Source organism: Haliotis rubra, unplaced genomic scaffold (assembly GCF_003918875.1).
Source record: "Haliotis rubra isolate DU_JTF1 unplaced genomic scaffold, ASM391887v1 Scf82, whole genome shotgun sequence".
Lineage (NCBI taxonomy): Eukaryota > Metazoa > Mollusca > Gastropoda > Lepetellida > Haliotidae > Haliotis > Haliotis rubra.
Genome location: NW_025767546.1, coordinates 2,392,624 through 2,453,571, shown reverse-complemented (window position 1 = coordinate 2,453,571; position 60,948 = coordinate 2,392,624). Strand labels below are relative to the sequence as shown.

Genomic DNA, 60,948 nt, shown 5'->3' with positions numbered 1-60,948 from the left:
ATGGTTACATTATAAATCTATTAGCTAATAAGCTCTACAGAGTTTTTGGCTATTGTATATGTAGCTTAAAGTTAATTATATCTTAAGCACAGTACTATACTCATATTGTAAAATATATTAGCTAACAAACTTTACTAAGTTTGGCTATTATATATGTAGCTTAAGTTAATTATATCTTAAGCACAGTACTATACTCATATTGTAAAAATATATTAGCTAACAAACTTTACTAAGTTTGGCTATTATATATGTAGCTTAAGTTAATTATATCTTAAGCACAGTACTATACTCATATTGTAAAATATATTAGCTAACAAACTATACTAAGTTTGGCTATTATATATGTAGCTTAAGTTAATTATATCTTAAGCACAGTATTATACTCATATTGTAAAATATATTAGCTAACAAACTCTACTAAGTTTGGCTATTATATATGTAGCTTAAGATAATTATATCTTAAGCACAATACTATACTCATATTGTAAAAATGTATTAGCTAACAAACTCTACAAAGTTTGCTGTTATATATATAGCTAAGCTTATTCATATCTTAAGCTCAGCACTGTCTATATCATATAAATATTTTTAACTAACAAACCCTAAAGAGGTTTGTTATTATATAATTAGCTTAAAATTAATCATATTTTAAGCTTAGTGCTATGTTTATATCTTAAAGTATTTTAGCTAACAAACTCTAAGGAGTTTATACTAGCATATTAACAAGCTTAAGTCTATTAGTCTTAAGCATTGTATTAATATTATATATACTTATCATAATAAGTACATTGTAATAACCTCTATATGGCAGCTGATAAGCTGGCAGCAGGAATTCATCAGTTCAATGCCTTTATGAAGTTCTCATAGGGTTATTACAATCATCACAGTTCAAATCACTAATTATTAAAATCCAAAGTATTATATATTCCCACCTCCGCTCTGTTGGATTCTACAAGCAAAGAGCATGAGTCAGGATAAGGAAAATATGTAATTTTTTGAGTAAAATTGATATTTTATACTTATCCTGACTCATGAGGTCAGCCCTCCCATCCTCCCCAAATAACACTTTGGATTTCCCTGTAAATTCAAATGTTGGGCTCAGTATATGAGGAGAGAGTGAGGCACATGGGTAGAGGTGGCGCCCTCGTTCACGCGCTTGTGGAAGGGAGGTAACTCGTGGTGTACTAATTAGTGATTTTACATTGAAGGGAACTTCAATTAGGGAGATACAAGTGTTCCACTATGTTAGCAGGAGGAAGGAGACAAGCAAAAGAGCATGAGTCAGGATAAGTATAAAATATCAATTTTACTCAAAAAATTACATGTTTTATATTATCATTTACTTTTTTTTATATTTCAATAATTTACTTATCCCCACTTACTCAAAATTGGCTTATGTCAAAATCATTACTATATTCGAAACTTTAACTAAATACCCAGTTTTTTTTTGGATGTCCATATCCATTCAAAAATTTATTTCCTCACTCATGGCTTTAAATATGGCATCCATGTCGGCGACATTAACTTAACAGTTGGAAGCAGACGTAAACATCAACACAACAGAACAACCCAACACAATATCTGTATCAAATGCTGTATCATCTATCATTCCACTATATTGCCTTATTCTATATTCAAAAGACAAGGTTTGATGAGGGGTATACTTGGCCCATGGATATCTGAATCATATTTCATTCACCCAAAGTGATTATGGATTAGTAAAGAAGCTTATGTGAATAATGTTCCATTACATTTATACATAAATACAACAAATATTAGATAATAAACAGCATGATAAGAGAGAAAGCAACCTGTGTATATTACATCTTGGTTACCCATCAAATGTGCGATTGAATGTTTACATCTTATGGTTGACAGATGAATCTGTGTTCATAGGAATGGCGGCAGGAGCAGGATGGATTTAGAGATATATGCCGTTCAAACATGTATGCATTCAAATCACTACACCCAATTGCAAGTCAGAGGCAAAAATGGACTATTTAGCAAAAATGTGTACCAAAATATAAGTCAAACCTACTGTCGCCTGAAGTAGCCTAGCTAGGCCAGAATCTCCCCCTTTTGATATAAGAGCAAGGGGTGGGGAAGAAGTAGCCTAGCAAGGCCAGAAACTCCCCACTTTTCATAGAAAACAGAACAAAATATCCTAGCTTAAACAGGGGAAAGTTTGGCCGGAGAGAGACTTTAGCCTAGCCCAATCTTTCCCCAGCGTAAGAATATCCTAGGACAAAACCTCCCCAGGGAAAGTTTAGACCGGGGAAGAAATGGCCTGCTACACCGGCATGTTACGGTTGCTGAACTAATCCGTTGTTGTTTCAACTATGGGGGTCGTATCAAATATCCATGTACAATTTACAAGGAGTGCCAGGTGTAGGGTCTTCTCTGACCATCTGCTTGAGATTAGAAACAAAACTATCTACAGCGATCTTGGTATCATCTGTAGGATGGTTGTGGGCCTGACCTTGATAGTCACAAGGTCATCTTTGGTGTTGCCGGTTGAAGTACAGCCTGGTGTTGAGCATATCCAATGGATGCTATTTTGTCAAATAGTAAACTTTCGCTCACTCAAGACAAGATTACAATTGTCCGATTTGAACCCTCTCAGGAATTTCTGAATTTCGCTCACCTATGATTAGGAGATGTCCCCCATAATCGCCCATTGTCTAAGGTTTAGCACGCTTCATTGCTTTGCCTACCTTAGACAATACCTGCCAGCATTCAGGGAAGTACCCGTTTTTATGCTACAAACAAGAAAAGAACTTCATTAGAGGACTGCAAGATGACTTAATAGGCAAGTGCTTTGTTACACAATCAGAATCAATTGCTGGTTATATCTTAATGAGCTTCTAACATTAGCTATTCGCGGCGTGGAAGCAGGGATTTACACATAAAAATTGACAATGGACGCAACGACAATGGACGCAACCAAATTTATTAGGGCCTTCACAGGGATTGCAGAAAAAGTCCAAATACTTTTTTGTAAAATTCCAATCAAGTAACAATAGGTTATCACGGAGTTTTCAACTAGCTGGGTTATGGTATCATTTGCAATTTAATTACTGTAACAATGTGATGATCATGATACACAATACCATAACAGTAACGGAATTACAAAAATGTTACAACATAGTATTAATAATAATATTTAAGTGTCTAGGACCCCCATTTTGTAGTCCAGGACCCCTGAAAATTAAGAGTATGAGTCCCAGGGACCCTCAAATACAGGACTCAAGGTAAATCCCTGGTGGAAGTGAAACAACACAATGGGAACAAGGTTTTGAGAGAAAAAATAACAGTTGCTACGTGAAAAAGAAAATATCCATGGTTAATTTTGAATAAAAAAGACAATCTTGTGGTGTTATGTTGTAGGGTGTGTCTGGCAGAAAAGACAAATCTAAATTTGACATCTGCATGGATGGATGAACGTTTGCCGACTGTACAAATTTCAAGTATTGTTCGTCACAATGAAAGTGTTGATCATAAAAGGAATGTTAACAAGAGTGAACAGATTTAGCCATTCAGCTTTTGAAAAATACAGCATAAATACGTATCCAAAGTCAAGTGCCCTTGTCCAACTAACAAATAGTTTATCAAGTTGTTTCAGTTGTATTTGGAACTAAACACTGATAAATATTCAAATATGTCTCATTTTGTTAAGTTAATACAGTTAATGAAGTGAAGTGATGACAGATGTCATTGATCTTCTCATTTATTTGACTATGTTTGTTTCAGTGTTTGTTATCAATGTGCCAGCTATGGCAGATTTATATCATGAACTCAGTGCTGTAAGTGGTGTAAATGTTAATCTAGTAATGAAACAAAGTTTAAAAGAAACTACTGGTAACTGTTAGAGTGAAAACTAGGCTGTTATATCATCTAACAGCGATCTTGGTACCTTTTTTACACCAAAACGGATATAGACTAAGACACATAAATTTTTTTACAGCACATCTGGTTAAATCTGTTTTATTTATTCATCTTTAACCAGGAGGATTTTGTCTTATCTCTATTATTGAATAAAAAATGTCGCACCTCTTAAACTTATTTGAAATGAATTTAAAAAATATGGTGGGTATCAGACAGTATAGATACACTCTTGAAATTGGAAATACCCACTTAGTTTCAAAACTATGGGTATCATACTACCCACATGGCCAAAAACTTATTATCTGGAGCTCTGTAACATCAATCTGTGTCAGTAAGGTACATATACAGTCTCTCATATATTTTGAAGGGTCAGCTGATTTAGCCTGTGCCGATATTCCCCTCCTGTAGTTTTGCAAAACCAAATTTGCTTCTATTGTTCACAATTATTATAAGTTTGCAAAATACAATACTATGATGAACTGGTCCACTGTAGCTTAATTTCTATTATGTTTCTTATAAATATAAGGCCAGGCCAATTTTATTTCTTGTTTTACGGATCCGCCTGTCATATTTTTTCCACAAAAATCTGTAAAACAAGAAATAAAATTGGTCTGGCCTCATGAGCAAAATCCACTTCATGAATAATATACCTTATATAGTATTACATATATTACAACTGTTCAACTTTCAAAGTTAAAATTACAGCCAGATGTTCACAACTACATAACAGATCTTGTGAAAATGCAGTGATGATTCGGGGACAATAAAAGTTGTTAACACACTCACCAAATTCAATATTCTCCATGTTAAAGGTTAATGTCAAGTCAATAGGTCTTATCAATATCTTCTTTATTTAATAACTGCCACAAGGCCACACTTGGCACATGTATGGAAGCTCTGGAATTCTGACATTTCACTTAAAAGGACCTAAATACATTATATATGCAATTGTCATGCGTGCAGGGCCACTGCCAATTTTACAGCTACTAAATCTTCATAATGTTATTGATGTTTCATATAGCACAATCAACTAAGCAGATTTAACAGAAAACATATTAATAGATACACTGATCATAGTCACAACAGCAGCATCAAAATCAATACTAAAGCTTCTTTTGCCTTCAGCACAGAAATGAGCTTGTTCCTAAAGGGACTATGTTTTTCATGCTTGTGGTTAAACACTGTCTTTTCTCGCCATTTTCAGCAGTTGAACCTGGAGATGACTAATATGTGGTTGAGCTCAGTGGTCCAAAGACATTTTTCTAGATTCTGCCTCATGTTTCTGAAACAGTCATGGCTGAAGTTGCAGACAATAAGTGGTCACAAAGAACATTGTGTAGCCAAGAAATAATATGTCCTTGTTTCCAGTAAACAAGTCGAGCCATCCTTTCTCTTGCCACTCTGAATGATTTTATCACACCTACATGTTGGAAGCTCATCAAATAAATACCATTTGTCCCTGTAAGCACCCCTCACTGTTTGTAAAGAGCGTGTTAGCTGAATCACTTTTCAATCTACCAGTAATCAAATTAATCAAATATAACATACAAAAAGAAAAGAAAATGAAATGTGTTTGAAAAAATATTTCCAGCATTACATCTTGTTTATGTAAAACTCTAATATCATTTGAACTGTTCAGCTGGTGCACTAAAGTTGTTGTTTTTATGGACTCCAATGACAGGGGCCTACTTTTTTATGACAAAAGTAAAGGGTGGATACATACATACAAAACAACCAAATCTTCTGAACTTATTCTCCTCTTTATGTCCAACTGATTACGGATCAAACACATATTTCTGTTAATATTGTTTGTTTCTTTCCAGCTATCAACTGTCTGTCTTAACGACCTTCAATATGGACTGTACTTGATCAGGAAATCCTGCAAAAGCAAATCAAGGACAGTGTCAGTACATTGAAGACAAAACAATATAGAAATGTCACTTCCCAAAAGTCTAGCCAACGAGGCAACATGATCATATGAAATATTCATCTGTTTACCAATTGACTGCTAGATCTAAACAGCCAGGAGGACTTCAATAAACTGCCATGAAGAGGAAGTATGTGCAAGCAAAACTATATCCACTGTCTCACAGCGCCAGTCATTCATCTTAACCTCTCTGGTTTTCTTTCCATTTCAACAAGAAGACAAAGTCATCAACATCCCCCACAACGACAAAATACTCTTTATGAATATGTCTACTAGTTATGATTACGTCAAATGTTTTGGAGTGTATACAGCAAAGTGGAAGGAGAGTACTGAAAGGTTTTTAAGATCTGCTCCAGAATTGAGCACTACCACCAAATTCAGTTGAAGCCTAACTTGTTGCCATGAAAATACAAAAAGATGACATCCTCATAGTCACAGCCTAAGTCATGTTTCCATGGAAACCACAAAAAAATAAAATTCATAACTGGGTCTAAACCCCAAAAGGCACATCTAGGGATCATGCTTGATATGTGTACCAAGTTTGATGAAGCTAGCATGTATAGTTTGGAAGATCTGCTCCGGACAAAATGACATCCTCATAGTCACAGCCTAAGTCACGTTTCCATGGAAACCAAAAAATAAAATTCATATCTGGGTCTAACCCCCAAAAGGCACATCTAGGGATCATGCTTGATATGTGTACCAGTTTGATGAAGCTAGCACATATAGTTTAGGAAATCTGCTCCGGACAAGATGACATCCTCATAGTCACAGCCTAAGTCACGTTTCCATGGAAACCACAAAAAATAAATTTCGCATCTGGGTCTAACCCCCAAAAGGCACATCCAGGCATCATGCTTGATATGTGTACCAAGTTTGGTTACGCTATCACAAATAGTTTAGGAGATATGCTTCGGACAAAGTGTGATGGACGCACGAACGGACGGAACTCGTTTCTAGATCCCCCGTTACTTCATTGTTGGGGGGATAAAAACATCTGAGGACTGCATTTTAAAACATTTAATGCTTGACTTGATATTTACAAGTCATTCAACAGATGACATGTGGTGATATGTCAATGGTTATTTTCTTGAGTTGATTGTACAACTTAGATATTTTTAAACCCCTGACAGGTACTAAAAGTATATACTTTACATTACTGTTTAAATCAATGCCACCTGCATAGATTACATAATACACTTAGCCAATGATCCGTTTTTCATCTTAGAGGGTAGTATATCCCACATATGTCCATGCAATGAAGCAAACAATTTTTTTCATTCTGCTGTTTTGCAATTAAGTTTGAGTGCAGGCAACAGCTGAACAAGTTTAATCAAAATCTCTATTAAGTGCCACTGATCTATCCCACAGTACACAGTAGGTACCTCCCTGCAAAACTTCTTGGTGACTACATGTTTTTCAACTGCCTTTTGGATTTGGACTCCAAAACTCGCCACTATGCTCCAGAAAAAAAACATTCTTTAGATATTTTTAGATATTTTCCCAGGTAATAATTAAATCTGAATCAGAAACCTGATTTACATAAGCACCATCTTTCTATTCCATACAATGTCGCTTTGGAAACAAAGAAAATATGTTTTAGGAACCTGGACATTTTACCTTGTCGTGAGCTGTGCCTACAAAGTTCTTGAGGAAGTAGATGTATCTGGCTGCAAACTCAAACACAGTTGCTTTGTCCGTTTTCTCTGACATTCCTGGCACCAGCTGTCTCATTAAGTCACATGCTTCTTTGATTCTAGCCCTGTCATGATAAATATTTTCATTTCTAGATGACAGTAACAGCTCCAGTCTGCAGCTACTACACTGTCCAGTTATGTTACAATATGGAACAACACATGGGAAAGCGTATGCAGGAGTTATCTTTGCAATCAATTATACATGTCTTCAAATTAGCATCTCATGATTTGTTTTCCTAACATGCAAGTATGTGCCATTATCAAGGATGGTTCAGTTTCATTATGTATCCTGAAATGTGGTCTACAGTCAAATTTGAACATGTACCTCCTCTTTCTTTCCTTCATGTTGTGTGACTCTCGCTCCTCATCCATTGCTTGTGGGGAATTCAACAGAGGAAAGCTGGTGGAGTCCTGAACACTGGGATCAACCGGGGAGTCATGACAACTGTATGTTGGGACTGGTGCGTCTTCTGTTGGGCTAGTGTTCTCTTCACCGCTACTATTCAGCACCAAGCTCTGAGAACAAATCTGTAAAATACAATTAATTTTCACTTACACTTTTAAGGGCAAAAAATACCTAATTATAACATATTATTTGCTCTCAAGGTAATTATATCTTGGAAATGACATAAGGCTAGCATCTAAATGATTTCATCAATGTTAAATGTTGAACAAGTGTAGGAAATACTTCAACCCTGGTTGTGGTTACCATGGCCTTCAGTGGTACTGTGGCTATGTCAACATCAGACAAGTTTTCAAGATGCTGCAAGCATTGAATGTAACCACTACTTTTTGCCTAGATGTTTTGGCTTTTAGAAAAATGAACTGAGAACAAAAGTAATATATTCCTTCAAGATGTGGCAAATCATCACATCTGACTCTTATTCTGTCTCCCCCACCCTTGAACATTAATGAGTCCAACCCAAAAATGATTGGGCAAGTCTAGATTGCATCAGCTCCACTCCAACATTAAGAAATGATCTGGGCTCCTTTTGGATTCTTTTTTCTTCTTTAGATATTTGTCTTCAATAACATGACTTTAGTTAAGGGACAAAATATCAGTCTAATGGCAGAGGTACCTGGTTGACTGCAAGGAACTCTGGGTAGGACAGTGTGTTCAGTTCAAGGGGACAAAATAGGGGTACCCGCCTAGCTTAAGTGCCAGCCTATTTATGTTATAGTTTTATTGCAAATGAGAAAAAAAAAAATTTCCAGAGGAGAATATTTCATTTGAATGAATTTCCTTGGTGTGCATTATGATGTGCCTCTTCAAAGTTAAACATCAATTTTTTATACTGTTTGTGTTCAATTGAAACAGTCCCTAGGTTCAACATGTCCAGATAGCCAAGAGCAGCCACAAATTCACTGATCCAAATTTGAACTAACATAGGGGGACAGCCACTAAAAAGCATGATTTTCAAGTCCCTGGCATACCTTCAGATACGATAAACTGACCTGACTAGCAGACTGATGATAAAGTGCATATAAAGTTATAGTTCTTATAACAGAGACAGTGTTTCCGGTGAGTTTCGAATTTACCAGTCCATGGGACTGGTAAGCCTCAAATATACCAGTCCCTTATTATTTTCACCAGTCCACTTCTTTTCCATGTTAAATAAAGATAACAACAAGAATGTGTGTGTGTGTTTGTGTTTCATTTTTAACTCTTTCAACACCAGTCAACCAGAGGCATTTACTGCCGTGACACCGAGTTCCCAGAGACCCTGAGGTCATAGATGAAGCCTATGTTTATGAAGGAAATTATAAGCTTGTAAAACGTTATTGCTACTACATCCCATACACCATTTAAAAGATCTAATCCTACTGTTGATAAATATGAAGTTTATTTTTATAATATTATTCAAATAATACAACTACAACTTAAATAAATGTATTTTTGAATGAAAATGCAAGCTTACATTTATAACGTCCAGATAAACCACGAAAAAGCAAAAACTATGGCGATTTTTTTCCATTTGTGACATGTGATAACATGTCCGTGCCTTTTCTTTTATATTTTCATTTTCGTCATCAGAAAATGATTATAAAAGATTTCTTAAATAATATGTATGGTCAGCCTATTTCCCGATATCTGTGGCTTTCCGCTCGGTAACATGACATAACAACGGAAAATACCTCCGTTTTGAAGCTTCATTATGCATAACATGCGGCGTGAATCGTTTGATGTCGGGCATCGTTCGAAAGCTCTCATGGCTCTGAACATCAACAATATCACTGTACCCTTGCCAAGAGTATTTTCACAGTTGTAAGAAGCGATTTTATTGGATAAACATTGGTTTCTAATGGCGGCTTTTAGCCACAGTCTGCTATAAGGGTTAGGTGGTTGGTCAAAATCGGACAAGTGACCTAAGGCAGCCAATCATATTACAGTAATGGATACGTCCTCGTCGAAACGAAAACCTTCAGATTTAGACAAAAGTTTTGGGTAAAATAATGCTATTCTGAACATATTAAGCAAGAAATGCGCTACCTGTACGTAAATTATGGAACTTATTGGACGTATCGTGCTAGGTTATGACCTGTGACAAAATGCTTCATGTATATATTTTTCGCATTAAACATCGTGTCCGGTGAAAGATTGGTGAGCGAGATGTCACTCGTCAGTGACTTGACTTACATTACATGATCGCACAAAAGATGGAAATAGTAATTTTGTATGTACGTTTGACAACTTTTATGAATGTTGTTGTTGATTTTATTCATTAGTTTATTCAATTTATTTAATGAATTCCTCGAAACATCGTTACTTTGCTCTTTGACAATGTTATTGTAGACCAGCTGCGAAGCATGTGTCCGAGAATCGTTGTTTTCAAGAACATTCGCGAAAAATAGTTTATAATTTTAATTCTGATGATAATATATGATAAATTGAAATTTAATAAGTGTTTTCAGACATTGTGAAATGTGATAGATTTGATATATGAATCAAAAGTCAGGTAGGTTCCTAAAATTATGTCTCATTTTGGCGTTGTGGCGATTATTGACCTCGCGATTGATTGAATAGGTTAATATGTCCATTCCCCATCGTAAAGTTGTCTTACTATTGGCCCCGATAGAGTATTGAAATCTGATGCATTATAACCTCAGCCAAAATGCCTCTCATCTGGATCGAGGCTAAGCGAGGCGATCCAGCCAATGACAATAATCGCTTGGGACTGTTACTAAAAATAGACACGGAATTCCTTACACGTATCGCATATGGTGCAGATCGAATTTACATGGAAGTTTCCTTTATCTAACAGTTGCTGGTAATTTGTATTGCCAATTTGGAGGAAATGATTTAACCGGGTGTATTTATTGCCGGTCCCCAGGACTTGTTTGCCATAAATATGCCGGTCCTTTGATTTTTTAACCGGTAAAATACCGGCATATGCCGGTAGACGGAAACACTGAGAGAGAGTACCTATATTCACATACATGCTCTTCTATGGCACCCATTGAGCCCACTTCATTTTGAACACAGCCAGTTGTCTTTCTTAATTTTGGAATTACCAGTCTTACCTGTGATACTGGGGTGTAGTTGGTTGACATGTTTGGTTTGTTTACCAGCAGAGGAGTGACAGCTTGGACATTAGCTTGGAGAGACTCAGGGGTCATGGAATTAGGCTCTGCGATGTACATGATCTGACCACTTCGTGGATGAGGGGTGTACACATAGTTGCTGTTGCTACTGGACTTGGTGAGGGTTTGATGGTTGATGGGCGTGGTAGTCATGCTCTGATGGTCTGATACCATAGTTTGCACTGTTGTCTTTGGTATAGACAACACACTGACTGTCTGAAGTTGATTCTGCATATGTTGATGCTGCCTCCTGGACACAGGTGTTGTCACTATGTTATCTCCTGGCAGGATCTCATACCTTTTAAGAACAAACTCACACAAATGACATTCAAGGAGAGAAACAACTTGAAAATTGGTTCCTCAGAAGAAATACAATATATTGACAACCAGCGTGAGTCGCAAATCGCAAATGAAACCCAAATATAAATTGTGACACAGTGCTGTGATTCACCAACAGATATTGAAACGGATGTGGAGTCAGCGAGGGTGCAGCCTACAGGGACTTTTAAGTCTGAATCCTGGGACCCCTTGAATTGTTTTTCTTTGAGAACCCCCATCAATAAATGTTATGGGTCCTTGCTGGTAATGTGAGCAGGGCTCCAGATAAGGGTCTTATCGGCGTATGTACGGATAAAAAATATGCACGGTACGGTAGGAAATAATTTGGAAAACGTAGCAGATATGCACCACTGCAATGGTGTACGGTCTTAGAATCATTAACAGTTGTATTTATCGAAAAAACATATTGTTTTATTGTTCATTGACCTGTTTACACAAGAGTAGCAATGTTGTGGTGCATACATGAAACGAAACACAAGATTACTGATACTCCATTAAATTCCATTCAGTACTCTAAATGTACTATTAATGTTTTCCAGTACTCTTATATTGATAAAATAAGGAGTATGTACTCCTGATTTTGAAAAATTATCTGGAGCCCTGTATGAGGGTCCTGTAAAGTCTTGAAATGGTGTAGTGTAGTGTACATTCAGATAATTACTTCGGGGCCTTAAATGACCACATGGACAGTGACCAAGAGTGATTGGTGAAATAACAGACACAGATAACTAGTTTTGATGAATTGATAGAAAACTCTCTGAATTTTTAGGCATCTCAGCGGATGCTGTGTTTTGTGTTTTCTGTGTCCATTCTCTACATTTGTGCATCATGTGAAACCCTGCTAGTCAACAGATTGGCATTTCACATGATATTCTAGTATTTTTGTATAAATACACAAGACTAAATCCAAGATAACAAAATATGATGGACACTGGTTCAAACACTACTTCTGAGGCCCCAACAATACATAGGTAAAGATAAGATGTATAAAAGATATTCTCACCATCCTGTGTCGCCCATGGCCGACATCATTTGCAGATGGGTTGGATTCATCTGATGTGTGCTGTCCTGACTATCTGTGCTGGGAGACTTAACAGTAAACGCTGGAGACTCACTTTCAAGTTCCAAGCCTGTTGTCACCGTATGTATTCTGTGACAGAGAAACTTAATGAAAGCATTTTTCAATACACTTGTTTGCCATCCAACTTGTTAACAGGTTTGGTGTTTACTTGTGCACTGTTTAATGCCACACTCAGCAATATGTGAGCTAAATAATCAGATCTGGACCAAACAAAACCATTGATTGATAACAATGATACAATTAACCACTCCATGACCATTTGAGTCACATTTTTGTCACAGCGTTGCCTCATATAAGCTTATATACAGATATCACTCATTCTCAATAAACCGTTGCATTGATGTCTCTGGTTATTTATCCTAAAACAACAGTGCCCTTGATTAATCTAATGATTGGATTAAATGTAGTGCTACTTGGGTGTACTAAAGCAGGCACCCATTCAGTTTATTTATGTAAACTTCAACAGCGCAAGGGAAGGATATTACTGATTTTGTAATGTACGTTACTGTCTCCAGGCTGAACTGACAAAAGTCATTGGCTTTGTTTTAATAAATTATGCAATAAATATCATAACTAAAATACTATTATGATATACGAGATATGTGACAATCCATTTCTATTCAGCTCCAATGATGTGATCGTTCTGCGGATTTTGCAGAGTATGTTATAACTGTGTCTCCAGTTTTCATGCAGCACACGACTAACTTCATAAATACAATGACGCAAACAATATTTACGGAGTAAAAACAATTATTTGGGTTTATTTTAAGTGATAATAATGTTCTTTACAAGAAAACAATATTTGGTTCTTAGATAAGAATCGTTTAATGTTTCTACACTCATTTTATGTGTCATTATTCAATGGTTATGGTTAAGGATGTAACGTACGTGACAACCAACTGTTCCTCAACTTGAGATTAAATAAATATAGGTCATTATTTGAATAATGCATGAAGTTGTTTTTATGCAATATGTCATAAAATGTGTCAAGTTCGACAAAAAATGGGATCAATAAGGACAAACTTGTACATGACAGAAATGTACGTTACCGTAATGTACGTTACCATCAGATACCAAACTGCCAACAACGGGGCGCTGAACGTGAAACAGCTTGGTTTGAAACACGTGGAGTGACGTAACCATATTGCGTACGTCATTAGAACGTACGACAGCCGACCATATCTTACGACTTAAAAGATTATCAACAAATTTTGGTAAGTGCTTTGGGTGTCTTTTGTCAGGATAATATGAGGGTGACTAAATATCTGAAAAGTTACTTTATCTACACATTGTTTCCTCATCTGTAGCCCGTACTTTCTGAAAAAATGTCAATTTGGTGAATCTTATGCAAAATACGTCGTATTGGTGTTACTGGATAAGTGTAATGTTCGTTACAATTGGTAACGTACATTTCACCGAATTGTCAAATGAAATTTCAGTGATACTTGTATATCTTGCGAAGTAAATGTTGTCTTTTGAAGGACATGTTGACAACTCTATTCATTCATACTTATACCATTCTTGTTTGCATTAAGATCCATGGAAACCTCCATAATATATAATTACCACTGTTAGTCCTTGTTGATAGTATCATGACACATTTCCTGACAGTGTGCTGAACTAACATATTGTCAAGCTGATGTTATTATATCAGTGTGCACATAGATTTACTCTGTCTACTACTTAAGCTATTTAACCTGTATTTATGTTAATCTGTTACTAAGAAACACATGGAAAACATCTGGTAACGTACATTTCTTCGAGAAGCAAGAAATATATGTTTCAGTGGCCCAAACGCGAAGATGTAATCTGGGTGTCGCGATCAGATATTTTGCGTAAAGTAGATGATCTAGTTCCTACTGGCAAGTCTCAGAGAATGCTGAGCGAGTGAGTGAGTTAAGATTTAAAGTCACATCGGCAATATTTCAGCCATACCCTGACTACCAACAAGCAATAATTTAGACTAAATAAAGGTAAATCAGCGAAGGACAGTAAATCCAACTAGAATATCACAGATATAAGTATATAACTAGTATGTAATTCTAAAACAGCTGAATTACAGAAGACAATACAATACGGGCACGGGCTAGACAGCGCCAACAACTGAAGGTAGACCACCATACTAGGAACCATGGGGACTTACAGTGCTTTTGCTACCTGCATGGACCCTAGCTAGATTTACACCACCCCTTCAGCCACTGACGACTGTAAGAAAATTCAGCCATAATTTAAAATAACAAAAATACCTTATTTAAAAAGGTGGAAAGTTGAAATTGACTTCGAAGTTTTTGGGACTTCTGTATCCTCTCAAGAGGACAATGATGTTACGATACTTTAACCCCCTTTGAGGATACAGCCACTAATAATCGTAGTTCACTGTTGCTAATTTAAAATACCATTTATAAAATATCATATATGTATTCACAAAACATATGGTTCAGTATTTATCTAGTAATTCTATTTCCTTTACAAAAACAATAATTAAATGATAATTATTATTATAAAAAGATCCTTGATTGTTTTGACATTGAAATATTTGTCCCTTGTGATGGAAAAAATAAATAGTCAAGCAGGACATGCTTGACCGTGATTCTCTCATCACAAGGGATACAAAAGGCAGGATCATCACCTTTTAACAGGTATTCATGAGTATATTTTGTATGGCCAATGCGACATCTTCAAATCTGGACTGACAACCCAAGTAGGTGAAACCAATATAGTGTTTTATGGCATGTAATGTATTGATACCTATTTGAGTGTCCCACTTCTTCTGCATCAGATCGCGGATGTACGATCTAATGACAGCTTTGTATGGAATGAGAAGTGGTGTCACAGATTTGTTGAGTGCTGCCTTAGCAGCAAACTCAGCCATTGTGTTACAGAGAATGTTGAAGTTGGATGAAAACGAAATAAAGTTGGTTGTGCAGGCATTTCAATCCTGGATAGATTCACTGTAATGTACATTACTTGAAACGGAAGTGTTGGTCACATATTGTGGAACAATTATTTGTTCAAGTTAATTTGCATTATTGCAGTTTGAGTTCTTTGCTACATAAGAGTAATTGCGTCAAGCAAAATCAAAACATTTTGATATATGTGTTGAATACATCGACTTATTGTTTTTAAATGAAATGTACATTACCTCTTTATGATTTTAAATTGTCAGTCTAATCTTTTGGATTTCATGTCAATTACCTTTAACATAGTACGGAAACACATCTACTGTATTTTTGAGGTGTCAGGAGTATATTTTATATGTGCAAGTCACATTTGACATTATACTCAATTCATTGTAATGTACGTTACAGTTTACATCATTCTGAGTTGGGTGGATAAGCTGTGAACACAATAGTTTAAACGTTTTTTCTAGTCATTCATTTTCTTAGCTATGAGTTGGGTTGCATTTCCGTGGACATGTTCTTGCTTTCTTGCAACCAGACAATGCTAATATTAGATGCCTTCAACAAGATGAACTAGAAAACTGCAACATGATGTGTTGGTATGTTCATTACACCCCAGTTGTAAGTGACACGTCACATTTATTGGGGTATGTGAATCAGTTTTGATCCGTTTAGGTCTAACTGTCATGTCTCGTACATTTATTTGTATACTGATACTAATGAGTTAACCAGAACTTTCTTCAAAGACTGATAGGCTGCTGGTAACGTACATTACATGTTCCAAATTTGCTGATTAGTACTGGTAAAGTTGGATGGAGATTTCTGAATAAAGGAATTGACTTTATATGCTATTTTTTTCTGTTCTGTATACTTGAAAACCTTTATAACAAAGACAACGTCTTTTAATTCCAACTGCGTGACATTTATATTTTTCAATTTGCGAGTGGTAAATGCAACGGTTTATTGAGAATGGGTGATATACGGCTAACCAAACAGACCAGCAGAACGAAGTAGCACACACGTACAGTAAAGGATAAATTTAGTCCATTGTATTAGTTTTTCACAAATCTAGTCCTACACTCTTCTAGCAGAAGATATTTTCTTCTAAAAGGGTAAAAATACAGCCATGAATTTAAGGAAATTTGGAAATCCTGACCATAGTGAGAATAAATGTATATCCTGTAGATGTATTTTGATGATGAGTTTGTTCAACTGTAACTTAAGTATTAAAGAGCTAACAAACATCACAAGTATTACACTAAGCACTTAAAAAGATACATAATAACATTTATCAATGGTCTCATGTCATAAACATCATCACATGGTATTTATGTTAAAACACATATTTCACTGTGTACCCTATATAAGTACTTACACAATAGTGAAATATACTAATGTAACAATGCCATTGGCACCCTAGTATGTCAAGAATTTCAAACTCTGAATACATACCCATTTATTATCTCTATTTTCATCCTTTTGGGTGTGTCCTGCCCACTCAAATCCCTCCTAATATCACAATCTGCAGTTCCCTCAATATTTGGTTCATAGGGCAATTTAATCAGATTTTCATTGTCTTCCAGCAACTTTTCATGAAAATGAATATCCGTCTGATGATCTGAATCTGATGTAAATTCCGAAAAGTCATCGAATCTCCCGTCTTCTGATTTTGTTGGTGAGTTTTCTCCCAGTTCAAGGTCAATAATGTTTCGTTGCATTCGTCTTGGTGACATGTGTTTCCTTTTTGTGTCAGATGACAACTGCCCGTCACTTACGTGATTGAACATTTCAGAGGAAAATTCAGTCATTTTCAGTTTGTATTTTGGTAATTCCTCGGATGACTTCTCAACTTCAAAAGCCTGGTCTGGGCTAAAAATATATGAAAAAAGTAAAAGCCTTTTCACTATCATTTACACCATCAATATCATTGGTAGCAATCAAATCTAGATTTTCGAAAGAAGCGTTCAGGAACGCAAGTGTATGAATTTAATCAGTTCCAACGGAAAGATATTGACACATTCAGAATAATGCACACAATCGCCAACAGATAAATTTAGTTCATCAATTTCATTCGAAAGCTGGCGATACCTTCCTGGGTCATGGAAGTTTCGCACGACCGAATATATTCCTCATTAATTTAATCATGCCTCTTTCCGAAAAATATTCCAAAGGATACGTAAATAGTCAGTACCATCCGTAGGAAGTCTGGATCTGATGTGATTGAGGGTAACTGTACGATTTTCGGTGGCGGGACTTGCTGTTAGATTACGTGCTCCTCACGACTTCCGAACGCGCCGAGCTCGTCTGCTGCTTGGCACTATGACGTCATTGTCACATGATCGGACGAGCACTTGTCACATGACATTGACGAGAGCAAAACCCAGAAAGGGGAGGTGCACAGTTCATTTTCACCCGTTTTCACGAGTTTCAGTGGTCATTTAAAAAAACTTTCAGGACAAAAGAGGGGTTGCGTACCCCTGCACCCCCCTCTGGATCCGCCTATGTAAACCTTTAGTGATTGTCGGTCCCGTATAATGTCAACAATTAACCCGTGAAGGTCTTCAGCAACCCATGCTTGTCGTACCATTGGCGACTAACAGGATCGGGTGGTAAGGTTCGTTTGACCTTGGGAACACACACACATACACACACACACACACACACACCCCAAACCATCATATCACCCCACCCCCAGGGGCGGATACAGCTTTTTGAGAAAGGGGGTTGCACACTATTGAGAAAAGGAGGGGTGCACACTTCATTTTCACCCGAGTTTCAATGGTCATTTAACAAACTTTCAGCACAAAGGGGCCTTTGCCCCACCCCCTTACAGACTGCCACCATATGGCTGAAATATTGCTGAGTGCGGTGTTAAACAACAGACTCTAACTAATTTCAACAAACACTATCGATAGCCAGTAGATGTTCACGAGATCTTTAATATTGAGGAAACTGCCTTACTTGCAGATATAAAAGATACCCTGAAATACATATATGATTACATAATAAAAACAAGTATAATAAAAAAAAGGTCCACCCTTATTAATATCAGTCTTTCTACAACAGGTAATGCATTGGGAACATACCAGAGGTGAGTGTGCGTGTACATGCGTGTGTATGCGTGCGTGTGCGTGCATGTATGCAGAGTATCACAAGGTCAGACTCTGGCGTTTGCATGCCAAAAGGTAGATCTTTATTCAGTCTACTCTACACCAGAAACATGACCCGTTCTTGACTGCATTTAGAAACTGGAAACGTAATTATGGCGACCCCTTAATGAAGAATCTACGTATTCCAGCAAGAAGTATATCCTCACAGAAAAAAAATAACTGTGCGTTTAATAAACAGTAAATTATCGGGATAGAACATATTATAATCAGCAGTGAGGTTGTCCAGGTAGGAAACATCATTGCCATTGAGCTCGAGTTAAAGAGTTCTGTTCTCCCACGTTTTGAAGCTATAACCACACTCAGGGCGACCTGTGAAGATCCGAGTTAGAATTGATCTTCAGTATATATAACCCATGCTTGTCGCAAGGCGACTAACGGGATCGGGTGGTCAGGCTCGTTGACTTGGTTGACACATGTCATCGTATCCCAATTGCGTAAACCGACGCTCATGATATTGATCAATGGATTGCCTGGTCCAGACTCGATTATTTACAAACCGCCACCGTAGAACTGGAATATTGTTGACTGCCGCGTTAAATTAAACAACCAACAAACAAACATCCAACTTTCACCCCCAGATTGACGCAAGCGTCATTAATACGTCTCCAGGACGCCTGGAGAGTGGGGACCCTTGCACGGCCATCAGAGATGCACAGGGATAAAATCTCTATTTAGCATTACGGACCAGTCTTGTCTCCTGAATCCCAAGACAAGTTTATTTTTCTCAAAAGCCACCCACGATGGTACAAGAGCAATAGGATATACAGATGCTACCAAACAGACAAGAATGGTGATATCAGTAGGATTGATTATTTCAACTTTTCAAAATAAATATTTAGATATTTCGACAGGTTCTTCAATTCTGACACTTTTCTTGTACAGATTAAACGTTTATATTTGTACCTATTTGGCCATTTAAAATATATTTCCTTTATATAAAGACGACGTTCTGTTTCAAAGGCTGTACATCTGAATAAGTAGTGTACTTCATCTGCAATGGCTTGAGAATCGCACAGAGGACATGTTCTGTCCTCACGGGATAGGCCACGCCATCTGCCGGTTTCTACTAAAAGAATTGTGGTTACCTGTTCTTAATTTCAAAAGCGGGAGATGATTTTTCGAGAAGAAAAAATTGTTCGAAAGACGGGATTTCTTTAATTGGTTTATAATTAATTCCTTTAGAGCTATTAATAACAGAACTTCTCCAGGATTGGTAGAAATGATCTCTTAAGGTAATTTCTACCTGTGATGAAACCCATTAACCCAATGGAGCATATCTGGGACATGGTTGGTGGTCTTGCGCAAAAAAAGGGATCCTCCTGTACAGAACCTGGCCTAATTAGAAGCTGATTTACACGAGGAATGGCACAGACTGGCCCTTCAGAGGATCAGGAGGCTGACAGGGGGTATGGGGAGGAGAGGGCTGGATGTCATACAGTCTCATGGAGATTACACTCGGTATTGACCTTGATTCGTGTAAGACACGCAACTTGACATTTCGACTGTTCACATTCACCAATAAATTCAGCATAAACATGCCAGGGCCACACTTGTACATACGTGGTTTTGTATGAAAATCAGTGCTTTTGGGGGGGTTATTTAAACGAGCAATTATCATCATAAAATCAGCATGTTGGATTCAGTCATTTTGTCAAAGGATGCATGCGGGTCAGAAAAACTCATGTTTTTCCATCGTGGTCACCAAGAGAAGTTTTATGTATCATATCAGAGGCTATAAGCGTATCAAAGCAAAAATACATAGGGTGCCTAATTAAGTTCTTTGTGTATATTACGGAACACGGGGTAATAAGCTCGATCACATCACTGAGATGTCAAACGGCGACCTTGTCTCGGCTGTTCGGACATGTTGACAATCAGCTGACAAAGGCGCACCCCCTTCACAGTAATAGACACAACCAGTTGTGACACGGTCACGCAATACATGTACATTAGTATTTACTTGATCAGGTCAAGCTGAACAATCTGTAGTATTGTACACGCGATTTGCCAGGCCATTGTTTGTGCAATGGAAATCAACCATCGGCACTTCAAACTGACCGAAAACGCATTTATAAGAGAAATACATTGAAAGTAAATAATATTTTATTCATCAACAAAATATGTAACACAAACGAAAACAACTTTACCGTCTTCTACAAGACATACAGTTATAAACATAAGCCATTCTTGTGTAAAATACAGTTGTAAGGAGACGTTAGTCAGCTGGAGTGAGTAAGTGAGTGAGTGGGTTTGACGCCGCTTTGAGAAATATCACGGCGGCTGGCGCAAGAAATGGCCTTTCAATATTTTACACATGTGGGGAATCGACCCAGGTAGTCGGTGGAACGGGCGGGCGCTTAATCATCAGGGCCCCATAACACACATACAAGAGCCAGAAGTCTGTTAAACAAAATGATGCACCTCACTGTACCTAGGTACTATGTTTCTCGATTGTCTTGTACAGCATGCTGTTTCTCGGTAGTCCTGTACGGTACACTGTTTCTCGACTGTCTTGCACTGTTCACTCCTTCTTGATTGTCTTGTACGGTACGCTGTTTCTCTATTGTCTTGTACGGTACCTTGTTTAACGATTGTACTGTGGAGTACGCTGTTTCTCGATTGTACTGTACAGTACGCTGATTCTCGATTGTCTTGTATCTTGTACGTTGTTTCTCGATTGTACTGTACAGTACGCTGATTCTCGATTGTACTGTATAGTACGCTGTTTCTCGATTGTACTGTACAGTACGCTGATTCTCGATTGTCTTGTATCTTGTACGTTGTTTCTCGACTGTACTGTACAGTACGCTGTTTCTCTATTGTACTGTACGGTACGCTGTTTCTCGATTGTACAGTACGGTACGCTGTTTCTCTATTGTTCAGTATGGTACGCTGTTTCTCTATTGTTCAGTACGGTACGCTGTTTCTCGATTGTACAGTACGGTACGCTGTTTCTCGATTGTACTGTACGGTATGCTGTTTCTCGATTGTACTGTACGGTACGCTGTTTCTCGATTGTACTGTACGGTACGCTGTTTCTCTATTGTACTGTACAGTACGCTGATTCTCGATTGTCTTGTATCTTGTACGTTGTTTCTCGACTGTACTGTACAGTACGTTGTTTCTCGATTGTACAGTACGGTACGCTGTTTCTCGATTGTGCTGTACGGTACGCTGTTTCTCTATTGTACTGTACGGTACGCTGTTTCTCGATTGTACAGTACGGTATGCTGTTTCTCGATTGTACAGTACGGTACGCTGTTTCTCTATTGTTCAGTACGGTACGCTGTTTCTCGATTGTACAGTACGGTACGCTGTTTCTCGATTGTACTGTACGGTATGCTGTTTCTCGATTGTACTGTACGGTACACTGTTTCTCGATTGTACTGTACGGTACGCTGTTTCTCTGCTGTTTCTCGATTGTACTGTACGGTACGCTGTTTCTCTATTGTACAGTACGGTACGCTGTTTCTCTATTGTACAGTACGGTACGCTGTTTCTCTATTGTACAGTACGGTACGCTGTTTCTCTATTTTACAGTACGGTACGCTGTTTCTCTATTGTACTGTACGGTACGCTGTTTCTCTATTGTACAGTACGGTACGCTGTTTCTCTATTGTACTGTACGGTACGCTGTTTCTCGATTGTACAGTACGGTACGCTGTTTCTCGATTGTACAGTACGGTACGCTGTTTCTTGATTGTATGTACGGTACGCTGTTTCTCGATTGTCTTGTACTGTACAGTACGCTGTCTCTCGATTGTGCAGTACGGTACGCTGTTTCTCGATTGTACAGTACGGTACGCTGTCTCTCGATTGTTGTCTTTTGATATATTTCTCACAATACTCCCTTATAGTTAGACAAGACAGGGATCAATACTTGGAGTAATGATGGGCTACACCATCGGGTTACAAATACACACAATCTCCCAGGCCCAGAGATTTGCACCAACGCAACAACTATCAAAGTATGTTACACTTAACATCCACTGTTGACACACGGTCGCCATATAGACGTACAACAAGCAGTCCTATTCCACGTGTCTGACAAGTTTCTGTCCAAAGTCTCAACTTTCATCGCACTGTGATGTCTGCCTTTCTCTTATTGACCATGAACTGTAGTGCTGCATATTTTGCGCAACTGTACAACAATTTACACTATTCTAATTTGGCCTCAAATACAATTTCAGTCATTTAATTTCCCTGTTTTTTTGTACATCTTAAAGCAAGTTGTATTTACAAAACGCCGTCGGTGCAATGAAAGATGTGTATCACACGTCAGTCCACTTATAGTCGCTGTCGGGGCGGTGGGGTAGCCAAGTGGTTAAAGAGTTCGCTCGTCACGCCGAAGACCCAGGTTCGATTCCCCACGTGGGTACAATGTGTGAAGCCCATTTCTGGTGTCCCCTGCCGTGATGTTGCTGGAATATTGCTAAAAGCGGCGTAAAACTAAACTCACTCACTCACTATAGTCGCTGTATGGCTGAAACAATGCGACGTAAAACTAAACCGTAAACTCAATAATCCTCTCATTAGTTATCAATGTACATTTCTATTTTCTGTAGCACATAAAACCACTCTATGTACAACCATTCCAAGTCCTGTAAGTTTAGACTGTAGTTAAAGTGAAGACATTGTTCTTCTTGACTTCTGCTGATGTGTGATAGCTGTAATGATGATAATGACGTCACAGCAACCTTGACCGACTTGTTGACGTTACAGGTTGCAGGTGAGGATGAAACTGTGCACGGTCATTCATAATGTCAAAAAATGGATCAACAAGTGTGCACCTTTCATCACAGCCAAAGTAGGTCCCGGTTCTTTCAGCACGAGATTAGAGAAGAGTGAGTGAGTGAATTGGGTTTTTCGTCGCTTTTAGCAATATTCCGGCAATATCACGGCGGGGACACCAGACAGAAATGGGCTTCACACAATATGCCCATGTGGGGAATCGAACCCGACTCTTCTGCGTGACGAGCGAGCACTTTAACCGCGAGGCTACCCCACCGCCAGTTGACAGAAGAAACCTACGTCAAATGTACAAGCTGAGCGTTGATTATGTGAAGATGACTCTGTGCCTCATTATGTGATAAAAGTCAACTCTGCCTCCCCATTTGCGCAAGTTGACGACGGGCTTAGAGAGACAGGAACAGGCATAATGATGTGAAGTCACAGATAGTAGCTGACAACACTGATGACGTAACTGATTATAGCTGACGACGATGATGACGTAACTGATTGTAGCTGAGGCCGATGGCGACGTTACAAATGGTAGCTGAGGATGATGATGACGGCCATAGCGATGACGACGAACACGATTGTCCCGACTGCCATCGCCCAATAGGCGTACTTCTTAGCATCCATCGATGCATAGTGAGCAAGTTCCAGGTCTCCTCGGTTGTAGTGTAGTTTAGCCTGTTGGAGTGATTAAAAATATCAGGTCAGAGAATTTAACATTCATTTTCTTTCTCATTCTCAAGAATTTATCCTCTCTCTCTCTTACAATCACACACTCCTTCCCCAACTCCTTCTGCAACGTGTACTCACGTCCTGGGACTTGGAGACACACAGCCACACCTCCCTTCCCCACCCCCTGCTTCTATATATACTCACGTCCTGGGACTTGGAGACACACAGCCACACCTCCCTTCCCCACCCCGCTTCTATATATACTCACGTCCTGGGACTTGGAGACATACAGCCACACCCCCTTCCCCACCCCCTGCTTCTATATATACACACGTCCTGGGACTTGGATACATACAGCCACACCTCCCTTCCCTATCCCAAGCTTCTATATATACTCACGTCCTGGGACTTGGAGACATACAGTCACACCTCCCTTCCCCACCCCCTGCTTCTATATATACTCACATCCTGGGACTTGGAGAAATACAGCCACACCTCCCTTCCCCACCCCCTGCTTCTATATATACTCACATCCTGGGACTTGGAGACATACAGCCACACCTCCCTTCCCTATCCCAAGCTTCTATATACATGTATACTCACGTCCTGGGACTTGGAGACATACAGTCACACCTCCCTTCCCCACCCCTGCTTCTATATATACTCACGTCCTGGGACTTGGAGACATACAGTCACACCTCCCTTCCCCACCCCTGCTTCTATATATACTCACGTCCTGGGACATGGAGACATACAGTCACACCTCCCTTCCCCACCCCTGCTTCTATATATACTCACGTCCTGGGACTTGGAGACACACAGCCACACCTCCCTTCCCCACCCCTGCTTCTATATATACTCACGTCCTGGGACTTGGAGACACACAACCACACGTCCCTGCCCCACCCCTGCTTCTATATATACTCACATCCTGGGACTTTGAGATGGCGAGGATACCAATAGGGAGACAACAGCACGCGGTGGAGAACACAGACAGGGCAAGGTGAGAGTTGAAATCGTTGTCGTCCTCCATCAGATCTCGGACGTCCATGGAGGGACGCTGGTGGAACACAATCACAGATATACCCCAACCAACAGAATTAAACACATTCTTTAATTTCAAAGGAAGCAGACCAATGTGCTGTCACCAAGTCATTTATCTACATGCTTGGTTTGTGAGTAAACTGACTGAATGGCCTCGGTCACATGGCGCTGACACACAATGCTTTAAGTCAACTGAGGTAAAAACATACTCAGAAAGAGCTATCATAACGCAAAGTCACTCGAAAGCTCATGGTTAGAATTGGTCTACTTTACAGCAACCCTCCCGAGTAACGGGAGTAGCTCACTTGGTTGACACATGTCATCGTATACCATTTGCGTAGATAGATGATCATGATGTCAATCACTGGATTGTCTGGTCCGGTCTCGAATATTTTCAGCGATATAGCTGAGACATATGAAATATTGCTAAGAGCGGCGTTAAACACCAATTAAGGCAAGCTCATTATAAAAGTTAGTGTATAGAAAAATTGTGGCCAACTTCGATTACCTCCCTTTCTCCCATCAGCCTTCAAATATCATTTTCCTTGGTTTATATATCTGCTGACACAAAGTTATTTTTTTGCTTTTCAAGATATTAATAGTATAAGTAATGTTTAAACATTGTTCTCAATGATAAACGGCACATGCACGTAACATGTACCGTGACTATAACTAAAGAAGCTGTCGTAAAATAACATAAGTGCCCCAGCTTACAGATGTTGTTGTGGCGATAGACTGCAGTCTGTATCGATGGCTGTAGTTGGGTGGGGGGTGGCACATACCCACCCGTTGAACCAGAGTCGATGCTGTATTTGTCGTGTCCCGGATGTTCCTGGTGACCCGGATGTCCTTGATGTGCTGGATGACCCGGACCTCCATGTCCGGGCTGATGGCTCGTGGAGTGTCCCTGCGGGGGCGGTTCTAAAACAGAACATGAACACATCTCAGAAGAGTGAGTTAGTGGGTCTTACGCCGCTTTTAGTAATATTCCAGCCATATCGGGGGACACCAGAAATGGGCTTCACACATTTTACCCATGTGGAGAATCGAACCCGGGTCTTCGGCGTGACGAGCGAACGCTTTAACCACAAGGCTACCCCACCGCCCCCATCTCAGAAGAATACTGATGCCTTCAACAGTAGTATCTCAAACTAAAATACATGCTACAACATTCGTTAGCCTATGATAAACTAGAGAGTTTCGACAGGTCGTAACGTTACGAACGTTTGTTGATCGTGGCTCCGTTTTACAAAGCTATCGTAGCGCTACGACTGTCGTAAGTCTATGTTAAAGTATAGGAGTTACGATCACCATAGTCGTAAGTCTATGTGTCGTAAGTCTATGTTACAGTATAGGAGGTACGACAGTCGTAAGTATATGTTACAGTATAGGAGGTACGACTGTCATAAGTCTATGTGGCAGTATAGGAGGTACAATCACCATAGTCGTAAGTCTATGTGACAGTATAGGAGGTACGATCACCATAGTCGTAAGTCTATGTGACAGTATAGGAGGTACGATCACCATAGCCGTAAGTCTATGTGACAGTATAGGAGGTACAATCACCATAGTCGTAAGTCTATGTGACAGTATAGGAGGTACGATCACCATAGTCGTAAGTCTATGTGACAGTATAGGAGGTACGATCACCATAGTCGTAAGTCTATGTGACAGTATAGGAGGTACGATCACCATAGTCGTAAGTCTATGTGACAGTATAGGAGGTACGATCACCATAGTCGTAAGTCTATGTGACAGTGTATGAGGTGCGATCACCATAGTCGTAAGTCTATGTGACAGTGTATGAGGTACGATCACCATAGTCGTAAGTCTATGTGACAGTATAGGAGGTACGATCACCATAGTCGTAAGTCTATGTGACAGTATAGGAGGTACGATCACCATAGTCGTAAGTCTATGTGACAGTATAGGAGGTACAATCACCATAGTCGTAAGTCTATGTGACAGTATAGGAGGTACAATCACCATAGTCGTAAGTCTATGTGACAGTATAGGAGGTACGATCACCATAGTCGTAAGTCTATGTGACAGTATAGGAGGTACGATCACCATAGTCGTAAGTCTATATGACAGTATAGGAGGTACGACAGTCGTAGCGCTACGATAGCTTGGTGAAGGGGGGCCGGGGCCCTGGACTATAATGGATGATAGGGCTAGGATGAATAACCCGGATACCCAGGACGGGTGGGTAATGAATTAGACCCGGGTACCCATCTCAATACCCGGACCCGTTATGATCATGTGACTAATAGATTAAACAATGTAATGTGTTATTCTTTCATGATTAAAATGCTGAATTGTCTTTGAAGATGTAGACATAATTTACAGTCACCTGTTTTGAATATAATTCATGGTTAAGATATTGAAAAACTCAAGAATATATTGCCATTTCTTACAAATTTGATGTCAGGAATTAACATAACAGGTATCACGGTAGGGTAAGGTAATAGGGGGTGGGGTATTCAGACAGAAATTTTGGACCCGTCCCAGCCCTAATGGAGGACACATCATATAAGTAAATGAGTCGATACTCGACTTCAGACGTAAGATGACATATTAATAATGATTTAAGGTAGACTGCACTCGTCGTATAGGGGAAGTAGCGTCCGCCCGGGGCGCGGGCCTTCGGCGGTTCTATCCCCGGTCCTCGTCAAATCAAAATTCGTTAAAAGACGGCACTTGTTGTTACAGTGCCTTGCACTCGGGATTAAGGGAATAAAACATGAACTGGTAGGCTCGGAGTCGCAAAAACACAGGTTGCATTCACAAGGGAAAGGATTGGTCACTAGTTTTCAGGTAGCCCTCGTTAGTCTTCGCCCACATTATTTCCAGAGTTGCGTCAGTTCATTTGAACTATTTGTTTTCGTAACGTTAGATGTGTATTGATAATGTCTTAGAGCGGATCACACAACCTGCCAGGCAACAGACAATTTATAAATTTATTGTTATTTATTGTTATTTATTGTTTAGCCACACTGAACTATGAGCATTCTTCTGTTTGTCCGGCAATTTATTTCACGATGGAAAGATAACAATATATGAAAAAAACCTTCTATATTACAGTAAGAGCGTAGTGAGGCTTGCAGTATAAACAACTAGATTGTGAAGGATGTAGTATAAACAAATAGACGGTGAAGGATGTAATATAAACAAATAGACAGTGAAGGATGTAGTATAAACAAAGGCATAGTGAAGCCTGTAGTATAAACAAAGGGATAGTGAAGCCTGTAGTATAAGCAACTACATTGTGAAACCTGTAATATAAACAACTAGATAGTGAAGCCTGTGGTATAAACAAAGGATAGTGAAGCCTGTAGTATAAACAAAGGGATAGTGAAGCCTGTAGTATAAACAAAGGGATAGTGAAGCCTGTGGTATAAACAAAGGGATAGTGAAGCCTGTGGTATAAACAAATAGATAGTGAAGCCTGTGGTATAAACAAAGGGATAGTGAAGCCTGTGGTATAAACAATGGGATAGTGAAGCCTGTGGTATAAACAAAGGGATAGTGAAGCCTGTGGTATAAACAAAGGGATAGTGAAGCCTGCAGTATAAACAAAGGGATAGTGAAGCCTGCAGTATAAACAAAGGGATAGTGAAGCCTGCAGTATAAACAAAGGGATAGTGAAGCCTGCAGGTATAAACAAAGGGATAGTGAAGCCTGTGGTATAAACAAAGGGATAGTGAAGCCTGTGGTATAAACAAAGGGATAGTGAAGCCTGTGGTATAAACAAACGGATAAGCCTGCAGTGAAGCCTGTGGTATAAACAAAGGGATAGTGAAGCCTGTGGTATAAACAAAGGGATAGTGAAGCCTGTAGTATAAACAAAATGGGATAGTGAAGCCTGTGGTATAAACAAAGGGATAGTGAAGCCTGCAGTATAAACAAAGGGATAGTGAAGCCTGTGGTATAAACAAAGGGATAGTGAAGCCTGTGGTATAAACAAAGGGATAGTGAAGCCTGTGGTATAAACAAAGGGATAGTGAAGCCTGTGGTATAAACAAAGGGATAGTGAAGCCTGTGGTATAAACAAAGGGATAGTGAAGCCTGTGGTATAAACAAAGGGATAGTGAAGCCTGTGGTATAAACAATAGGGATAGTGAAGCCTGTAAACAAAGGGATAAAAGCAATAAACAAAGGATAGTGAAGCCTGCAGTATAAACAAAGGGATAGTGAAGCCTGCAGTATAAACAAAGGATAGTGAAGCCTGCAGTATAAACAAAGGGATAGTGAAGCCTGCAGTATAAACAAACGGATAGTGAAGCCTGTAGTATAAACAAAGGGATAGTGAAGCCTGTAGTATAAACAAAGGGATAGTGAAGCCTGCAGTATAAACAAAGGGATAGTGAAGCCTGCAGTATAAACAAAGGGATAGTGAAGCCTGCAGTATAAACAAAGGGATAGTGAAGCCTGCAGAGTATAAACAAAGGGATAGTGAAGCCTGTAGTATAAACAAAGGGATAGTGAAGCCTGCAGTATAAACAAAGGGATAGTGAAGCCTGCAGTATAAACAAAGGGATAGTGAAGCCTGCAGTATAAACAAAGGGATAGTGAAGCCTGTAGTATAAACAAAGGGATAGTGAAGCCTGCAGTATAAACAAAGGGATAGTGAAGCCTGCAGTATAAACAAAGGGATAGTGAAGCCTGCAGTAGTGAAGCCTGTGGTATAAACCTGTGAGTATAAACAAAGGGATAGTGAAGCCTGCAGTATAAACAAAGGGATAGTGAAGCCTGCAGTATAAACAAAGGGATAGTGAAACCTGCAGTATAAACAAAGGGATAGTGAAGCCTGTAGTATACACAAAGGGATAGTGAAGCCTGTAGTATAAACAAAGGGATAGTGAAGCCTGTAGTATAAACAAAGGGATAGTGAAGCCTGCAGTATAAACAAAGGGATAGTGAAGCCTGCAGTATAAACAAAGGGATAGTGAAGCCTGCAGTATAAACAAAGGGATAGTGAAGCCTGCAGTATAAACAAAGGGATAGTGAAGCCTGCAGTATAAACAAAGGGATAGTGAAGCCTGCAGTATAAACAAAGGGATAGTGAAGCCTGTAGTATAAACAAAGGGATAGTGAAGCCTGCAGTATAAACAAAGGGATAGTGAAGCCTGCAGTATAAACAAAGGGATAGTGAAGCCTGCAGTATAAACAAAGGGATAGTGAAGCCTGCAGTATAAACAAAGGATAGTGAAGCCTGTAGTACAAAGGGATAGTGAAGCCTGCAGTATAAACAAAGGGATAGTGAAGCCTGTGCAGTATAAACAAAGGGATAGTGAAGCCTGCAGTATAAACAAAGGGATAGTGAAGCCTGTAGTATAAACAAAGGGATAGTGAAGCCTGCAGTATAAACAAAGGGATAGTGAAGCCTGCAGTATAAACAAAGGGATAGTGAAGCCTGCAGTATAAACAAAGGGATAGTGAAGCCTGTAAAACTGTATAAACAAAGGGATAGTGAAGCCTGCAGTATAAACAAAGGGATAGTGAAGCCTGCAGTATAAACAAAGGGATAGTGAAGCCTGTAGTATAAACAAAGGGATAGTGAAGCCTGTAGTATAAACAAAGGGATAGTGAAGCCTGCAGTATAAACAAAGGGATAGTGAAGCCTGCAGTATAAACAAAGGGATGAGTGAAGCCTGTGAGTATAAACAAAGGGATAGTGAAGCCTGCAGTATAAACAAAGGGATAGTGAAGCCTGCCTGTAGTATAAACAAAGGGATAGTGAAGCCTGCAGTATAAACAAAGGGATAGTGAAGCCTGCAGTATAAACAAAGGGATAGTGAAGCCTGTAGTATAAACAAAGGGATAGTGAAGCCTGCAGTATAAACAAAGGGATAGTGAAGCCTGCAGTATAAACAAAGGGATAGTGAAGCCTGTAGTATAAACAAAAGGATAGTGAAGCCTGTAGTATAAACAAAGGGATAGTGAAGCCTGCAGTATAAACAAAGGGATAGTGAAGCATAAACAAAGGGATAGTGAAGCCTGCAGTATAAACAAAGGGATAGTGAAGCCTGTAGTATAAACAAAGGGATAGTGAAGCCTGTAGTATAAACAAAGGGATAGTGAAGCCTGTAGTATAAACAAAGGGATAGTGAAGCCTGTAGTATAAACAAAGGGATAGTGAAGCCTGTAGTATAAACAAAGGGATAGTGAAGCCTGTAGTATAAACAAAGGGATAGTGAAGCCTGTATAAACAAAGGGATAGTATAAACAAAGGGATAGTGAAGCCTGCAGTATAAACAAAGGGATAGTGAAGCCTGTAGTAGTATAAAACAAAGGGATAGTGAAGCCTGTAGTATAAACAAAGGGATAGTGAAGCCTGTAGTATAAACAAAGGGATAGTGAAGCCTGTAGTATAAACAAAGGGATAGTGAAGCCTGTAGTATAAACAAAGGGATAGTGAAGCCTGCACTATAAACAAAGGGATAGTGAAGCCTGTAGTATAAACAAAGGGATAGTGAAGCCTGCAGTATAAACAAAGGGATAGTGAAGCCTGTAGTATAAACAAAGGGATAGTGAAGCCTGTAGTATAAACAAAGGGATAGTGAAGCCTGTAGTATAAACAAAGGGATAGTGAAGCCTGTAGTATAAACAAAGGGATAGTGAAGCCTGTAGTATAAACAAAGGGATAGTGAAGCCTGCAGTATAAACAAAGGGATAGTGAAGCCTGTACTATAAACAAAGGGATAGTGAAGCCTGTAGTATAAACAAAGGGATAGTGAAGCCTGTAGTATAAACAAAGGATAGTGAAGCCTGTAGTATAAACAAAGGGATAGTGAAGCCTGTAGTATAAACAAAGGGATAGTGAAGCCTGCAGTATAAACAAAGGGATAGTGAAGCATGTAGTATAAACAAATGGATAGTGAAGGCTGTAGTATAAACAAAGGGATAGTGAAGCATGTAGTATACACAAAGGGATAGTGAAGCATGTAGTATACACAAAGGGATAGTGAAGCCTGTAGTATAACGAAAGTGATTATGACTGATTGGGATTACTTGATACTATGCATGATGTGTGTAATAACCGTGGTCACGGGGGATTGATTGTTGGAGTCTTTTCATGTGGTTACCTTCTGGGAGTTTCCTGGAAGCCTTCGAGGTTGTCGCCTAGGGTTTGACTCTGTCCCACTTCTAAATGCCTCTCAAACAAGTAATTTATTTTGACCATCGTTGGTCCAAATTCCGTTCATATTCTGTCGTAACTATTCCTACACTAGAGTTGGGACCATTAGCCGTTCAGATACGCTAGTCCTGGTGTCGAATCTTAGATTTAGCCCTGAATGTGATGTGTGGTTTGTCAGCGCCAATGTAGTGGTGAGATGAAATACTCTTTAAATCGCTGTAACATCCATCTCATTTATTGCACACCAGTTATCTTTTTATACAGACCGACGTCAATAACTCGACTACTGCTGAGAAAGCAACAAAGGAACAAACATTTGTATCGGTACAATTATTGGCTTCCACATAAACAAGTCACTGACGAAAAAAGTTAGTATCAACATGTTTACGAGTGAAGAACTTGTTTGTCAAGACAACCAGGGGAGCTAATCCACTTTGTCGACGCCTATCCCAGTTTCACATACAGCCTTATGTCTCCCACTGTGGATGTACGACGGACTGTTAACCTGTGTCATACATTATCCTGTTTATTATTATCATTGTTTATATGTTTAGTCGTATTTATGATACAAATAATTAACAGTGGAAGAAAAACAGCTGTAACAGCAATTAAATCAATGCGCTACAGTGCGTTCTTTGAAGGGAAATCTTTAATGGGCATATATCTGTGGACAGAATAAGACGGGCGTCTTTTGAAGAGAAATCTTGAAATTAGACATATAACTAACGACAGAATACGAGAGACCTATTTGTGCTATCTGACACATGACAGATACCCAGACTGCTGACCTTGTCCGACACAGTGAAGACGTCGAGCGGAAATGTGACTAGCTATCCCAACATTACAGCATGTCTAGGATATCAACCTATCTCTCACAAGCGCTCGTGTAGTTAGTCGTTGTGTAATACAACATATGTTATATTTGGGATAACACTTTCACAGTAGAGTACAGATTCTAGTCCTTTTTGGGTTGAGTCCCATCCGGGATTCGAACCCACACCCTCAGAGTCAGGTACTTCTTAGATCTCTGTGATGATGATAAATTAGTTTTACTATTTAAACACCATGTATATTTCAGTGCCAAAACCTGCTTTTATATCTTGCAAAGAAGAAAACATATTTTATACGGACAGATTTTATACTGTATATAACTATATCATTATTTATTTTTTGTGTTTATAATGCATTAACACATTAGCCTCTCATAACCCTTAAAGGGTGGCTCACTTATATGGTATATTTTATAAGTATATTTATATATGTATTTTATGTGAGGTGAGACTGAAATAAAATATCTGTCTGTCTGTCTGTCTGTCTGTCTGCCTAATCGCCAGCACACAAAGTCAGACGCCTAGACCGACTGGCTGAGCTGTCTAGGCGTCTGACCAACGGCGCGGTGGCTGAGCAGTCGAGGAGTCTGACTTTGTCTGCTGGCCATTAGGTGCAGCCAACAGACACAACTCCATGAATGTAGTGAATCTCCGATCCTAAGTCAGGACGAGAAACTCAAGTCCTCTAGTGACGACAATGCTGGCGATATCCCAGAAAAATCACATCTTCATTTTTCGTGTTACATGTGGTGTGAAAGAAGCTAATCGAAAGCAACGGCACGGTTGTGTATATCCGTGTTTGTAAGTGCGTGCGTGTGTGCGCGCGCGTGTGTGTGTTTTGGGGTGCGTGAGTCTCTGTGTGTGTGTGTGTGTGTGTGCGCGCGCGCGCGTGTGTGCCTGTCTGTCTGTGTGTGTTGGGGTGCGCGTGCGCATGTGTGTGTGTGTGTGTGATGGTGTGTGTACATGTGTGTGTTTGGGTGTGTGTGTGCATATGTGTGTCTGTTGAGTGGGTGTATGTGTGTGTGTGTGTGGTGCGTCTGCGTTGGTGTGTGTGTGTTTGGGTGTGCATGTGTATGTGTTGAATGTGTGGTTGTGTGCATATGTATGTGCGTTCTCATTTTCTCTCTCACCTCTCTCAGTGCTCATTTTGAAAATATTAATTAATTTCGTTTGACTACAAAACCACAACTAATATTTAATTCACATTTTAGCAATCCTAACTTCGACAACCAGAAACCAACGCAGGAGATTTAACAACTGTCATCTCTTAACATACAGTTGCTCTCACTGTGTTTCTACCTCTGTGTACAACCAAGGAGTGTGTCCTGAGAACAATGGTGTACAGACGCACCAGGTAGCTTAACTACACAGGAGTCCACGTGGCACGTGACACTGCTAAGTAGGAATTTGATGTTTTTTAGGCAGACATTAACATGAGATGTACATGTCAGAAGGTGTATATTGATTACGGAGGCCAGACCCGAGGGGAACGTGCACTCATGCCAGACAAGTCTCTACATCACCCAGACTTTGTTATCGACAGACCTACACATATATGTTAGCACGTACCTCTCTGTTTACATCCACCAATCATAAATATATCTCTCCATCCAGACCCATCAATCATAAATATATCTCCCTCTGCAGATCCATCAATTATAAATATATATGCTTGTGCAGATCCATCAATCATAAATATATCTCCATATCAAGACCCATCAATCATAAATATATATCTCTATCCAGATCCATCAATCATAAATATATCTTCCTGTGTAGATCCATCAATCATAAATATATCTCCCTGTGCAGATCCATCAATCATAAATATATCTCCCTGTGTAGATCCATCAATCATAAATATATATATCCCTGTGTAGATCCATCAATCATAAATATATCTCCCTGTGCAGATCCATCAATCATAAATATATCTTCCTGTGTAGACCCATCAATCATAAATATATCTCCCTCTGCAGATCCATCAATTATAAATATATATATATATATTCCTTTGCAGATCCATCAATCATAAATATATCTCTCTATCCAGATCCATCAATCATAAATATATATCTCTATCCAGATCCATCAATCATAAATATATATCTCTATCCAGATCCATCAATTATAAATATATATATATATATTCCTTTGCAGATCCATCAATCATAAATATATCTCTCTATCCAGATCCATCAATCATAAATATATCTCTATCCAGATCCATCAATCATAAATATATATCTCTATCCAGATCCATCAATCATAAATATATCTCTGTCCAGACCCATCAACCATAAATATATATCTCTCCATCCAGATCCATCAATCATAAATATATATCTCCATCCAGACCCATCAATCATAATGTATCTCTCTATCCAGACCCATCAATCATAAATATATCTATGTATTCAGATCCATCAATCATAAATATATTCCCCCTGTCCACATCTATCAATAATAAATACAAATGCCTTTAATAAAAATTGATATTGCATCTGTACTTCCGCAGTATGTCGTGTATTCAATATCATCCAGACCTTTGATAACATATTGATATTGGTGTAGGATGTATCTTCTGTTTATGTGTCTCCTTTCTATCCTGACCTAGGTCGATTCCCTTTCTCCCCTGATGTAGGGCGTGTCTCCTTTCTATCCTGACCTAGGTCGATTCCCTTTCTCCCCTGATCTAGGGCGTGTCTCCTTTCTATCCTGACCTAGGTCGATTACCCTTTCTCCCCTGATCTAGGGCGTGTCTCCTTTCTATCCTGAACTAGGTCGATTACCCTTTCTCCCCTGATTTAGGGCGTGTCTCCTTTCTATCCTGACCTAGGTCGATTCCCTTTCTCCCCTGATCTAGGACGTGTCTCCTTTCTATCCTGACCTAGGTCGATTCCCTTTCTCTCCTGATCTAGGACGTGTCTCCTTTTCTATCCTGACCTAGGTCGATTCCCTTTCTCCCCTGATCTAGGACGTGTCTCCTTTCTATCCTGACCTAGGTCGATTCCCTTTCTCTCCTGATCTAGGACGTGTCTCCTTTCCATCCTGACCTAGGTCGATTCCCTTTCTCCCCTGATCTAGGACGTGTCTCCTTTCTATCCTGACCTAGGTCGATTCCCTTTCTCCCCTGATCTAGGACGTGTCTCCTTTCTATCCTGACCTAGGTCGATTCCCTTTCTCCCCTGATCTAGGGCGTGTCTCCTTTCTATCCCGAACTAGGGCGATTCCCTTTCTCTCCTGATGTAGGGCGTGTCTCCTTTCTATCCTGAACTAGGGCGATTCCCTTTCTCTCCTGATGTAGGGTGTGTCTCCTTTCTATCCCGAACTAGGGCGATTCCCTTTCTCTCTTGATGTAGGGTGTGTCTCTTTTCTATTTTGACCTAGGGCGATTCCCTTTCTCTCCTGATGTAGGGCGTGTCTCCTTTCTATCCTGAACTAGGGCGATTCCCTTTCTCCCCTGATCTAGGGCGTGTCTCCTTTCTATCCCGAACTAGAGTGATTGCCTTTCTCCCCTGATGTAGGGTGTGTCTCCTTTCTATTCTGACCTAGGGCGGTTGCCTTTCTCTCCTGATCTAGGATGTGTCCTCTTTCTATCCTGAACTAGGGTGATTCCCTTTCTCCCCTGATTTAGGGCGCGTCTCCTCTCGATCCTGAACTAGGGCGATTCCTTTTCTCCCCTGATCTAGGATGTGTCTCCTCTCTATCCTGAACCAGGGCGATTGCCTTTCTCCTCTGATCTAGGGTGTGTCTCCTTTCTATCCTGAACTAGGACGCTTCACTGTCTCTTCTGATCTAGGATGTCTTCTGTCTATCATGAACTAGGATGATTGCCTTTCTCCCCAGATCTAGTGAGCGTCTCCTTTCTATTCTAACCTAGGGTGATTCCCTTTCCCTCCTGATCTAAGATGCCTCTCCTACTAATTCTATCCTTGGGTGATTCCCTTTCTCTCCCGATCTAAGATGTCTCTCCTGTCTATTCTATCTTGGGGTGATTTCCTTTCTCTCCTGATCTAAGATGTCTCTCCTGTCTATCATATATTGGGGTGATTCGCTTTCTCTCCTGATCTAGGGTGCGTCTCCTGTCTATCCTATTCTTGGGGTGATTTCCTTTCTCTCCTGATCTAGGGTGTGTCACCCGTTTATCCTATTCTTGGGGTGATTCCCTTTCTCTCCTGATCTAAGATGTCTCTCCTGTCTATCATATATTGGGGTGATTTCCTTTCTCTCCTGATCTAGGGTGTGTCACCCGTCTATCCTATTCTTGGGGTGATTCCCTTTCTCTCCTGATCTAAGATGTCTCTCCTGTCTATCATATATTGGGGTGATTCGCTTTCTCTCCTGATCTAGGGTGTGTCACCCGTCTATCCTATTCTTGGGGTGATTCCCTTTCTCTCCTGATCTAAGATGTCTCTCCTGTCTATCATATATTGGGGTGATTTCCTTTCTCTCCTGATCTAGGGTGTGTCACCCGTCTATCCTATTCTTGGGGTGATTCCCTTTCTCTCCTGATCTAAGATGTCTCTCCTGTCTATCCTATTCTGGGGTGATTTCCCCCTCTCTCCTGATCTAGGGCGTGTCTCCTTTCTACCCTGACCTAGGGCGATTCCTTTTCTCTCCTGATCTAGGGTGTGTCTCCTGTCTATCCTAACATAGGGTGATTCCCCTTTCTGTTCTGACCTATGGTGGCGCTAACATCTCCCCTTACCTGAGGTTTCTGTCTCAAAGGCGTCAATTTCTCCTTTCTTTCCTGGCCAAGAACGGGTTTCTTTGTTTTCTGCCCTATAATCCCCTTGCTCTGGGGCGTCTCTTATGACCTACAGTATATTTTCCGTCTCTCTTAGCCTGAGGCCAAGTGTGATTCCCCTTTCACTCCTGACCTACTATCTTCCCTCCGTCTCCACGCCTCCTGTCCCATGTTACATGCACAGTCCCTCGTGGCCTTAAAGCCCGATTCTTTTTTTTCCGCAATCTAATAAAATGACGTTTCACGGCGCTTCTTTGAACAAGCACACCCTGGCTCTAGGAGACAAACACCTGACTCCGTCTCAAGGCGTTAAATAAATATACTTTTCTGGCTATACACACAGACTGTTGTGCAGACCTCTTATTCCTTTTGACAGTCTGCGCTCAGTCACATTTTATACTACGTGGATGTATATTCTAACGAAATTCTAATTATCTAATTATAAAGCATCAGTTTGACGTTTATGTGTATATAATACCAGAGTTAATTTTCCCTTGTTAAAACATAACTGTGAAAATGTAAAACATTGAAAAATTGTATTTGAAATGGAATTAATTATGTCAATTCTTTACAGTATACGTTGACATGTGGCATTTTAATGGCATGTTGATGGAGACGCGTCTCTCACAACACTCGTGGCCATTTTGACATTAAAACGGCTTGGTTATGCAAGGTATTTTATCATGAACACATTGTATTCAAAATATTGCCAGACTAAACAGCACAAAATCAAACCATTTTGCATTAATGCCATAACATTTATGTTATGCTTTTGTCAATACTGAGTACAGAACGTTATTATTTTGTTTGTACTATTTCACCTTCGTGGACCTAGGCTGGTAATTATATGCTAACTAATGACATGGTAAAAAACGGTAGCCTATCTTACCAATGTTGTTTTGAGAGTTATGATGATGTTAGTATATAATATGTCCTTAATTGTTACCCGCTCGTGTTTAACCTACAAAGTCTCACTCACCTTGTTGATCTGTCATTCTATCCAGGTATGATGTGACTGCTGTCGGCGTCTCCTCTCGCCCGGCGTTTTTGGGTCACGTGACCGACCTGACAGCAAGTTTATGTAGAGTTGCTGTCTCAAGTTCTGCTTTAGACAGAAACATGTCTGACGTCACGGGCGATTTCGTAGAAAATTACGAAATGTTTATTCCTCAGTGGGTGCGTTACAGATTCCTTATGGGTGCGTTACAAGATGCACCAGATAAATTACGCATGATGAAGGAGTCGACAGTCAGTATATATTACCCTCCAAAACATACGCGCCATTGATTGTCATGCATCACCACTGTCTGTGCGCATGGATTATGATAAAGCTGATTTATTTTGTTGTTTGTTTGTTTTTGTTATTTGTGTAAAAAACGAATATTATGAATATCTGAAGGATGCAAGAAAACTTAAATGTGAGAAAATAGAATAAATGGTTGAAACATCATTTTAAATGTTAATTTGAAGCTCATGCATTGAGAAATTCAAAATTATTATTTATTTACAGGTGGGTTTAACGTCATACTTACGAATATTTCGCTCATATGAAGACGTGCTTGCGTGTATATGCGTGGCTGCTTGTACTAGCCCCGACTTAAGCTGGTTTTATAGTGCTAGCTCACTTAGATACCATGCCGCAGTTTAGCATGAATACCCCACTCAGACACATTATACTGACTCCCAGCCGACCAGTCCTTGTACCCATTAATGCCGAGCACAGGGACCAACAAGTACCATATTTAACGTGTTTTGGTATGACGCGGCCGGGGATCGAACCCGCGACCTTCCGCTCTCCGGGCTGACGCTCTAACCACTACACCACGTAATATTCATTTACAATATATATATACAAAGATGCAGCCCATAAAGGAGAATACTACGTGTTTAAATGCCGTTCAAGCGCATGATCTCAAAATAGACTATTTCATTTAAATATAATAAAAATTCGCTTAATATTTTTAGTCAAATCCTCTTGATTGTATTCTACATTATATAACTAGTTGGAGAGAGTGATTTAAAAAAAAATGTTTCAGCAATTAGGTCTGTTGTCTGAAAGATAGTACATGTATTTGTGATTAAGGCTCCTCTTCGGGTATGATATAATTAACAGGCGTGCGCCGAATGTTTACCTTAGACATTAAACAGACAAAGGGGGTGGATTTTGGTGCACTTTCGAAACATATTTAAACAATTGATGTGGTTTGCAATACAATAAAACCGTGTGGATCCTTTGTTTTACAGCACTGTAGGCAAATGGGATCGCTGTAGGCAGTCATTATGACTCAGGCGATTTACAGCCTTGACAAGAAAATAAAGGAATAGCAGAAGTGTCAACAATTACCTTAACGAGATAAGCAGGGGCTACGACTCTTACACATAAACCACTTGAAGGCTCTGCAGAGCGACACGTCATACCCATTGTCATCCTGGGGGCGGTGGGGTAGCCTTGTGGTTAAAGCGTTTGCTCGTCACGTCGAAGACCCCGGTTCATTTCTGGTGTCCCCCGCCGTGATATTGCTGGAATATTGCTAAAAGCGGCGTAAAACCATACTCACTCACTCTTTGTCATCCCAGACCAAGGCGTTGTCTCTGAATATTTAAAACTTTGATTGAAACAAATAATCGCATTTAAATCTAAACTCAGTGAGCTGGTGAAAATCTACACTTATTTAGGGCTTTTGTATTGCAGAAACGGCTCAGCAGGAGGGAAAAAATGTGGCTCAGGGACTGCGAGTCGGAGTAGCCGTCGTCCATGCTGTCGGAGAACAATACTTAAAGGGGCATCAGTATCACACAAATTACGTCAAAAACATTGTCATAGTAAAGAACACTGGTGACGTAAAGGGAGAAAATGTAGTGTGCGTAATGCGTTGCCTTTTGCACATGTAAACAGATTCATCATAACAGTAAAATTCTTAAAGGAGGACTCCGAGGGTTATATTGTGAGCCAGACTATGTCAATATAGTAAATACGCTATAACATTTGCGGTAAAAGTAAAATGAGTATGAAGAAAAACATATCAAGCTTGAAAAAATGTTTGCTATGGTGTATTGAAGAATACAATATAAAGATATAAAGAATTTGGATCTAATTTATTTAGCATTTGTAATTATATTTCAAATAGCGTTCAATTGCATCCCCTGATCATGATGGCGTTTGTTAAGGATTGCGGAGCCTCTAATTTTAGTTTAACGCGTAGGTAAGGAAATACGCATGTTAAAATTCAAATATCAAAATACTTCAATACAGATTGAGTGAGTTGGTTTTAATGAACGGACTTTCAGTGATATCACTGCATGTCAACGTCAAAACTCGGCATTCTGATCTCCCTGAGGAACATACAAGCTAAACTGGCAAAAGGAATAACTTTCATACCTGATACTACCGGGTACCCATTTGCTGCAAACTTCAAGCAAAATTACCTCATCTTTTTGTTTTGAAGCCCCTTTGCACAAAGCGTTGCTGAGGATTGCAGCAAAGTCGCTAATGTGGCATTAAACAACACTGCTGCATATATTAAATTCATTACTTTATCAATGCAAGAATCAGCTGCTGAGACAGAAAACCTGCCAGGATAATTTTCTATACTATGAAACTAATCTTCAAACTGAAAACACACCCACGTTACCTTTTCTATTACTGGGTACAGAACAAATTGATAAATTGGATTATTTGAATTTATGAGTCAAGGTTTTCCGTCATTTGAGTGCAGACTTCATCAGTCAATGTGTTCGCTGTGACGACGCGGCTGTAAAATCACAACCCAGACCAATGAGGAAACGAGCTGATATTACAGCTCGTTCAGCTTGACCTGATCAAGTGAATACTAATGCATTGCGTGACCGTGTCACAACTGGTTGGGTCTATTATTGTGAAGGGGTGCATTGATTGTCAACATGTCCGAACAGCCGAGACAAGGTCGCCATTTGACACCCCAGTGTCGAGAAATCGTCAGCAATATCCTAACTTTCTTTAAAAATGAAGCTTCAGATGGTTTATTATTTCTGATTCGAGCTTTTAGGCAGCGAGCAGCAGTATTAATGACATTCTTTGCTCCCCTATTTAATGAAGTTAACTCGACCTGCCGTTTGTGCCATTTGACCTCCCGGGTCATGCATATGTAGAGTAGTAGGGCTGGGACGGGTACTCGAGTACTCGAATCCGGGTCGGGTACAGCTGGAATCGAGTCCTATTTCTAGGAATCGAGTACCCGGAATGGAGAGAACTCTGTAATGACAAGGGCAGATAATAACTTGTCTTTTTCATTATTGACGTAACACACATTTACATCATTGGTATTGTCCGATTAATGGAGGTTATTATTAACGACTGTAAATTATCTGCGCATGTGCAGTGAGTAGTCAAGTTACAGTAACAGTAGGAACGAAAAGTTTATTTTAACGAGCAATGTAAGTAATGGTGTTACTCTTTATATTGGTCAAACAGACGTAAATTATATAGCTTGAGATCATTTTTAATGTCTTATTGCCACCCTTATAAGTTTTCTATAATAATCTCTGTCAAATCGTGAATGAATATTCAGAAAGTTGACAGAAGCGCTGTTTTCCTTACATTTCCGGGTACTCGATTCCGATTCGGGTAAGTACATGCGGGTACTCGATTCCATTTTTTCCTACCCGTCCCAGCCCTATACAGTAGCTCAGGTGAAGCTGTACACGACGACGACGAATTAGATGGTTTAACGTCGGCTTCTGGGGGGCGCCAATTTCGCCGACAAGCTGAACAAGCTTTGTACTGTATATTTGACTAACGCCGCGAAATGGTCAGTCAAGGTTGGTACCCCTCCGCCTCAGGCCAAGTTTCACATTGGTCAAACTCCAGCTTACGTTTCACTCAAAACTCTGTATAAGTAAATGCGTGATCTCATTCTTCAAAACGGCTTGATTACACGAAAACTGGTGGTGCAATAACAACAGTTCTGTTTTCGGAAAGTTTGATATAGCTAAATAGTCAGTGTGAGTTGGATTTTACACCGGTTTTGGCTGTATTCCAGCAATATAATAGCGGTGGAAAGCAAAAAGGGAGCTAAAAAAATTGTACCCATGATGATGTGGAACCGAAATGGGACCTTCATCCTTACCACCAGGTACCCACCCCACTACCACACGGAAGTGGGCTAGGTCTTCTTACCAGTCAACATATCTCTAAGATTTACTTTTCTGTTTCGTCGTAGCAGAGAGTCATATTAATTCAAAGTTCAAAATGTTGCGCACCCTGTTTCTCCAGAATCCCCTCAATATGGACAGTGAATGGTAGATTAGATTTATTAATCCGGAAAGTTCTTCGTTTTTTTGTGGTAATGGCAGTGTCCAGAATCCTGGGGTTAGACTGTACATGATCTCTAACGATCGAACTTAATCAATCCATCACTTCCTTCCTGGCTCTCAGTGGTTCTCTCATTCATTCACTCACTCACAAGGAGGTTGGTATCTTTCTTTTATTGATTCATGTGGTGATTCTGCTGAGATGTGATTTTACATCACCAATTGAAAAAAATATAAATAAGAGACAAGACATGAAATGACATTTGAGTTTCAGTTGTATTATTCCTTGCAAAGTACAAACAATGATTTAAGTATATGGTCTGTCACATGTTCATGAATGATAACATGTACCATCATGTTGTTAGTTAATAAAATATACATTTCTTTCAGATGAGGGAACCAATTTCTGCAACACCCATCACTATTACTGATGACAATGAATGCACAGGGAGTATTGAGTGCACCATGGATTCCACTGACAATGGCTGCAGTCAAGAAGTTAGTAATTGCTATCTAAAATTACAGTTCCTGAGTCACTGATTTGTCATCTGTGAATACTTATTATATGTATACATAAATTCAGTCCTCCCACATTTACATTTCACATAAGTAATGTCACTTTTCAAAGTTTATACCACCATATCCCACTGCCAATCAACTTGACCTTCTGTCATAAAATAATCAGCCAGCTCATCTCGCACTTCTCCTGCATTGCTGGCATTTCTGTTCCCTCCCTGCTGTATGAAACCATGGATAACACTGTGTACATTAGCTGCATCATTAGTGTTATAGATTGGGTCAGAGTTTGATTTGAGAAAGTTGTGTAATGCAACACTTGCCAAGACAACTGAACTGGCAACTTCTGGTGATACTTGTAGAGGTTTTTGAAAGATGCAGAATCTGTTGACCAGAAGGCCAAATGCATTTTCAGATACTCTCCTTGCTCTTGACAGCCTGTAATTAAATATTCCTTTCTCATAAGATAAATCCCTCATAGGATAAGGCTTCATCAAATGTGGCTTTAGTTGGAAGGCATCATCTCCCACAACAACGCTAGGCACTAGTTCAAGTCGGCCCTCCAAGGAGTTGGTTGTGGAGTATTTAATGTGTTATGCTGTAGTGCATGGGAAAGCTGGGAATTAGCATACACTGCTGCATCTCCAGCTCTGCCATTGGCTCCCACATCTACAAATATAAATTTGCAATTTGCATCCACCAATGCCAATAGGATGATACTGAAAAATTTCTTGTAGTTGAAGAATTGAGATCCTGTATTGTTGGGTGCCCGAATTGCAATATGCTTGCCATCAATTGCACCAATGCAGTGGGGGAACTGCCACTTTGCCATGAATTCTTCCTGGATGTTGCGCCAGTCACGTTCAGTAGAAGGAAAATGAAAATAATATTATCAAATCATGTATATCAGTGTCTTGTTTAACTCAATTAAACATATATAAACTTATAATGTTTAACATTTTGTCAAGCATGTAAAAGATTATATCTGATTTGTTTTCATAGAACTAACTCCTGACAACATATTTTTCAGACATCACACTGCAGTGGTTATGCAGAATCTATGCCTGTTAAAAAAACAGACAAGGCTCAACCACACCCCAGGAAGAGGAGGAATCAAGCAACAGGAAGTCCTGAATTAAAATATCTAATGTACAGGACACTGGAAAGGATATCTCAAAAGAAAGCCAAAAGTGACACAAATGATTGTGACATTTTGTTTGGTCAGCAGGTTGGCCTCGAGCTTAAAATAATTGAAAACCTAAGAAAGTGACAAGAACTGAAACTGAAAATCTATTCACTGATTTTGGAAAATCAGTTTGAAAATGAGGCCTATATATTAAATGATTTAAGGGAGGGGGGTGTCAGCAATTTTGTACATAGAAATATTAAAATGTCATGCTTTAAAAATAAGGAAGGGGGAGGTGGGTGTCATTGATTTTGTACATGACATGCAGGGGGGATAACTTACTTTGTACATAAATTCCAGGGGTGGGGTGGGGGTGGGGTGTCATTCACATTGTACATACTTCTCCATAAAAATCATCATCACCGCCCCCAGCCATAAATTATGAACATTCCGTAACATTTCTTCTCGATGTATGGAGAAATTTTCTCCAACAAAATGTCAAAATTCGCCTTGTCCATACGGAGAAAATTCTTCAGTGACCTTGGATCTTCCTATTCAAGCTCTCGAAGAAGCGAATTATACGCTCCAGCCGTGTTCCGCCTAAGAGTCCAGTTACGGACCCACGCCGATTGAGGCTTTCTCTTCTTCTATTTTAGCGACTGCGATATGTAGACCGACATTATCATGGTTAGCGTTTCTTCTTCACTCGACACATCCATGTTGCTGAGTCATACGTGAGAATCTCGCGAGATACGAGTTGTATACGACTTAAAAAGTACACAAATAGCAAAGTCGTTACGATCTTTGTTGTTACTACAAGTCGTATGCTACAAGTTGTTACTACAAGTCGCACCGTGAGAACGCACCTTTAAAAGGGGCGTAAAACCAAACTCAGTCAGTCATCAACAGTCAACAAATCCCACGCTGCAGATGTGAAACATTATTTATTACCTGGGTTGCTGGGAAATTGCCACTGTTTATTGTATTTGATTCTTTGATCGCATATAAAATTGGAACGTGAAAATGTTTTTCATTTTTTCTAAATGTTTTTCATTTTCCATCGTAAGTGGTCATGCGATAAACGTATAGATGACCTGGTCAATATGGTCGGGGTCACCATGACATGATTCCCGTTAGGACGATATTCGCTGTTCGGTATTGATATCCTTTAAAATCTTTAGAATAACAATATGGAGGCGACGAATATAAATAAGTTCTCAACAACTGCTGGTGTCATTTGCTACTGAAGATCAATATGTATTAACAAATATTTTCATATGCTCTCACAAACATTGACACCATTCTACCATCTGTCTTCTCGCAAACAAAACACTTATTCCACACACTGTAACATGTTGTTATTCAACAAGGTAAACAACGCTGTGTTACTTAGAACACCAGCGGAAAACATGGCTATAACTTTTTATCTTGTGATACTTGAGTCTTTGATGTGTGTGTCTGTGTTTGTTTTGTAGGGTGTTGTCTGTTACGTTAGCTAGGGCGTGTGTGTGCCTATTTTGTTGGGTGTTGCCTGTGACGTTAAATAGGGATGTGTGTGTCTATTTCTTTTGGACGTTGTCTGTGACGTAACATCAATTGTGTGTCTGTGCTGTTTTGTAGGGTGTTGTCTGTGACGTTATTTAGGGCGTGTGTGTGCCTATTTTGTTGGGTGTTGCCTGTGACTTTAAATAGGGATGTGTGTGTCTATTTCTTTTGGGCGTTGTCTGTGATGTAACATCAATTGTGTGTCTGTGCTGTTTTGTAGGGTGTTGTCTGTGACGTTATCTAGGGTAGTCTGGTAGGATGGGTACAGCATTCACGTCCCGTGGAAGTTTTGTGATGAAAGCAAGACATTGTGTTTTTTGTATTCATCAGACATGCTAGTTAAATAAAAAGTTTGGTTCCAAGTTGAAATATGGTGCAAATAGTACTTTTGAGCACTGTACAAAGTGGTTGTGGAAAAGGTTGCTAAAAGGTCAGAAGGTCATAATGGGAGAGTTGAATATTTAAAGTTTGAGGTTATTAATTTATCCAAGTGTGTTTCTCCATTTCATGAAATATTTTATTAAAAGAAAACCCCAAAATATATTTTTTTAAATTAAAAAAATATATATAATGAACACTCCCTCTCTCAAAATGACAGCTAGCAGACGAATTTAAGCAGATGTAGGTTTTGTGCATTTTGTAAGTATATGATTGCCTCATTTCATCAACTCAATGTAAATCAAGTTATTGAAGAACAGTTATGTATGAAACAAAAAAGAGATGTTTATTTTTGTTTGTTGAGACTGTCAGTAAGGGAGCAGTCCTTATTTCAAAATGTAGTATGTCAATATCAGATTATGATTTATCAATTTCTTATTATTACGCTTGAAGTTTTTCTTCTAAAAGCAGAGTTCTTTGAAAATAGATAAGAATATAATGAAATGATGGGGAGAAAACACTATTTTCTGCTTCACACTCTCTCAATTAAATCCCTTGAAATAATTTTCAAGTCATCAGATCGAATAACTTTCTAAAATGGTTATAATCTTTGAAAAAAAAGATATACAAATATATGTGAGGAGAAAAATTTTTATCAGCAGGATAGGAGAAGACACGGAGTCCATATTTAGCTTGTTTGACTTTGGGGATAACAAGAAGGTGTTGATTCTCTGATCTGAGAGATCTAGATGGTGCATAAGCCTGAAGAAGATCTGAGAGTTAGACTGGAGCCGTGTTAGTCATGCACTGGTATGCGGGACAGAATAGTTTGAAGGAGATTCATTGTTCAGCCAATGAAGGTCCTTTAGAGTTGGTGTGATGTGCTTTTTTCTGGTGATCTGGGAGGTAATGCGAGCAGCTAAATTCTGTATGCACTGGAGTTGGTCAGTGACACAAGATGGAGATCCGGCCAAAAGGCTGTTACAGTAGACCATACGAGATGTGACTAGGCTGAGGCAGAGAGTTTTTGAGGCATCTTTGGTAAGAACGGTCTGGCCTTTGATATTGTGGAGATGGGAGTAGCAAGTTTTAGTAACATACTTGACGTGTTCTGTCATACTTAGATCTTGATCGATGACAAAATCCAGATCGTTGACAGTGGAAGAAAGGGGAATGGTTGCTCCCCAGACACACACACTAGTAATGTCACACTGCTTGCGTTTTCCAGCCTGTCCCAAAGGAATGGACTCTGTGTTCTCTTAATTTAATTTCAAGGCATTTGATGACATCCATGAATATCTTCTGGCAACAGTCTGATGTCTGACAGAGAGACGCTCTACAGCTGACTCTGTGTTTGGTTGAAATAACTTCCACAGCTGCGTGTCATCTGCGTAGAAGTGGTCAAGATTAAGGGTTGCTACAACAGAGCCAAGTGGAACAGTGTAGAGGGTGAAGAGGATCGGACCAAACACGGATCCTTGAGGGACACCGCACTCAAGCCTAGATGCGGTTGACACAGACTCACCAACAACAACGGTTTGAGTCCTGTCCTGTAGATAAGATGCCAGCCAGGATAAAGCTGAATCCAAGTTCTGTATCACGTCTTTTGAGGAGTCTCTGGTGATCAGTCGTGTCAAAGGCACTGCTTAGGCCAAGTAATGTGAGCAGGGCCACTTGTCCTGTGTCAGTACCACATCGTAGGTCATTCAGGATCTTCAGCAGGGCCATCTCTGTGCTGTGGTGTGCTCTGCAGGCTGATAGGTATACCTCATAGAGGTTATGCCAGGAAAGGTGGCCCATGAGACGACTGGAGACTGCACGTTCAATGAGTTTGGATATAAATGCTAAGTTTGAAACAGGCCTGTAGTTTTTTGGATCCTCCTAATCAAGGCTTGATTTCGTCAGATTTGGCCTAACTAGAGCTGACTCGAGTACACTTGGGGCATAACCAGATGAAGTAGAAGAGTTAATAATCAGCACTAATGTTGGTAAATATCAGTGAAACTATCAATATGAGTAAGAGGCGTGCCATCAATCATTTTTGGAGGAATATCAGCTTCATCCACAGCCGCAGAAGATGAAATCTTGTCATGAATGTTCTTGGATCTTTTTGTAGAAATAATCCGAAAATGTCTGTGCTATTACTTCATTGTCATCAGATGTCGGAAGTGTCGATTCAAAGTGTTTACTCAAGATACTGAACAAAAGTTTGAACAGCAACTTTGGACTTGACTCGTTGGCTTCAATCTTAGAATTGAGATGTTGATTTGTCTGATGACCGTTGTTGGGTGGTTTTTGGCTGAAATATACATTTGGAGATGAATCTCCAGGAAAGATTGTTTTCCATCTGCGTTCTGCTTTCCTTTTGTCTCTTTTCGCTTCTCGCTTTCGCTTCAGGTGTGAAGTCCCAAGCAGATGTTTTAGTGATTGGTATGACTCTGTCCTTCACTGGGACATATTTGTCTATATAGCAGCTCAGATAGAACTCTATTGTATAGCAGAACGAGACTCTCAGCATCAGATGGTGGCTCAAATATAAGGTCTGAGTTTAGCAAATTGTCTTTAAAAGTATCCAGATCCAGGGAGCGCATGTTCCTACAGCGAGTAATATTCACATTTGGACTGGGTATTGAGAGGTCCAAGCTCACAAATATATGGAAATGGTCAGAGAGCTGTAGATCAACAGTAAAGGCTTTGTCTGTAGACGTTTGAATTTTCACCTTTTTACCATTGGGATTACATGAAATAATAGCTCTTAAACTAATGCAAGAAATTCTTCTAAAAAATGGCTTGTGCGTTTCTTTTTTTTTGAAGAGTATATTTCTGGGTCGCAGTTTCATGTAAAGACCTCTTCTACAGTTGATAAACAGGGTAAAAAGTATATTCCTTTTTCATATTGTACTAGTTCTATACAAAATATATGCCTTGTGAAGAAATGGGGGTTTTATTCATCATTATAACTTTTAGAGCTAAAAATGACTCTTTAATGTAAATTTAAGACTAAAATCAAACTAAAAAGATCTGGTGACTTACAGCATATGAGAAATATGCATGGTATTTGATATTAAAACCATTGTTTTGTTCCGAGTTTATGCAAATTTTTGAATTCCCGGTTAAATTTTGGTGGCCATCTTGGATTTTGAGCTAAAAATAGCTTTCGCATCAATATTCAGATTGGAACCAAACATTTTTTTAAACTCCTTCAACATATAAACACAAAAGAATATATGATTTGCATTCATCAAAAAACTTTCACGGAATCCCATAAGCTCCTTGAATAGGGTGTGTGTGTGCCTATTTTGTTGGGTGTTGTCTGTGACGTTTAATAGGGATGTGTGTGTCTATTTTTCGGGGCGTTGTCTGTGACGTAACATCAATTTTGTGTCTGTGCTGATTTGTAGGGTGTTGTTTGTGACGTTAAATAGGGTGTGTGTGTCTATTTTGTAGGGTGTTGTCTGTGACGTTATATCGGTTGTGTGTCAATTTTGAAGGGTGTTGTTTGTGACGTTACATCAATTTTGTGTCTGTGCTGTCTTGTAGGGTGTTGTTTGTGACGTTATATAAGGTGTGTGTGTCTGTGTTGTGTTGTAGGGTGTTGTATTTGACGTCATATCGATTGTGTGTCTGTGCTGTTTTGTAGGATGTTGTCTGTGACGTTATATAGGGTGTGTGCCTGTTTTGTAGGGTGTCGCCTGTGACGTTATATCGTGTGCGTGTCTGTGCTGATTTGTAGGGTGTTGTTTGTGACGTTAAATAGGGGTGTGTGTCTCTATTTTGTGGATTGTCTGTGACGTAACATCAATTTTGTATCTGTGCTGATTTGTAGGGTGTTGTCTGTGACGTTATATAGGGTGTGTGTCTGTGTTGTAGGGTGTTGTCTGTGACGTCATATCGATTGTGTCTGTGTTGTTTTGTAGGGTGTTGTCACACTCCGGCACTGCGATGACTAACATAACATCACTGCCACAGGCTAATTTGCATATCACGTGACCGGACTTTTCTCTTGTTTGTAAACAAACGCGCATATTCATAATAAGAAGAGACTGGACTCGCGAGCTTTTCGGCGCTCTCTTCATAACGTTTTGCATTGTTACATATATATTCTTCCACAACTGCGACAATAAGGTCTATGACAGTACATATTTAGATATCAAACTGGCTGCATCGTTTGCTCTCCATCAGCTTCGATGACAGCACGTAGAACCGTACAACCTATTTAAACAAAGGATCGCTACGCAAATCGAAATAGTGTCACATGTTATTGGATATTTTCTCAGTGAAACTAAACAATTCTATTAAAGATGATTAGTTAGATGTGTAGACTCGTCAAAAATAAAAGAGTAAAAGAAATCTGTACATTATATTGAATGAACATTGCAAGATGTGACGAATCGTCACATTTTTCTGGCCTGTGGCAGTGGCACTATGCTGGCTTGCCGCACGGAAATCTGGATAGGAGAGTGGGGTGTTGTCTGACGTTATATCGGATGTGTGTCTGTGTTGTGTTGTATGGTGTTGTCCGTGACGTCATATCGATTGTGTGACCATGTTGTTTTGTAGGGTGTTGTCTGTGACGTTATATCAGTTTATGTCTGAGCTAATTTGTAGGGTTTTGTTTGTGACGTAATATAGGGTGTGTGTCTATTTTGTAGGATGTTCTCTGTGACGTTATATCGGTTGTGTGTCTGTGCTGATTTGTAGGGTGTTGTCCGTGACGTCATATCGGCTGTATGTCCATATTTTGTTGGGTGTTGTCGCGGACCAATCACTCACCAACAATGGTTGAGTATAACCCCCAGACCGAGAGGAACGGGACTGCAAACACTCATCTCTCCCCTGTATCAACGTCACTTCGGACTGAAACGCCGTATTATAATTTATCTCCAAAGTGGTGTTAAGTTCAGGATAACACCTGAACCAGAAAGCGTTCTAGTAAAGAGAGGCCTTTGCCCTAGGGAAAAGGCCTCTCTTTACCAGAACGCCCGAGGTTGAGGGTGTTATCCATTTTATATACCGAAACCAATCACTGATGATGCCCTCGTTGATGTTTTTTTGTTTCCAAATTGTCTGTCGCTCGACCCTGTTCAATCCCGTCTGAAATCCACACCCATCCTTTGAAATGAACATGACAGGTGGCATGTGCACGTGCGGTCCGTGCATGCGTGGCTGGCGAGTACGTGCGGTCCGTGAAGGCGGTGCATACAAGCATATCTAGTATAACAGGGTAAAACGAGCTGTTTAAATTCGTTAGTCACGGTAGCTCAGAGGTACAGTGTAGGATTTACGATTAAAATACAGGTATTTAATGGTTCGATCCCAGCATTTGACATAAAAACTTTTCAGTTGTGAATTAAATTCTACAGATAGTTTTCAGTGGGACTTACAACTACAAAAAGTATCGAGTTAGTGGAACAGTTAATTAAACAGATGAAACTGCTGGGCCTTCCAACACCCAGATAACACCCTGCTTCGAGGGTATTAAAAAGTCTGCAAGGCCCTGCTAGGAGGGCGTTACCTGGTGTATTAGGTCCTGATATCTCTCGCCGGGATGTTCCTTCGGGAAAACAATTCTATTGAAAGAGCGTTATTTGGGCATTAGGGTATATAATCTCAATTCACGCACCATTCTCCTGTCGTGTAAAGGGTTAAGGAATATTCCGCACCGGATAATGCAGTATTCGTTATATTAGCCGAATTGGAAAATAAATATTTCCAGTTAAATTTTGAAATGCGAGAAACATGTTACGCCACGGGTACATTATTATCTTTACAGCGAAATCGATGAAGGTTAACTAGAAAATATGAGCACTAGTTGGCAGCGCGTTTTTTACGAAATCATCGCCTTTACATCTTTCTATCAGTAAAAAATATACTCTGTACTGACACAGTATTGATCAAATATATACTAAACAAAAATAGAAACTTGACACATGTATTTTTTTAGGTGGAAAATAATCGAAGGCATATTTCGAAATATTGTACAGTCAGTGAACATTATGAATAAACATTCGCTGCAACAGAGTCCCACATTTTCACCAAATGCCTTTATTGCACGTGCAAATTCAAAAACATGGAAAAACACAAAACTTGGTGTTACTCCGACAAATTTGCAATCAGTCAGGAAATTGTTTGTACGGCTGAAGGTGAGTGTTTCATACAGGAAAACACTTTAAAATTGGAATAATTTGAAAATTTTGAAAATGCCAAGACTGTCAAATCAGGACCAGGAGGGCGCCATTGGTAGTCTGAACGCTGGACTGATGTCACAGATGTTGCACGCGCCTTTGGATGCAACAGACAGACAATTCATAATCTCAGGACACGCCTGCTTCAAACAGGTACAACAGCTGATCGCCCACGGCCAGGGGCGCCCCGTGTGACGTCAGAACGAGATGACGTCACAATACGGCTGCGTCATCTTCGTAATCGATTTGTGACCGCTACTTCTACTAGTAGAGAAATGTTCAATGGTAGAGTGACACCACAGACAATACGCAATCGTTTACGACCTACAGGCATTAGAGCCCGGAGACCATACACTGGACCCATTTTGACTCCTGTTCATTGACGTCAACGTTCTTCTGGGCGCGCTACGTCACCTGCGATTTACCCAAAGACAATGGAACAGAGTAATTTTTAGTGATAAATCACGTTTCGCCTTGAGTTTTGACGAGGAAGAGTGAGGGTATGGCGTCGGAGAGGGGAACGAATGTCGATATACTCAGTGCTGCGTCAGGGAAGTTGACAGGTTCAGCGGTGAAAGCATCATGGTGTGGGGTGACTTCATGGCAAATGGACGTACTCAACTCATGATTGTTCAAGGCAACTTAACTGCCAGAGAATGCAGAGATCAGATTCTCAGTCCCGTTCTTCTTCCTTTCTGCAGGCAGCATGGCCCAGGTCTTGATAACACTACACCTCACACTGCGTTTGTAACCAGAAACTTGCTGCAAAATGCTGGTGTTGACGTCATGTAGTGGTCATCTCGCTCACCTGACCTCAACACCTGAACTGGGCAGGCGAGTACGCATGAAAAGGATTCAACCACAGACTTTGCAGGATCTGGGAAGTGACGCGGTGAACCAATGGCGTCGACTTCCGGTACGATTCTTTGTTCAAGTCTTGAGGTCAATGAGGAGACGTTGTGCAGCGGTACTAGCGTCTGACGGGGTCACACACGATACTGACATCACTTTGATTGCTTTTGATACCGGTGTGATTTTCTTTCCTGACAGTCACTACACATTTACTCTCTTCATCGATTAAAAATGCTCTAGAGAACAATATTGTGTAGGGCCATATTTACGAAGACGGTTTAGACCTAGTTTTACACCAAGTCCCAGTTTAGCGTAGGTATAAACTACGGATCGTATTACAGAAGCAGGTTTGTTAATGATAGTAGTTTAAACCAAGGTGTGGAGACCAGGTCTGACGATTTTGGTATTTTCGAAAATGGTTAATATCGTCGGCAAACTTCGGATTGTTTACGAAGTCAGCCGAAAACGCGAGTTTAAACCAAGATTGGATCACACACCAAGCCGTTGCTTTTCCAATTCTGCTATTTTCGAAACAGGTTTAGAGATGAACCTGGTTCAGATGAGATGGTTTATCGTCTAATTTGCAGACCTGGTAGGGGTGGGGTGGGGGGTGGTAGTAGTTTACACCTGGTTAACTGTAGAAATATAACCCAAAATTCAGATGCATGGAATTCCATGGTGATTTATTTATTTACTCTTTTAGTGACTAGCAGGTACCATTAACACAGATACACATGTATTTCCACTACCTGCGTGTGGAACAAATTAATGTACAACAAAACACTTCGGCGTACTAACTTGAAAGTAACATACCAATGGCACAAATATCACACACACACACACATTTACTGTATGCTGAAACAAATTGTGAAAAAAATGTAGCAAATATGAGAACACTTCGGCGTACTTACTTCGTACATTGATTAAAAGATTTTCAAATTACACAAACTTCCGTTCCAAAACTCTTTTACATCAGCAATTAGCTCTTTGTAGTTTCACACGACAGAATCTTAACAAAAGGATAAATGTTGAAAGTATGTTAAACGGATCAATTATATTTTGAATCAGTGACTGAAATTGTGAAGAATGACTTGTTGACGCTGTCGGGTTCCCTGCCGTTCTTCAAGTTGCCGGGGCGGTGGGGTAGCCTAATGGTTAAAGCTTTGGCTCGTCACGCCGAGGACCCGGGTTCGAATCCCCACATGGGCACAATGTGTGAAGCCCATTTCTGGTGTCCCCAGCCGTGATGTTGCTGGAATATTGCTAAATACGGCGTAAAACTATACTCAGTCAGTCAGTTATAGGGCAATGTACGTCTGAGAATAACGGGTTGAAGTCATCAATACTGAAGTTCTCGAAAATATGTAAACAGGGCGGGGAAGCTATAACGTAATCGACAACACTTCAGTCAGTCAGTCTTCAAGTTGCCAATGCCTGTCAGTTTGGGCATCCTTGTTATTGTCCATTTCGATAGCACCCTCAAAGTCAGCATCCTTTCTTATCGTTGCAATATTCTGTAACACTGCACATGCGATTATGACACTGAATATTGTTGACAGTTTTAGGCGAAGCCCAAAACTGAGACAGGCAAATCTTTTCAGTCTTTTCCACAAAGCTTTCAGCTTATCCGTGTTATGCATGACTCCATATCGAGCATGGTCAGTAAGTCTAACCCTACACCATGGGAGCTGGCATCACACCGTTTCCCATCAATAACATGGAAATTTTCTTTTATACAGTCTAAGAGGAAGAACTTTTTCTCACTTGTCCTGTTATTCACTCTGCTTTTATCACCCATTTCACCTTTACATGCGATCTCACCTGCTGAAAAAAACACGTTTGCAACTAAAATGAGCATGCGTGGGTTGAAATTTCGAAATTATTTTCACAACGAAACAATCAAGGTAATATCTTCAAATTCCCGACCTGGTCTAAACTTCCGTTTAGCAAGACTAGCTTTCTGTAATACAGTTTAACTTAGACCAACGGTCCTGGTTTTCGTAGACCTGGTCTACCCTTAAACCTAGTTCAAATTAAACTTCCTTAATAAATACGGCACACGGGGTCTTTTTCTGAGTAAATGCTGTCTTATGCGCAATATAGGGTGAAGTCATCTTTTAAAAATGCATGTTTGTGGGGTCGAGTTTTACCAGTGTCAAGTTTCTAATTTTGTTGAGTATACCTTTAGGATATTAAGGCAAAGTATTGACCACATGAACCTGTGTCACAGTGAAATATTGACCAGCTGAGACCCACGAGAGGAGTTACTTCCGTCCTCTAGTGAAGATTAACATCACAATGGTAGGCACTTCTAGACAGTCATCATTCATGGACAAATCTCTATATTGTTCCATGAGAATGCAATGTTGGGTGAATTTAAACCACTAAGCTATTCCAATTAACATATTTCCTTTCATCAAATCCCAATCAATTGGCGTGGAGTGGGGAGATTGATTCCCCGCGAGGGGTTGCCGGAATAAACCACATCCATGTGTTATCGTCAATATATATTGATTCTTCAGAAGGTTAATGTAGACTCCCGACTTCGACACATGTGTTTTTCAGATGTTTTTTTCTTCTACGCGTCTCTCAAAGATCAAAGAAGTTTTGAAAAGTATCACTATGTACTATAGCTTCTGTTGCTGGTAACATTTGTACTTTAAGATCCAAATATTTCCAGTTACCAAATGTTGTTAACCAAAGCCGTACCGATAATCGTATGTTCAACCAGTTTTGTATGGAATCCGAGAAGGGACATTGTCGCTATGTCGCATTGTCGCCCTCTCAAAAACAAGTAAAGTGAGGCAAAATAAACCAAAACGCGACAATGCGACATAGCGACAATGCGACAAATGGGCGAAATGTCGCGTTGTCGCGTGTCGCGTTTTGGTTAATTTTGCTTGTATTTGAGAGGGCGACAACGCGACAATGCGACAACGCGACAATGTCCCTTCCAGGATTCCATAGTTTTGACACGACAAGTATCTTAGGTTTGTCAGCAGCGTGCAGTTTTAACAGTTCTTGAACATTCTTAAAAAAAACGTTACTGACCGCATCGTTATGAAGTGGACACTGGGCAAATCGCACCACCAAACTTCGGCTCTCTGCGTAGGCGGTTTATTCACCGCGCTAGGGGGTTGCACTTTGTGGACTTCTGGAAGAGGCACTGTCGCGTTGATGCGTTATTGAAGGTGATTAAATTTACCAAAACATTTTAACGGCAGTTTTACACATTTTAAGTGGAACAGATGGTCGAGGACCCAGTATTTTTATGTTAATAAATGTCATCTTGTCATATCGCTATATTTGGTAATAAAATCATATATTTTATGAGTGAGACATGGCGACAGCGCCATCAAAACAACGCAGTGTCGTTGTGTGGTTGGTTAACTTTGTTACTTCACTTTGGTTTTGTTAGAGCGATATTGCGACAATATCATATTTTTTGGGTATTCCAAAGATCGAAAACATGAAAATCATTCTGGGCAGCTGGAATACACCCAGCTGTGAATGGGCACCTCGTTAGGATGAGTGAGTGAGTGAATTTAGTTTTACGCTGCACTCAGCAATATTCCAGCTATAGGGCGGCGGTCTGTAAATAATCGAGTCTGGACCAGACAGTCAAGTGATCAACAGCATGAGCATCGATCTGCGCAATTGGGAACCGATGGCATGTGTCAACCAAGCCAGCGAGCCTGGCCACCCGATCCCGTTAGTCGCCTCTTACGACAATCATGGGTTACTGAAGGTTCATTCTAACCCGGACCTTCACGGGTTGTTAGGATGAGAAAGCCACAATAAATCGGTGCGCCTACTGGCAGCAAGAGTTGTATACTCCCAAGGGAGTTGAGATTGATGATACGATGTGCCGTTGAGATTGACATCCAATGATCGCGGGAAAAATATACCAGCGCCTTGAGCATGCACTATAAAATATGTGCGCTATATAAATATCCTATAATAATAATAAATAATACTTACCAAGGAGTATGTATGGAGATCAAGTCAAAGATCCTGATATATCAACCCCGAGATTTCCAACGTAAGCTGACACACCGAGACAAACTGTCAGATATGATACAACTTGAAGATTTAGCCAGCGTATGCCAACGTATGAAGTTAAACGCACGCTGAAAAATGCATGCTCTCTGATATACGTTGATCCTGACATGTCTAAGAGACGTAATTTCAAATTGTATCGCCTGCAGTGCTTGTAGTGTCTGGACCAACCTTTCTTCTTTATCAGTTTGTAAAACATAGCAAGGTTCTTGACTGGGGAGGAGGCGGTGGGATAGCCTAGTGATTAAAGCGTTCGCTCGTCACGCTGGGGGTCCGGGTTCGATTCCCGGGTACAATGTGTGAAGCCCATTTCTGGTGCTCCCCACCATGATATTGATGGAATATTACTAAAGCGGCGTAAAACTATACTAATTCACTGATTTGGGCGAAACCCAGACTCGAACTCACGACCAGCAGATACTGACAGAGAGAAGACAGTAGATGGTGGCAGTATTAGTGCCAGCAGGGGCCACTGGTCGGTTATATCGTTCATGCCGTAACATATTTGTAACATAGAATACTTTGGTTTTCAAATAGCAACGAACTTGGTCCCACTTTAGAGAATTACTAAGGGATTTGTAAGTTACAACTTGACTTCAACCCTTGCATAACAGTTCTGAAAGGAAGGTGAGTTTAATTATAACTTTAATTGATGCAAATCTACCAGGCCATAACTGTTTGTTACTTAATGTGGACTCTATTGTGTGTATGAATCGATTCCCATCAATCAATAGCAATAATAAATCGATACTTGTTACATGTAGAATGCCAGTTGCATGATGGATATGTTGAAATAGTATTCAATCACATTTTGTGCCCCGTCAATAGAAAGATAAGTCGATCGTCCAGATTGAAAAAAGTGAAAAGTGAGTTAAAAAATTAACGGCGAATAGAATGAAAATTGATAAAATATTAAATATACCGTGTCAATCCAGTTGATCCGGATTTAAAACTAAATTCAAACTATAACGGTGGACATCCGAATCGATCTTCGGCAACCCGTAACCTGTAATTCTGCAACGTTGTAAGAGGCAACTGACAGGTGGTCGGGCTCGCTGATGTAGCTGATGCTTCTCATCGTATCCCAGTTACGTTGACCGATGTCAGTCACTTGAATGTCTGGTCCAGGATACAGTGTTTACAGCACAAAGCTGGACAGCTGGATGTTTGAATGTGTATCGAAAAAACAAAACAAACAACATCTCAAACGGACAGGGATGCATTATAACAATCATTATCCAACATAACTAAAACGATTTGGCAGAGAGCCTAAGTGGGAAATAGGTGTGTCACTATTCTGCAGATCATAATTTTTAATAATTGCTTTTGGGATGGGCATCCAGGGCAAGAGTTCCGGGTTCAGCGGTGATGAGTGAGTGAGTGAGTGAGTGAGTGAGTGAGTATGGTTTTACGCCACTTTAAGCAATATTCCAGCAACATTACGGCGGGGGACACCAGAAATGGGTTTCACACATTGTACCCATGTGGGGAATCGAACCAGTGTCTTCAGCGAGCGAACGCTTTAACCACTAGGCTACCCCACCGCCCCTCAGCGGTGATGGATGGAGATGGTGGATGGATAACCCCCAGGAAGGGATGGAGTTTGTTGAGGGTTCGTGGTGGTAGCTTTCGTGTGTGCGCTCAGGCGTGCGCGTGTGTGTAATCATGAATGGAGCGGCCATCAGAGACAGTCTCGTGATGAGAATACAGATAAAATTTAGTCAGCTATCTACGAGTTTATTGCATTCGTTCATCTTTCGCATAGGTGAGAGCGCATAGAAATATCTTTCAACCATTTAGAGTTTTAGAAACAAGTCTAGTACTTCGTGATTGGTACATAAGAACATCTTTATGTATGTCTGGAGAGTGAATGAGTGAGTTTAGTTTTGCGCCGCTTTTAGCAATATTCCAGAAATAGGCTTCGGGCGGTGGGGTAGCCTAGTGGTTAAAGCGTTGGCTCGTCACGCCGAAGACCCGGGTTCGATTCCCCACATGGGCACAATGTGTTAAGCCCATTTCTGGTGTCCCCCGCCGTGATATTGCTGGAATATTGCTAAAAGCGGCGTAAAACCAAACTCAGTCAGTCAGTCAGAAATAGGCTTCACACACTGTACCCATGTGGGTAATTGAACCCGTCGTGAAAATGGAGCACCACCACCTGCCAATGCAAACCCTGTTTGGAGAAATGTCCTCTGGCCGTCGTAACACAGGGGTATACAGATTTTCTGAAGAAGAACCTCAGCTCCTGCGAAATTGACCACAGCCAATGGACGACCAACATGATAAAAATAGGGCATTTGTACTACGCTGCATTCCGCACCACGGTGGGGCACACACAAAGCGCTACAATCTCATTATTATTACCCCGGATAACCCAAGCTGCCTGTCGCAGGCGCTATAAGGTATGAGTCAAATGACTTATCCCACCGGGTACCCATTTTCTGCTGAGTGAACAGAGGCATGTTTGAACAAACTCACTTGTCTAAGGTGAGTGCTTCGTTGTGGGGCAGGCCTGAAGAGCTAGAAACTCTCAGGAGTCAAGCTACCAAACATTGTCACCCATCCAAGGACGATCCGCCCCCAACGTTGTTTAATTTCAACTGATTTGTGACCTTGGCTCTACGCATAGGACTACACACAAACCGACCATCAAACCTGGAGAAACGCAGTCCATCAGGCTGTCTCTTCCTTCGAGATAAATCATAGAGCTGTTCCCGAAGAAAACGGTACTAGGAGGAATAACCGGGAAATGGCAGCACCAAACCCAAACCTTCCTCTGTACGTGGTCGCTACATCCTCTATAATCGCGCCTGTTTTTCGCGGATCGGTCTCAACACCCACCACACGGCCTGAAGACGACGTGGTCGTCATTCACGGATCGGTCTCGACAGCCACGACCCGGCCTGGAGACGACGTGGTCGGCCCTCGCGGATCGGTCTCAACAGCCACCACACGGCCTGAAGACGACGTGGTTGGCTCTCGTGGATCGGTCTCAACAGCCACGACACGGAATGAAGACGACGTGGTCGGCATTCGCGGATCGGTCTCAACAGCCACGACACGGCCTCGAGGTGGTCATTCGCGGATCGGTCTCGACAGCCACGACACGGAATGAAGACGACGTGGTCGGCCCTCGCGGATCGGTCTCAACAGCCACGACACGGCCTCAACGTGGTCGGCATTCGCGGATCGGTCTCAACAGCCACCACACGGAATGAAGACGACGTGGTCGGCCCTCGCGGA

General features: G+C 40.2%; 2 protein-coding genes across 3 annotated transcripts; both read right to left on the bottom strand.

The window, feature by feature from the left end:
- Positions 1-5,629: 5,629 nt before the first annotated feature.
- On the bottom strand, positions 5,630-17,794 carry LOC124262080. 2 transcript variants are annotated; one of them, XM_046696510.1, is made up of 7 exons: positions 17,603-17,794; positions 16,864-17,280; positions 12,434-12,580; positions 11,032-11,389; positions 7,835-8,037; positions 7,433-7,574; positions 5,630-5,764 (listed from the first exon to the last, which is right to left on the bottom strand). In XM_046696510.1, exons 2-7 carry the CDS (start codon positions 17,217-17,219, stop codon positions 5,735-5,737), a joined length of 1,236 nt encoding a protein of 411 aa, XP_046552466.1. In that variant the 5' UTR covers positions 17,220-17,280; positions 17,603-17,794; the 3' UTR covers positions 5,630-5,734. The 2 variants fall into 2 exon arrangements, with proteins under 2 accessions (XP_046552466.1, XP_046552465.1); XM_046696509.1 differs by lacking the exon at positions 17,603-17,794 and having other exon boundaries at positions 16,864-17,420.
- Positions 17,795-23,285: 5,491 nt separating this feature from the next.
- On the bottom strand, positions 23,286-38,872 carry LOC124262004 (proline-rich transmembrane protein 1-like). Its single transcript, XM_046696415.1, has 4 exons — positions 38,735-38,872; positions 25,749-25,955; positions 24,919-25,050; positions 23,286-23,996 (listed from the first exon to the last, which is right to left on the bottom strand). Exons 2-4 carry the CDS (start codon positions 25,911-25,913, stop codon positions 23,844-23,846), a joined length of 450 nt encoding a protein of 149 aa, XP_046552371.1. The 5' UTR covers positions 25,914-25,955; positions 38,735-38,872; the 3' UTR covers positions 23,286-23,843.
- Between the last annotated feature and the right edge of the window lie 22,076 nt (positions 38,873-60,948).

Excerpts from the sequence above, each read along its gene's own strand:
- LOC124262080 (XM_046696509.1), bottom strand. The coding sequence starts at position 17,321 with ATGATAGTGAAAAGGCTTTTACTTTTTTCATATATTTTTAGCCCAGAC. Across the intron at positions 11,390-12,433 it reads GCCATGGGCGACACAGGATG|GTATGAGATCCTGCCAGGAG; the intron begins GTGAGAATATCT and ends TGTTCTTAAAAG. Across the intron at positions 7,575-7,834 it reads ATGAAGGAAAGAAAGAGGAG|GGCTAGAATCAAAGAAGCAT; the intron begins GTACATGTTCAA and ends TTATCATGACAG.
- LOC124262004 (XM_046696415.1), bottom strand. The coding sequence starts at position 25,913 with ATGGAGGTCCGGGTCATCCAGCACATCAAGGACATCCGGGTCACCAGG. Across the intron at positions 25,051-25,748 it reads CTATCGCCACAACAACATCT|CGTCCCTCCATGGACGTCCG; the intron begins GTAAGCTGGGGC and ends GTGTTCCACCAG. Across the intron at positions 23,997-24,918 it reads CCATCTCAAAGTCCCAGGAT|GCTAAACTACACTACAACCG; the intron begins GTGAGTATATAT and ends TCACTCCAACAG.